The sequence below is a fragment of the Emys orbicularis genome, chromosome 7, assembly GCF_028017835.1.
Source record: "Emys orbicularis isolate rEmyOrb1 chromosome 7, rEmyOrb1.hap1, whole genome shotgun sequence".
NCBI lineage: Eukaryota > Metazoa > Chordata > Testudines > Emydidae > Emys > Emys orbicularis.
The window spans coordinates 94,090,810-94,162,898 of record NC_088689.1 but is presented as its reverse complement, the minus strand read 5'-3'; the positions used below and the strand labels follow the sequence as shown (position 1 = coordinate 94,162,898).

The following is a 72,089-nucleotide window of genomic DNA, read 5'->3' as shown; positions in this document are numbered from 1 at the left end:
CTCCCCTGAACACACTTCTAGCCCTGGGGAGAGGAGGAGAGGACAAACAGATGTAAGGCTATGTCTACATTTAAACTGCTACAGCAACACAACAAACTAGGGAAATGCAACCTAGATGGAGCTACTATACGGTGGGTGCAAAACTGGTTGAAAAAATGTTCCCAGAGAGTAGTTATCAGTGGTTCTCAGACATGTTGGAAGGGCATAATGAGTGAGGTCCCACAGGGATCAGTTCTGGGTCCAGTTCTATTCAATATCTTCATCAGTGATTTCGATAATGGCATAGAGAGTACACTTATAAAGTTTGCGGATGATATCAAGCTGGGAGGGGTTGCAAATGCTTTGGAGGATAGGATTAAAATTCAAAATGATCTGGACAAACTGGAGAAATGGTCTGAAGTAAATAGGATGAAATTCAATAAGGACAAATGGAAAGTACTCCATTTAGGAAGGAACAATCAGTTGCATACATACAAAATGGGAAATGACTGCCTAGGAAGGAGTACCGCAGAAAGGGATCTGGGGGTCATAGTGTACCACAATTAAATATGAGTCAACAGTGTAACACTGTTGCAAAAAAAAGAACATCATTCTGGGACGTATTAGCAGGAGTGTTGTAAGCTGGACATGAGAAGTAATTCTTTCGCTATACTTTGCGCTGATTAGGCCTCAACTGGAGTATTGTGTCCAGTTTTGAGCACCACATTTTAGGTGAAAGATGTGGACAAATTGGAGAAAGTCCAGAGAAGAGCAACAAAAATGATTAAAGGTCTGGAAAACATGACCTATGAGGGAAGATTGAAAAAATTGGGTTTGTTTAGTCTAGAAAAGAGAAGACTAAGAGGGGACATGATAACAGTTTTCAAGTACATAAAAGGTTGTTACAAGGAGGAGGGAGAGAATTGTTCTTCTTAACCTCAGAGGATAGGACAAGAAGCAATGGGCTTAAATTGCAGCAAAGGAGGTTTAGGTTGGACATTAGGAAAAACTTCCTAACTTGCCAGCTCACCTGGGATAAATAATTTACTGTTTTGCAAGATTGCAACAAAAAAAAGTAAAAAAATGCCCTTCTGAATGTTTTTTACATTATAATAGGCACATAGTTCACCATACTGGGAGATGGAAACTGGTAGGAACTGGAAACTCCATGTGAATATTAGCAGGGGAATTTTCAGTGTGTGTGTTGGTAAGAAATAAAAATAGCTTTAGATTTGATGAGTACATGGGTATTGAAAAAACTAAGAATTTATGCTAAAAACAACAAACTGCTGAATTTTTAGCTATAACTACTTAGAAGAGAGTTTGCTGTAGAGAACAAGAGACTATTGATGGATTCCATTAAATATTGGTAACCCTTTTCATAATGTATATGGAATTGCTAAATCCAAATTGAAATATGTGGATGGTATGGCATGTATTTGTTCGTATTTTTCCATTCTCAGGCTTTCTTTACAATCACTTCTGTTTTCTTGTGTAATATTAAGTGGTGATAATACATCGATCCCTGAGGGATACCTGATGTGCCGCCATCTTTTGGATTGTGTGGTTTGTAATTGCAGCTGGCAAAATTCTTTGTAACATTTTGATCCATCTGCTCTCAAAATCTTAAAGGAGGAAAGGAAAAAAAGAGGGGTTTGAGGGGGGAAGATTCTCCACTGATCTTTAAAAGTGTCTCTTTCACTGCTGCTTTAGCATCACTGTGGGATATTCAAAGTAACATACCTATGTACATGCACAGCATTGGATGTGCATTTTACCCAGTTTATCTGGTAGTTATTCAGCATTCAAGCCATTAAACTTTATGCAGTAATAAAGAACCGGAGGAACCTCTGTTGTTTGTGATGCTAAGTTTATGTGCAATATGCTCATTATTTTTGCAATAGGAGTAGCTCCTGTCCAAGTAGGTGGTTGTGTGTCAAAGTAGTACACTCTGTTTAGCACATTGTAGCCCAGTGCCAGCCAATGCTAAAGCCTGTGGTGTCCACAAAACTCAAAGCAAAAAACAGACCAAAATAACCAACTCATGTAATAAATAGACATTCAGTAGCAAAATTACTATCACAAGACTGGTGACAAGGGCAGCTCCTCTGCTTTGTTCAATGAGAATATCCTGTCACACTTCCTGAGAACAGTAAGTATTTATCCTCCCTCCTTTACCCTGTATCCACTTGCTCCTGGTGATAATTGCTTAAAAACGTCCTGCCAGTCTCTCAATATATAGCTGTTTTGGACTTCTCAATGTATTCAGTTGAATTGAACCTTTATTCCCCAACTTCTCTATGTCACTGTCTTAATGTGAGTTGTTGCCAATGTAATTACAAAAACAAAAATTGTTTAAACAACAGTTAAGGTTGCTAAGTGACAACTTCACTTTCTTATCACATCATTTACAAAACCTAAGCACTTAAAAAGGAAATAGTTAAGAGCGTCATATCTTATACTGCCTGTGTGAACACAACATTGTTATGAAATATAAAAATATTTTATCACATCCTTAACACTGATCCCTGGATTGTACAGTTCCTTTATGTATTTATTTTGATTTTAGTGTTAAAAAATTTTTTTCAAGGATACTTTTAACAAGAAACAGTCATTATTAAGAGTAGAATTTTTGGTAAAGAAATTGTAATTGCTGTTTCTTGCCAATGATGTTGCATATGTAATTTAATGGGAGAATGTGTAACTGTCAGTTCCTCATAAAATTATAAATATGACTTGCATTTGAGGCTGACTGATGTGTACATATAGAGAGTATTCGTGTTTCTTTTTCAATAGGATTTTGCGACGTGTATGTATTTGAGACTATTGGAAAGAATTGCATTTGGTTTGGATCAACGATTAATTTCCTTGATTTGACGTGCTTGGGTTTTTTAGTGATGCTGTCTAAACAAAACAGTGTTGCCACTTAGCAACCTTAACTTTTTTAAATGAAGTCGTTTGATTTTTAGAATTTTCAAGGTGAGTTTTTCCTTAATATTTATTTTTTTTCTAAATTAAAAGAGGTGAGTTGTGCTGGTCAAAATAATAGCCTTCCTCATTCAGCATACAGCTGACAAGATACAAGGTCCCAAGGAAGGTAAATTAGTCACACATGTATGCACAGCACAGCCTATAGTCATTGTAATATTGGTAAAAAGTCAGCAATGTAAGGGTCCTGCAAGAGGCTACCTAAGTCCTTGTATAGGACTGTAGAGGGATTTAGGGAAGTAAGACCAAGAGGTTCTAGAACAGAGGTGGGCAAACTGCGGCCCGGGGACCACATCCGGCCCTCCAGATGTTTTAATCCGACCCTCGAGCTCCCACCAGGAAGCAGGGTCTGAGGCTTGCCCCGCTCTGGCGCTCCAGCCGGGGATCGGGGTTGGGGTCTTGCCCCACTCCGCACGGCTCCCAGAAGCAGCGGCATGTCCCCCCTCCGGCTCCTACGTGTAGGAGCAGTCACGGGGCACCACACACCGCCCCCACCTCAAGCACCGCCCCCACCCCTCCCATTGGCCGGGAACCAGAGCCAACGGGAGCTGCAGGGGCAGCACCTGCGCACAGGGCAGCGCGCAGAGCCGCCTGGCCATGCCGCCACATAGGAGCCGGAGGAGGGACATGCCACTGTTTCTGGGAGCTGCTTGAGGTAAGTGCCACCCGGAGCCTGACCCCTTCCGTGCCCCACCCCCATACTCCAGCCCTGATCCCCTTCCCGCCCTCGGAACCCCTCGGTCCCAGCCTGGAGCACCCTCCTGCGTCCCCAACTCCTCATCCCCAGTCCCACCTGAGAGCCCGCACCCACAGCCGGAGCCCTCACGCCCTCCTGCACCCCAACCCCCAATTTCGTGAGCATTCATGGCCCGCCATACAATTTCCATACCCAGATGTGGCCCTTGGGCCAAAAAGTTTGCCCACCCCTGTTCTAGAAGGAAACAACCCAATTTAGGGAGGTTTCAGAGTGGTAGCTGTGTTAGTCTGTATCAGCAAAAACAACGAGGAGTACTTGTGGCACCTTAGAGACTAACAAATTTATTTGGGAATAAGCTTTCGTGGGCTAAAACCCACTTCATCAGATGCATGGAGTGGAAAATACAGTAGACAGGTATATACACAGTACATGAAAAGATGGGAGTTGCCTTACCAAGTGGGGGGTCATTGCTAACGAGACAATTCAGTTAAAGTGGAAGTGGGCTATTCTCAACAGTAGAATACCAAGGGAGGAAAAATCACTTTTGTAGTGGTAATGAGGGCAAATGTAATTAGGGTGGCACATTTCAAACAGTTGACAAGAAGGTGTGAGTAACAGTAGGGGGAAATTAGTTTCCCAGTCTTTATTCAGACCTAATTTGATGGTGTCCAGTTTGCAAATTAATTCCAGTTCTGCAGTTTCTCGTTGGAGTCTGTTTTTGAAGGTTTTTTGTTGAAGAATTGCCACTTTAAAGTCTGTTATTGAGTGTCCAGAGAGATTGAAGTGTTCTCCGACTAGTTTTTGAATGTTACAATTTTGAATAAATGGACACAAATCAGACATCAAGAATTATAACATTCAAAAACCAGTCGGAGAACACTTCAATCTCCCTGGACACTCAATAAGTCACAAACTACCTACATAACCTACAACTCTCCAGTTACTGCCTCACATACATAGCATCCATCATTTCCAGATCATTTACAACCATTGCCTGGAGTTCTTCTCCATCCTGGATGTGTTCTAATATAGCTTCTGCCCTTCTCCACTCGTCTGAAAATGCTCTCTAACCAAGATTTCTAATAACCTGTTAATTTGAAGGATTAATTTTAACTAATATACATATTACTGGATTCTAAATAAACTGTTACCACTTAGGAAAAAGACCAGGGCATCCTAGACAGCAAAAACAAAACCTCTGCTCAGCTATGCAGCAGTGGTTAAAAAAAAATACAGACACAATGTTAGGATGCATAAGAAATGGGATGGAAAACAATACTGATCCAGGGTATATCCCGACTAGGATTTCTGTGTTACGTTCTGGTCATGTCATCTCAAAAAGAATCTAAAAGAAATAGAAGGGCTCAGAAATTGAAAGACTTTCATGCCTGGGGAGATTGAAAAGACTGAGACTGTTTACCTTAGAGAGGGGATTAAAAAAAAAGAGAAGTCATGATAGAGGTACATAATAGTATGAATAGTACAAAGAAAGTAAACTAGACACTCCCGTTTACCCCCTCAGAATACAAGGAAAAGGAAGCAAACATTCAGTGAAATTGAAAGGCAACAGATTTAAAACTGAAAAGAAAATACTGTGGAAGTCATTGCTACTATATATTGAGCTTGATAACATTCAAAAAGGATTAGAAATTGATATAGTGAATGAGAATATTCACAGTTACTTTAAATTAAAAAGCTGTATGGGATAAATTCTCATGCTTCAGGAGGTAAGACAACCAATACGTAACAGGGTTTAAGAAGAAACTTTCTATACTGTCCACCATCAGTTTTATTGTACTTTCTTCTGACGCACCCCAGGCTGACTACTCAGACACTGTACTAGTCTAGATGGACCATCAATCTAATATAGGATGGCAGTTCCTATGTTACTGGATTTAAGTGAGAGCATTACAGTTTAGACAGGCCTATTACTACCTGTGCATAATGTCTGTTCAGCTTCCTAAATGAAGAGGATGGCTGACAGACATTCAGTTCTGTGACACTCTTTATCTTCCTAGTTGTGTAGAGGGAAGATTTTTAGGTAAAATATTTAAATATCCAAGCAAAATTAGCCTGATTTTTTCAAAGTACCGAGCAGTCTGAGCACCTTCTGACTTCACTGGGCGTTGGAAATACTAGCACCCCTAAAAATGAGGTCACTTTTGCATAAGTGCCTAATTATGGCTTTTGGTGCTAACTTTAGGCAGCCAAGTATGAAAATGTTACCGACTACATAATTCTCATCTCAGCTGAGGAACACAGGATTTTTTTTTTTAAGAAAAATTTAAAAAAGCACTACATTTGTGCATAGATTTTCTATAAGGTCACTGAACCAACTCCTGTCTTGTTAACCAGCAGAGCTCAGTGTGTGTTTAAATCCTGATCCAGCCACATTTCATTCAGGAGGAAAGGACTTAACCTGAAAAGCAAGACCAGTTCCCTATGTGTGAATAGCCAGTATCTCACTGCATGTTTTATTTTGTTTAGTTGCAGATCTGGGACACAGCAGGCCAGGAGAGATTCCGAACCATCACACAGAGCTACTACCGAAGCGCCAATGGAGCAATCCTAGCCTACGACATCAGCAAGAGAAGCTCTTTCCAGTCCATTCCTCGCTGGATTGAGGATGTGAGAAAGTATGCTGGTTCCAACATAGTACAGTTACTGATTGGTGAGTTTGGAAAATTAATCCCTTTCTGGATGAGTGAGGAACTCAAATAAAACTATACAGCATCAAAGCACTGTGCAAACACTAACCACTCAGACCACCTCTGTGAGGCAGGTAAGAGTTTTATCCTCCTTTTACAGAAGTCAGAACAGATGTAATAAAATTAAATTATTTGTTTATGGGGAGCCACTGTCAGAGACAAGATTCTAACGCAGAGGTTTCTGGGTTCCACTCTCCTGTTTAGACATCACTGCCTCAGCATACATGTTTAGTCCCAACTTCTAAGGGGCTAGTTTTGAGACTGCCAACCTACCATTCTGTCCTTTAAATACTTTACTTTCTGGTGAGTACATTGAAGAAATAGAAATATTGATTCAATTACCAGCCATGGCTTCAGTCCAGCATATACCATTTACACCACATTGTGTTATTATTTATTACTTGTATTACATACCATTTGGCATCCCTAGTCATGGACCAGGACCCCATTGTGCTAGGCAAGGTACAGACACACCAAACGACAGTTCCTGGAAGTTTAAAATTTATTGAGTTCATATTATGTTAGATAGGAGGTTTCCTTTGCTCTTCACTTTTTATTAACCCTGCTAGAGCTTGCGTTCTCTGACTTCACTCACTGTTCAGTGTCGTTCTTGTAGATCTGAATTTCAAAGTCAGGCAGGGGTGAAAATGCATGCACCGTTGTGCACTTGATTTGTATGGTCAGTTATCGCAATTGTATGTGCAAGTTGAATGTTAGGCACACAGTTGCACCCCTGATCTTTGAAAAGCCAGTCCTTGTGTGTAATTTCATTTCTCAGGGGCAACGACTGTGTCATCATGCCTGCTATACAAGCACCAGAAGACTAAATGGTAGTCTTAGAGTCCAAAGAGTGATTGTTAGTTTAATTTTATATAATGGCATGGGTCAGAGTTCTGCATCCAGCTCCTGCAGGCTGACCAACAGCTTGCACTCGCTCTCACTTTTACCTTCCGTTCCCTATTCCCTGCCCCTGCAACAGTTTTGGCTTTGACCTCCAGCCCATTTTCCCTGCCTCACCAAAGGCTCTTGCTGCTGAACTCCTGCCCCACTCCCATGGTTCCTGCTACTGTCTCTTTTCTCCTTCATGCCCCCTCCTGAACATTTGCACAGACATCAGTAATTATAAAAAAGTTAATCTGTAAACAATTCCACTTTCTTCTGCCAGGAAACAAGTCTGACTTAAGTGACCTTCGAGAGGTTCAGCTGGAGGAGGCTCAGAATCTGGCTGAACACTATGATATCATCTGTGCCATAGAAACGTCTGCGAAAGACTCCAGCAATGTGGAGGAAGCTTTTGTGAAGATGGCAACGGAGCTCATGATAAGGCATGGAGGCCCCATGTTCAATGAGAAAAACACAGACAGCATCAAACTTGACAGCAAAGACATAGTAGAAGGCTGGGGGCCATGCAGTTGCTGATACAAGCTAGCTGGTATCCCTGACTTTACTGGAATTTAGAGGGATGTCTCCCCCTAAGGCTGAGTAGCACAGTAGCTGTATCCTCCTCCTGAGAGACCAGCATTTTTGTAGACGTTAGACACCAATGCAATCAAGATTTTGTCTTTTACTTTTAAAAAGGGACTTTGTTGAGGTTTAGACCTAAAAGTTCAACCTTCCTTGACATTTACTCTGTATTTGCCCCCATTATTTTCTTTGCTGCAACCTTCTCAGTAAGTTATGAATCTGAGTGAAGCAGCATGGATCTGTTTGTTGGAGGGCAGGGGAAGGTAACTAGACAAGAAACCACCACATACCTGAAGTCCTAAACCCTTCAGCATGGAACAGCTGTCAAAGGTGTAACTATTTTTGCTTTTAGGTCAGTCAACCTTGATAGAGTCTTTTTAAATTCTCAGCATTCCACCAATGACCACATACACCAGACAGGTTAGACAGTGACTGTGGCAAAGGTGTTTCAAGTATCAAAATGCTTGAATGTTTTAACATGGGACCAAGCAGCAGTCACCTGTCCAAGACGCTGGACCACCATGGAAGTTCTCTCCTTGAAAGTAAAATGTGGCACATGGACTGCTAAATATTGTTGGTACAAGCCCAAGTGGGCTGTCGTGCTGATTTTTAAAAAATCATCATTCAAATAGTGAAATCAGTCTGAGCAATACCGGTTGCCTGCTTGTTTAGCAAGATAAACATTAAATGTACTGACTCAAATTCACTCTTGGAGAAGGAGGGGTTTGATTATTTTGTTACTTATTTGCACAGTGAATAGTTCCTTTTCCAACTTGGTGTCATGGAGTTTTTACCCTCAGCTTTATTCATTTCATTCCATAACTCAAGAACAGCACCACTGGAAATAAGAACTGGAGAAGCCTTGAACAGACTTTGCTAGCCATGACTGACTTTGGAGTGCTGTAGTATGCCTAACTGGTCACATAGAACGTTAATTCCAATCACATGTGATTAGCATTAGTTTTTGTTGCCAGAGGTTTCATTGCACAAGTGACTGTGACTGTCCCATTCTTTAACTACAGCCTGGGCATTTGATGGGACAGTGAACTTCAAATTAGCTGAGAATTGTATGAAACATGATTTCTTGGCTATAGGAAAATATTGAGATCTCTCGGATTTCCTCTCTCACAATCACAAGTTGCCAGTTGATTTTCATTTCTTGCAGATCTTCAGCAAGAAAAATCTTTTTACTATTGACCAAAAGTCTGCATTATTAATTAAATTGATTTAATAACCCAGCTAAGTAGTTGGCTTAAAGATGTAGCTCTTTATTAGGAGCTTATGTTGTGTCTGCCATTAGAAAGTGCTGACGCCAGCAACTATCCCTGGATTTACTCCCTCAAGCACCTTACAAACAGGGATTTACAAAAGGAACAGAAGCTGGATTTTTTAAATCTACAGTTTAAAGCCAAGGTTTTCAGAATGGTGATTTTGGGTGCCCGACTCTAGATATTTTAAAAGATCCTGATTTTCAGAAGTGCTGATTACCCACCCTCAAAAATCAGGTCCCCTTAAGGTGTTTCAGGATGCTGCACCTATAGAAAAAAAATGAAGGCACCCAAAATCAGTCGTCATTTTTGAAAGTCTTAACCTAAAAGGATAGGGTGTATTTGGATTATTGTTATTACCAGGAATACAGTTTATGGCCATTCCACACATAGCATGAAAGCCAAGAAACTAGGAAAGGGCTAATATCATGGACCCTGTTTTAAATGTTGATTAATCAGAAAAATCATTTTCCTGCAGAAAATGTTGAACTATTTTCTACTGAAGTAGTTGACTAAAGAATGATGTATGTTTTGTAGACTGTTTGCTTGTAATTTAAGATAAACTTGACTTCAAATTTTATAGTTGTAAGAATAAAGGGGCCTTAAAACATTTAGTTAGTTTAGTTTTCACATTTCTATTTTATATGGAAATGCAGGGTGAGGCACAAATATGGTTTTTGGTTTTAAATAGGGCAGTTTTCCAGGATACTCCAGGGTCTCCTACATCCAAAGATAAGAGGCACCAAGTGCCCAGAAGAAACTAAACACTGGAGATGGAGTTTTTCCAAAACTCCAGGCAATTAACTTAGTATCGGTTAGTAAACAGCAAACCCCCTACTCTGTCCCCAAAGAGGGGGTAAAAGTCAGTTTAATCTAGAAAAGAGGTCTGATTAAAAACTAAAATTCAGTCCTGAAATCTTTTTTCTAGTGACAAGGTACCATAGCAAATATATTTAAGATCCTCTTCTGTTTGTTGATCAGCCTGAATAGGCTGGGTAGAGTTATTCTGTCCATTTCTGAAGTGCTCACAGTAGAAAAACTGACAAGGTCTTAAACCAGAGAATACTTGTGTTTTGTCATCATATGTTTTAGTGTACATCTATAGGCCCAAATCCAACAATTTGGTGTGCCCACACATGGATCTTTACATCAATCCACAGTCCCATTATTTGCAGGACTGGTGCCAAGTTACATACTTAAAACCATGCTGGTAAAAATTCATGTGCATGTAAAAACAAGAGTATTGAAACTACTTAGATCACAGCTGATCCTCTGTAGCTTAGATAATGCATTCTAGGCCTAGATAAGCTATATATCTCATCAAGAGCCAGAAAGGACCTGGACCCTATTCCCATTGCAGTCATCAAAAGTTTTGCCACTCACTATAAATGGAGGCAGATTTGAGCCCAACATGTTAAAGAATAAAAGCATGCAAGTTTCTTTAATATTGACCTATGTTTAGCAACCAAACAGAAATAAATCAAGCACTTTATTTTTTCTTAATCCTTTGCCATGGGTCACCTAGTGTTTCAACTGAAGCGTTGAAGTTTAAGAATCCACCTGCAGAGCTTAGTCTGTTTCAGGCAGAAGTTATTATAAAATGCAGTACCAGTTGTTTGTTCGCTGGGCCTTCAAATGAAGGATATGCTTTAGCTTCTTGGATTTTCCTGTAAAGCTATAGTCCTTTAGTTTTAGAGCAGCTATGTCTTCTCACTTAAAAAACAACACCCTATAATACATGTTTGCATGTCCTATCTAGCAAAATGTCAGGGAATAAAGAAATGGAGAGAGGAACCTCATTTATCCAAATCAGTTTGCCACATATCAGTTAACGGTATAGTGTTTGGGTTCATAATACACTGTTTCAGCTATCCCAGCGGCATATACCACACACATCACCTGGGTGTGATAGTAATGGTACAATCCTCACTAGATGCATGGTTCTTTGTACTGAAATATATTTAACCATGAAAACAGAATTTATATCTTTTTCAATAATCCCTTTTATAGACTTCACTGTTTAGCTAGCCGTAGATCCATAAGTCATATCCATAGCTATGCAATCTAAGCAGTAGGAGCCAAATCCTGCTTGCTTTATTTTCAGTAATCCCATTGACACCAAAAGGAGAATCGTGCTAGAGGAGGATGAGCAGGATTTGGCCCTACATTTATAGGCACAAAACTATTTCTTGGAAATCTCAGGTTAGGAACCTGCAATGATGTACATCAAATGAGTGGCTCAGTAGCATACGAGCACAGTTTAAGGCAAAAATATTTGCTAAGAGCCCTCTTTGCTGGCAGTTGAACATTAGGAAGATGCCCAAAGTATGCTAAGTACAGTAGAGTCTCAAAAAAGGGGCATTGGTCCTTGCCCCAAACAGCTTACAAGCCTGAAATTCAATGGCAAACACTGAAATGAGAATTCGTACAGAACTTCGTTCTCTTTGTGTGAATGGTGCTCTTCCCTGTTTTGGTTTGGATATAACTAACTTTTAATTCATCTCCTGTTGCTGATGCAGTCCATTTTGATGGGCAGGATTTGTGCAAATATTTATAATTATGTCATTTTCAAATAAATGTGTATTAGCATAGAACCCTGATAATAATTTGTTTTGTAAAACGAACTAAAATACTGAACACTGGAGATAAAAATCCCCTAATTATGGTATCAGTTTTACTACACTCAAGGTCATGTCACATTCTGCAGTGTTTGTTAACCTCAAACAGTATCTGACCCAGCTGACGCTCCACTTCATGGAGTTTCACAAGAGCTTTGGCTTTACTTCAGTTTTTTCATTGCCTCTGGAGTTCTATAATGAATGGTACGCTATCAACAAGACTGCATAAGATCAGATTTACTAAAACAATAGGTTTTATTGTTGTGTAGTGCTGACAAATTGTTCAAGCAGCACTATTCTTAAACAATATTGAAAAGCAGTTTCTTGATTCTCCCTAGCATGTATTGTTCCATTATTTAATGTTATAGTCCAAAACTGTATCTGACTGGCCATTTGATTGTCTCTTGCCATCTGGTATTGATCCCCAGTAACTCTAGTGGTATTCTCAACTATATATATATATATATATATATATATATATATATACACACACATACATACACACACACACACTCCCAAAGAAAGCTTGTCTAAAGTAAATTAAGGTAATACACACAAGCAAATTTGCATAATAAGTCTAAAATTTAAAGAGCATTTGTTGGCTAATAAATTACGGAGTAGTTGAAATTATTTAGCTTCAACCACTGTGCCTCCCAGCATTCAGGTGTACATTAACAGATCAGCTTGTACACTGGAGGAAAACTCATTGGGAACAACCCATTCTTTGAGAAGCTGGAAGATAAAAGATGACCGTCTGATATCTTCCAAGATTGGGAGGTACAGTTTAGCACTGTTAGTCCTGTTCTCTGTAGAATCATTCAGGACATTAACAAGACTCAAGACTGAGGTAAACAAACAGACACACAAAACAGATGTAGACAAATCTAAAGAGAGTTAAAATGATTTTTTTTTTTTTTTAGTTCTCATGGAAAATCTAAGGTACTTGTATGGCTTCCATTACCATAGTATCTGAAATGCCTCACAATCTTTGATGGATTTATACTCACAACACCCCTGTGAGGTAGGGAGGTGGTGTTATCCAAATTCACAGGCACAGAGAGACTAAGGCCATGTCTACACTTACCAGGGATCGATACTGCTGCGATCGATGCAGTGGGTCTACAAGACCCGCTAAATCGCCCGCAGAGTGCTCTCCGGTCAACTCCAGTACTCCACTGGACCAAGAAGAGTAAGGTAAGTCGACGGGAGAGCATTTCCCGTCAACACAGCACAGTAAGTCGACCTGCGCTACATCAACTCCACTTACGTTATTCATGTAACTTAGATTGTAGTAGTGTAGACAGGGCCTAAGTGACTTGCCCGAAGTCACACAGGCAGTCTATGGTGGAGCACCTGCCCCTCATAGCCATGGTGTAGAAGCCACAGGTGGGGAAAGAGGGCAGAGCAAAAGTGATACTGCACTCTGGCAATCCTCCAGGGCTCTAAGTTATTCCAGACCTGACCAGTCCTTAGATTGGGTCTTTAGGCTGCTCAGATGCACTGCGGACTGACCAGCATACAACCGGTCTGATCCTCTGTCCGTTCACGTATCTGGGCAGAGTTCCTCTGGGCGGCGTCCACTGGCTCCCTTGACGCCTTCAAGGAGCAGTGGGCGCTGTCAGGGGTTCTCTGCTCGGTGTCCCCGTCAGGCTCCCTTCTTTTGACCCTTTGACTGCACTCGTGTCCCTGTTATTTCATTAGTTGTCCCTCAAAAGAAAAAAAAAAACTGTTTCAGCTTTGGGAGCACAAAGGCCACCTTTGCAGCCCCCTTCTGAGTTGGCTCTGGGTACTCCTCAGCCATAGCCCTGGGTCTAAGCCATTGCTTCTACTGGGCATGAGGGCTTGTCTACTCTTACAGCACTGCAGCGGCAGTAGTGTAGTGCTTAGTGAAGATGTGCCACCTCCCTGAGCGCTGTCTACACTGGGGTTTAGGTCAGTATAACTGCATCACTCAGATGAGTAGATTTTCCACGCTCCTGAGCAACACAGTTATACCGACGTAAGTTTGTAGTGTAGACCAGGGCTGAGTCACAAAGGCAAGAGATGTTTAGCTATTGTTTCACCACTGCACATTGAAAGTCATTATGAAGTTGATTAGCAGTTGTCTGTAAATGGGTTGGTGGGGGGAGGGGAGTAAAGCGTCTTTTCCAACACCAGTTTTACGTTGTTTATGTTACTGTCCATGTGCTACAGACCTCGTGAAGTAGAATTGTACTGTGCACACTAAATTGATAGCTATCCGTTGCAAGGAGATATTTAGCCCGTAGCTACAGTCATGCATCTTTCCCCTAGAAATCCTTACAAACTTATTGGTAACAATATGAAGCTACTGGAAGATTCTAGCTAATGTATCTTGGCATGCTATCCTTCAGATTAGACTTTACACATAGGTCACTTTGGTCCATCCCTATGTTTGCTGGCTGCACACTAGCCATCCCATGACACTTTGTGTGTTTCTGGACTGGCACAAGTGTTGCCCTGGCCAATATTTCCCCCTGTTGGTACTGTATTCAGTTCAGAGTGCACGGGCAGTCCCTTGGCCTGCACAGTCACAGCATCACCAGGATTTAACTGACTACTTTGTAATGTGCTTTGAAACACTCAAGGGCAGATTTTCAACATCACAAAGAGCAGTTAAGCCCCAAACTCCTCTTTGTGCCTTTGAAGAGCTTCCCTGGCAGAACTAAATCTTATGCAGCCATTTACACCAGTGCAAAGTGAATGGAAGACCCTACCAGGTCAGAGAAAGGTAGCATTTTACACTGACTTTTCACAGGTGTAAATGACTACACCATATGCAAGGGCAGTGGAGAATCAGGCTCCTGGAGGAAGGCTTAAAGCTATTTTTTTTTCTGTTACTAGATATTGGGGGGTTGAATATCTGCTCAAAATAACTGGGAGTTGAGTCTTACAGATCCCTCCATGTAAAGCCATTGAGCTTTTGAATTCTGGCTCCATTTTATTTAATTTAGTTTCAATAAAAAACAACTGATACAGCCTCCGGTCAGTCCTTATCCCTTAACAAAATCCAGCCAGAGTCAGACAAAGAGCAAACAAATACTCCATTTTATCCTGGACTCCCTAGTTCTCTGTATATTCCACCCCGACCAAATGTGACCAAAAAATTGGTCTGGGGGAGATCTTGCAGCATGCGCTGAAGGGCAGCATAGTCAGGTTATTTTGCACCAAGTCTAGAGGTGAAATGGTCCAGAGAGAATAATGTTTGAAGCTGAACCTACTTCCATTGTGTCCTTCCTGACATAAGCATCTTTTCCTTTATGTCAGAAGGAGATTTTTGTATAATTGAAATAATGTCAGAGGTAAAGTTGAAAGCTGACAGGTCTGTGCACAGACACTCATGAGAAGTAGAGAGAGAAAAAAACATTCAGGCACTACATGTAATAATTGGAAGGAAAAAGGTGGCTCGAAGGGTGTCATTGACCAATCAGACCTTATAATTCTTTCCCATGCACTCAAGTGATTTGTAGGCCTTTGGAAACGTTGGCTCATTTTAGATTTTGCAGTGTTTCATTTCAGTGCTTACCATCCTGTTGAGGAACAGCTTTCAGATGAACCATCAGGATTGTCCTGGAGTCTCCAGGAATTAAAGATTAATCTTGAATTGAAGATAACATCATGTTATGAAACCTCCAGGAATATGTCCAACCAAAATTGGCAACCTTAGCTCTTATTTGTTATTGGGCTAATAATGTTACACCTGCTTGCTTACACCAAAGCTGGAATAAGTTTTGGAATCCTTTGAGGTGGTAGAAAGTCTTGATGCAAAGAGTGATTCAGGCATTCAGATGCAGGGTCTATTATGTATTTTAGGACAGCGTTTAATTTATAACGAAAGAGGTGCTGGGGCTCAAGCAATTAGGGGCCGGGGCTCAAGCAATTTTTTTACTTTCATACCTGACGCACCAACCCCAGGGGTGCTGGGGATATGAACTGCCAAGCCTAGAGGTGCCGGGGCCCAACCCTGGCAAGCCCTGGCACAAATTAAGCACTGCTTTAGGATAGCCAATCCTTAACTTCTTACTGGAACTGGATCCCTTTGTTTATCAGATCAATGGGTTTTCTTTTGAATTTACTCAAAAATATTGACTACACAAAAAAAATGGATAGGAAACTTCATATCCACACAAATTCTGTCTTTTATGGTAAAATGATGACCAGTGCATGCTTGGGAGGTAGGATCAGGGTAGGAAATTATTTCTTTTAAGGGGACTAGCAAAGGGTAAAAATAGATTTGTGCCCTCTTCAAAGTTGGTTTTGTTTTTTAAGAGGGACACATTTCTGTTTTGTACATTAGAAATTCAGATAATTTGTATTTGTCACTCCTCATGCTAGGTGGTGTATGTACATGTACACATACACACAGAGTCCTTGTCCAAAACTGCTGCCTTGTTTTTCCTTTAAGATTTTGTGGACCAGTGGAATGCAAACAAGCAGGATGACATCACAGTGTTCAGCAATCAGATGTGAGGGGATTTTTCTTTGGACTGTTAAATAACTACACCTATACAGATTTAAACACAAAATTGGAGGAAAATTATTTTCTTGAGGATTAAGCACCTCACCCATTCAGTTACTGTTTTTTCCTGCTTGCTTTTTTTTAAACATTAGAAATGCAGGCATTGTCTACCCTGGAACTCCATGGAGTGCTGGAGAACTAGTGGAATTAGGATATGACAAGAGCTTGTAAAATGACAATTGGGAAGGGGCCTGTTTTGAAGTTTGGCATTTTTTGACATCTCTAACTCCAAATGTAGTGTTAAATATTTAACATCCCTAGCCCCTTCAGGTGAGAGAACCTAATATCCACAGGCCCCTTCCCCCAAACAAGCTCCCGCAAAACCAGGGGAGATCAGACTTGATATTCCGGATATCAAAAATTAAAATATTTTAAGGCAGCCTTTGAGGCTTCCTTTATATATTATAGAGAACAAAGGGTGCACGCCATTTTATTTAAAAAAGCCTTTGCAAGTCACCTTTAAAGCATTGCAGCTCAGTCAAGTTATTTCCAACATTAGACTACACACATTCAGCTATCAAAGGACAAAATCCTACAGCTCTCACCACAAACAAGTGTTGGGGTATTGTGGGAAGAGACCCATCCATCCCCTTTTACCTGGCGAATTATTGCTTTAATGACCATGGCCCCTAAAGACCCCAACCACACCCAAAATTGTAAAAGTGTATACATATATAATGCCAGCTCTGACGATGATACAAAATAACACCTCCCCTTTCTGTTTTAAAAAACCCAAGTCTCCAGAGAAAAACTATGTATGAGAGTTAAGGTTGGAAATGTGTGTATTTCTCCCCTTAGTTACATCTGTTTGATGCACCCAAAGATGTATTTATGCAAGGATACGGAGACAAGAATCAATTCCATAATTAATAACTACCCCCCCAAAAGCTAATCTCCTTACAGTAAATTATCAGACAGCAGCAATTTCAGTATGCTCCTGAGTAGGTGAAAGTCAGTGTCATTTTTCTGCAATAGAACAAGAGGCCATGAGACGTTGCTTCTTTTCTTGCTTTCAATAGGAAATTCTGCCCTTTGATTCTCAGATACACTTGATGTTCTTAGGTGATATGCATTCATCTGAGGACATAGTGGGTGCGATTTGGGGCATCCAAAGTTGTAAGAACATGGGTGTGAAAAATTGTGCATTAAAAACATGGGCCTGCAAACTTGTACTTGCAATTTGAAGCCAATTTTTTTTTTTTTAAAAGATAAGGCTATAAAGGCCAGTTTTCTTTTTAAGGTGTGTTGATGCCTAAAAATGAAGTAAGAGTGTAGTGGGATTTTCAGTGGGACTCAGACTGTTATCCACTTTTGAAAATTCCACTAGGTGTCTATCTACATTTAAAAGACTGGACCTAAGAGTACAGTACAAAATGATTTGTTAGGAAAGGTTTTGCACTAACAGAACGTGATTCTATTAAAAGACACTGCGCATCTTAAGATGAAAAGCAGAGCTCAGAAGACAAGGGTATCTGGTATTTTGTATTATTCATTTCCAGCCCATATTTATTTCAACCCCTTGTGTATAAATAAGCATTTTTTACCAAGCAAATGCATATTTTAAAAAATGAGAAAGATATTTTAAATATGGGAGGCCATTCATACTTGATAAAATAATATTTGTTGCTTTAACAGCAAGGACTGATACATGGAGGAGAATAATGCTGATAAAACAACATCAGTTGTTTAAGAGCCCCTACCTAGAGGATTGAACATCATAACTGCTCAGTAAAATTATCAGAGGAATAGAGTGAAAATCCCATTTTGAATGACAAATGTGCCAATTCAAAGCCCTGTATGGATCGTGATTACACCAGCGTAAATCCCAAGTATAACTCCAGCAACTGAGATCAGACTGGCCTGCTTGTCATATTTTATGGGTGAGGTGGAGCAAAGTTGTGAATTCAGCCTATAATGAAGAAAAGGTGGATTTCTTATTTGTAATATTTGAAGAAGAGGAAGCTTGTTATTTTGTAAAGCTACACTGATAAATGCTGAGACTTTTGAGATCCTAATTGTGCTCAGTGCTTTTTCCCTCTTTTGTAATAGTGCCTCACTTGATGACTGATGGTTAGAAAATCCAGTAGCCCAGGGATCCACAGCATTCAAGAGAGTCTGGCTTACACATTTGGTTGGGGGCAAAAAGCTCTAATTCATATTGAATTCACTCACTGCATTCCAAAATTACTGAAAGGTTTGGAGAACTCCAGTGTTACAAAGTAGTCTTCATTTACTACGACAGATGGCTTGCTAATTGTCCATGTTTCCATGAAGAGATGCAAGCCTCACCTTTAGATCACTGGTATCCATTTTGCATTTAAACTTTCTTATGATATTGACCAGATTGTTTGGAATGTGGAGACAAGGGAGCAAGCTTGCATACTATAGTGATTTTTAATATTTTACATTCATCTATTTATGAATTTATAGTAAAAATAAGTTTATTTTTAAAAATATGAAACCTGCTTTTTTGGGTAAATTCCTATGGTGGATACATGGTACTGTGTATTGTTAAACAAATTTCATTAAAATATGCATTTGGGAATTAGTATTTTTGTTGTCATTTAATACACACCCCACCACAAATTTAACAATTGTTGGAAGCTTAAATCCAGTAATTTAAGAAAATATGTACACTATCCTTCACTTGTTTGCTGACGCTGTGTATGGTCTTCAATTTGTGCAGGAATGGAATTTGCATACACTTCACATGAAAGTATTAACTGCATCCCTACACTCTTTTGTGCTTCTGTCTGAATTCAAGTGAAGATGGAGGGTTCCTACTGATCATCATTATCCCTGGAGGCTCAAGATGAGAAACTATAGGTGGACACTTACATACTGGAAGATTGTACTTTGTAGAGTGCCTCTCTGAGGTTTACAGTTAATGCACTGATACTCCTAGCTAGCTGGAACTTTGAAGTTCATAGTTGGGAGTTTACTTTCTCCAGAAGGGGACTTCCGGGCGGAGGGGGGGAAGACACCACACAGAATCTGATCTCAGCTCAGTCAGCTAATTAAATTAATTGAAGCAAGTCCCTTCCTCGACTGTGACTCAGATGCACATTTTAGCACAACTGGCACTAGGAGAAAGCTAAAGCAGTTTTAACAACTGATACCACCTTTTCAAACTAGGAGGCTAATATTGGGAGGTACCTAGCACAATCACTTCACTATCACTTCAGTGGGAGTAGCACATGCCCTTTTAAGGGAGCACTGCAATTATCCGACAGTAAAATGTCTCTGCTCTAGTGCTACTGCTGCAGTATTTGAGACTATTGTAAAAATACACTAATAATTTTCTTTTTTAAGCATGGTGCTGAGTATCTCTCAGGATCAAGACCACAGTTACGATGTCAACACTCCCCTTCTGGGCACTATAAGACGACCATAGGGATAGGAAACCAAGTCTGAACACATTCTAGTTTTCCACCCTTAATATGGATGCCAAACTCCCACTTTCAAATGCTTCTTTAACAGACTTCCTTCCTTATAATCGACATCTTGACTTTGCAACCATACCCTTTTTTTTAAACATAGTGTTTTGGATGCAATTATTTATACTTTGCCATTAGTTTCAGAGTAGCAGCCGTGTTAGTCTGTATCCGCAAAAAGAACAGGAGTACTTGTGGCACCTTAGAGACTAACAAATTTATTAGAGCATAAGCATAAGCTTTCGTGGGCTACAGCCCACTTCTTCGGATGCATATAGATGCCATTAGTGTGCATGATGCTCTGGAGAATTCTTTGGTACCACACACAACTGTAACATAACTATGGCACACAGCAGTGAAGTGTTTCAAACCTTCGAGAGATTTGATCAAGTTTTAAGATATTGTGATTACAAGCCTACAAGATAGTATCTGCAAATGTCTAAGAGAATCAAAATAAATATCAGAGTGTATATATATGATCAACAACAACTTGTGAAGTCCACAGCTGTAATATGAGGCCATAAAGGGTAAAACACCGGGGTTCGGCAGCGGGCTGAGCGGGACCCTGGCAGGCAGCAGCGTGCCATTAAAAATTGGCTCGCGTGCCGTCTTTGGCACATGTGCCATAGTTTGCCGACCCCTGCTCTATACACACACACACACACACACACACACACACACACATACAGTGTTTACCCATTGCGTCCACATTGCATGAGACTGTAACTTGAATAAGGCGACCTATTGAAATTGTACGAGTGTAATTTAGGATTAAAAAGAAAGAACTCTTCAAATGCATGTTGTTTATAACAACATTGCAAGCAATAAAAGGCTTACACCTCTCCTGCAGCAACCACATGGCATGTAGGTTTTCCCAAGACACTAACAAGTTTAGAATTTCCAAAACTGCTTACAGAAGAGGATGATGATACAAAGGCAAAAGATCAGGCACTGGGGGTGGGGGGTGCAGTACCATACCATTCATGAGAAATGTGCACAGATCTGACCTCCCCCTCAGGTACATTGATAGGCTGGAGTCTAAACTGATACAGTATCTCAATAGTTTGCCTAACCATACCACCAACAGTCAACAGGAGAGTCTTGCCACATCGCCTTCACTGTAAAAGTATTTCATCTGTAGTGCCTATCAGTAAAGCATCTAAAAACATTAGTGAAACATGCCATTTATTACATATTTTAATTAAGTTATCCACACCAACACTGCCTACATAAGTAGTTCTGGCACAGACACCCTGGCTCCTAAATCCCTCCTTTTCGTTATTCATGTTAGAGACCGGCTCTTGATCAGTTCTCTCTTCTCAAAGCTCCAAATCACTGTTCATCCATCTCAGCCTTTCTGGAAAGTCTCAATGGTGGCAGAACCCTGGTTTTATGGGTAAGGGTGGTGCCAGGGAACACAACTGCACTAAACAGCTTTTGTGGTTGGTAAGTGCCAGAGCTGAAACCTCTAAAGCTGTCTCAGTGTTTCATTTTCTTTAGCTCTGACCGTAATGTTGTCTTGGATCATTTATTTAGCAAGCAAAATATCAGATTTCACATGTCCTGTGCTCTATCAACCAGCAGCCCCAGAGCAGAACTTAACTATGAAAGTTTGTAGGTCGAAAAGTTGTTCTTGTAACTTTGGGGAATTCAGCCACCCTGAGCTTTGTCCCCCAATCAGTTCTCTCTCTGACGATGAGCAATGGTAGCTGTTTCCACAGGAGGCTTTCATGAACATGAGCCAAAAAGCTCCTTTTATAGATGAATCATTGGCTTTAGAGAACTTTATGGCCTTCCTTTGCTTCCCCCCCACATAGAAATGAGAGAGTCTGGCAGATTTTCTTGCCCATTCTCACTCCACTCCCCCCACCATACTCCAGATACTGTCTAGATTTCACCTAAAGTTCAAAATTCCTCAAGCACTTAGGCTCCCCTACTTCCCTGGGGAGACCATTCCCCAGTCTAAGAGATCACTTTTCCAGTTTCCTAATGTTTCCCGTAATTCAGCCAGCCTAGTTTTTCTTCTGCCCTCTCTTTTGAGCTCTACATTGAGGAACATGAAACGGAAAGTGTAACCCTCTATTGTAAGCCTCAGCCATTTCGCTAAAAAATCAGGTAAAGACCAACAACACTAGGAGGCTATGTTCATGCTGTTCATTGTACAGTAGAACCCAGTTTTTCCAACCCTCACTTAATCAGTTCTCCACATTTACCGAACAATCAGGACTCCAGAGCCTGAAGTGGGTGATCCCTCTTGTGGTCACTAGATAGTGCTGCAGCATCTCATTTCCCCATTCTCCGGTTTATCCAGATAATCAAAACTCCGATCTGGCCCTGGTCCCAATTAGACTGGATAAATGGGGTTCTATTGTATTTTTAATTAAATACTGCAGGTACAAGACATTGGTACATGGGGTAACTAAGGCCCCATTTCCCACTGTCACAGGGTTCACTCACCACTGGGGCGCCTCCTTGTGGCCATGTCTGGGGATTAGCTCCACTCAAGTCAGATGCCTGCCTTCTACCCGTTGCTCACATCACGCCCCCTCTCACTCTCCAGGACTCACAGTTCTCCCTCTTCATGACTCAGCCCTCCATCCAGGTCACTATGTAATCCTCCTCCTTGAGGACATCAAAGTCTCACTGGATCAGTTGTCCTCATACTGCTCCAGACAAGTCTTCCAATCCAAGGCCAGGTCCTATGCCACTTTCCCAATGGATGGTAGGGGAACCCAGGCCTACTCACTACTCTGGGTTCCAGTCCAGGCGCCCTATGTCTAGCAGCTATGGTCTGCATGCGTCCAGACCCTGTTGTTATTTCTCTGTACTCCTTCCTACCTCTCTGTTCTATCTTCTGCTCTGCCCCGGGTTTACCAGCCCAAAGGCCTTTCTCATAGGGGGAAACTCCAGACTACTTCCCCTGTAGCCCTCTCCTGTTCTCAGCTTGCTGGCTTTATACAAGCTCAACCTGCTCCTACCCAGCTGGGTTTCATCATCCACTTGCCTTTCAGTCCTTGGCTGTCCCCCAGATGCAGCCTATCAGGTTAATTGGCCTGATTTAATCTGCTCTGCCTGTGTGGGGTGGACACCCCTCATATACCCACTCACTCCAAGCCCACCTTCAGGTTCTTCATGTCTTAACCAAAGTCACTCTGGCTAGTGTCTGTTTATTCACACAAAATACCAGCGTCTTAAACACAGCCAACCCCTCCCTCCACCAGTTCTGATTTGATCACCAAGTGACTTCCCACAAACAAAGTCACACCCCCTCAGGGTGCTTGGCTACTCTCAGCACACATCTCCACAGGAAACACTTCAGACAGGCCTCCCCCAGGCTAGTCCTGCTCTGGGGCCCTCCAGACCAAACAGTTCTATATTAACCCCAGCTCTGACTCCTCACATAGTCCAGCTCCGTCTGCCCAAAGCCTTCCACTTCCTTTAAGCCAGGCGAGTTAAGAAGCCAGCCACAGCAGAGAGTCAACACTAACTTAGTTAACCCTTTCCACTTAACAGGGTGAATGGAGGGTCAAGCTTACACATGAGCCAAAACTCTGTCCACAAGTGTGTGCCTCGTTTGCTGTCTAATTACTATAATTTAAACATCATTTGCACATGCAACAGAAATAAAAACGCATGCACTTTTGCATGCACAAGAGAGAAGCTAGCTACTACAAGTTTGGTCTGTGAAGTCATTGTATATAAACATACTACTACTGGAGTTGGATACACTACAGTCCTTGGGTTCCTTTTTTTAAATAACTCATCTGTACAACTAGTCTTTGTGGAACAAGATTTGGATTTACATTATGAGACTAAAGTCTCATTTAAATAGAGCACCTTTATGAATGATTGTTTTTCATTTTCCAGAGACCATGTGTCACTTTGAAACACAAGTTTTCAGAAGTTGCTACCTGACAAAACAGCATCACTTATAATACCTCCAAAAATCCATTATGGAAGACATAATTGTATAGCTCACTTTTAGGCTCTTTGCAGATCATTTGACTGGTGAAAAAAAGGCATAAGGGTTTTTCAAGAGCATGTCCCTTCCACGCTGCACAGCAGCAGCATTCCTAGTATTATTTCCATTCCCTAGCTGCTCATTTTTCAGGACACAACAAGCCTGAACAACTCTCTGCCTTTTTTTATTTTAAATAGCTATCACGCACTAAGCGGACATCATCTGGATGTATCTATCCCAAACTACAGCAAACCAGTTCAAAAGTGGGAAGTAAACACATCTAAAAGTCTGTGTATTTACCTAACATTCTGCAATGGCTTCAAACAGCCATTAACATTTTGGCTCAGCTCTCATGTACTTGAATGCAAGTTTTCTCATTCCTTAAAAAACAAAAGTCTATCAGACAGAATACAAAGAAATTCAAACCACAAACTCCCAGGTGCTACCAGGTACTTAACATTATTTGGATTCCAACCAAGAAAAGATGGGACATTTACAGAGGAGACTAAAAATAGTATCTGAAGCCCCATTACCCTTTTTAAACAACATTTTGATTTTTCTGGGTTTTTTTAATCCTTAACATCATTTACCAGGGTTGGAAGTTTAACCCATTGAGGCAGAGAAGTGTGAAGTGCTGTCTACCACAAACTGCATGGAGTATAAATTTTGCATATTAATACTTGTGCCATCCAATCAGAGAGTGAGCAAACATGTGCCTTCTGTATCACAGCATTTTCACTTCTTTTCCCCTGTTCACTCTCTCATTTTGTTTAACATCTACCTCCTACCAGCCATTCTCTCTCTCAAGCACTAAATTTGTCTGAAGCAAATACAAAATGGAGGACAGACCTTTTCTAAAAAGGGTCCTTCCCATGAGTGGGATTATGTTAATTAGGGGGCAGATCGTCAAATTTAAGATTGCATCAGAAGTGGGTCTAGCTCTGAGTGCAGTCATTCTGGGTTAGTTCTGGAGAAGGTAAAAAAAAAACAGGTTGCTTTTCTTAAAGGGCTTATGAATTTCACAGAGATTAAACCAAAAGGGTACTATAGAAATTATTCTAAAAAGCTGCAGAATTTAATAGAGAATGATCTTTCATCTATCCACACAAAAAAAGTTTGTTACCTTTAGAAATAAGGTTGCACACAAAAAAGTTTGTTACCTTTAGAAATAAGGTTGCTCAAGCACATTTCCTATTAACGAAATGCTATAAATTCAAGAAAATTACCAGTTAAAGCAAAATTAACATCCACATCAATCCCACATGCCTTGCACCTGCCTACACTAATACCCAGCTACGGCCAGAAGCTCCTCATCTGTACAACAATCACCCTTTCATATTGAAATAGTCAGTGTTTGACAATGATGGGGCATTTTCATGTTTAATTAAGAGGACCCTATTTTAAATGAAAAATGCAATCTTCACTACAAAGCTTCTAGAGTGACTCCATAATGAATTAAAGTCTAGAGGCTTGTTCAAATAAAACCCCAATCATTTTCTAAGGATAAGCAAGACCATTTTCTTTTCTGTATGTAGCTCCTTTACCTTTAAGTCTGTCTTATTTCCCTTTTTGCTACTTTTATTCACTCTCCCTTGTCCGCTGCCCTTTTTTTTTAATTACAAAAACAAACTCTCACTGTCTGTTGCACTCAAAATCTGCTCATTATAGTTGTTTATGGCTCTCTATTCACTATCCCACAAGCCAGCATGATGCTCATATTCTCCATATTCTACATGATGCTCCATATTCTACTACTGGAACAAAAAAACAACAAATCCACTACTGCATATTATCCTACTGTAAAAGCCAAACCAACCATGCCTCTGCAAGTCAAGGCAGCCAGAAAAAGCACTAGAATAGCACACTGGACGGCTTGATAATAGCTTTCCTCTATTGCCCCCAGTGGATAGTGAATCTGGTGCCATACAAAACAGACACTAAATAAACCATCTGGCCCAGTGAGAGGTAGCTCGCCTAGGCAACAATATGTGATGTATTAAGCTTTAGCAACACTTGTCATATGTTTCTAAACTCATCAAGTTATTGACAAAGGTTTGCTTAATCTCTGCAATTCTATCAGTATTGTGCTTTAAAAAAGAAAGGTAACTCCCCAGTAATCTATGTCACGCTCATGGAGGCCAGTGTTGCTAAGTTTATGGAATATTCTAGAAAGGAGTGCCCTTTGCAGCCACACAAGGATCTTCTCACAGTATTAAACAGTCAGAGCTGAGGTCACAAAAAAGTCAGACCATTTGTTCCAGCCATTTCACTTCCTTCTGCTAGATCTCTGGGAAAGAGGGCAACTGGTGTGAACACAGAAGTAATCATCTAGGTTCCCAAACTTTTCATATTGCATACCCACTTCCAGATCTACCAGCTGCCCGCATACCCCTAGCAGAATACATGTTTTATATTTTAACCCTTTTAATGCCCAAGCATCGTACAAAACGTACAAATTATAATACACATAAACACAATATATATAGGACTATAATAATAATACATATAATTTATGGTTTTAGTTTTAATGTACGCTTACTTTTGACCAATTTAAAAATGGCTTACTAGTACTACTCACCATTAATGTGATGGCTGAAGTGGTTTGTTCAAGCACAGACATATAATGTTTGGAGTGACAGGTGATAGTTTGAGTCATAAATTGTTTTCTACACAAAGGTGATGACGATACTTTGATTTCATTCCAGTGAGTGATGAAAAACCACTTTCACACAGGTAAGTTGTAATAAACGGCATCAAATCCTTGAGAGCCCTGTCTGATAATTCGGGGAACTCTGCTCGCATTTGGATCCAAAACTCAGCCAACTGCTTTTGTTCGAACTCACTTTTGAGTCCAGCATTAGTTGAGATGTCCAGAAGATTCTCTTGTTCTTTTACTGACAATTCTTGTGGCATGGGTGCAACAGAAAAAATTGTGAAAGGGTAGCGGACCCATCTGTTTGTATTTCCCATTGAGGGAAAGTACTCACGTAATTGTCTCACCAGTTCAGTAACACTGTCCTGCAACTGTAGTTCATTCGTTGTCAGGAATTCATGCATGTTTGGGAAAATTTCAGTGTTATTTTCTTCCATGCAGCGAGCCCAGAATTCCAGCTTTTTTGTCACTGACTCAGTTTTGTCCTGGACATTGACGATGATTGCATTCAGCCCTTGAAATCCTAGATTTAGCTCATTCAGGCAAGAGAATGTATCTGACAAGTAGCCCAGTCGTGAGAGCCAGGCCATGTCATGCAGACCGCGAAAGAGTGGGAATGGGTGGTCTGTAAAGAATACCTTGATCGCAGAGTGAAGTTCAAATAAATGTGCCAAGACTTTTTAGCCCTGGGACAGCCATCAAACCTCGGTGTGGAGCAATAGATTGATGTGATCGCTTCCCATCTCATTACATAGAGCAGAAAAGCTTCTGGAATTTAAGGGTCGAGCTTTTATAAAAGTTTACCGTCTTCACAGATGGTTGGCAGGCTATTAGCAGCTAGTGCTTCCCTATGTATGCTGCAATGCACCACATCACATTGGGAGCGACTGCTCTGATACGTGTCACTATCCCACTGTGCCTACCAGTCATTGGCTTTGCTCTGTCGGTGCAGATGCCAATACCTCATGACCAGATGATATGTTGATTTATGAAGCAACCACAGAATCTCCTCAGCTATTGTTCTGGTAGGCAGCAACTGGCAAAACAAAATGTCCTCCTGTAGTGCACCTTCAAAAATATACTGCACATACACCAGAAGGTGAGCTAAGCCTGCCATGTCTGTGGATTTGTCCAGCTACAGAGCAAAGTACTGACGGTTAACTAATTGAGTTAGGACATCATTGGCCATGTCATCAATTCAATGTGACATCGTGTTGTTTGATAATGGCACTAACTGAATTAATTTTTGCACCTTCTTTCCAAGCATAGTGCTTACCATGTCTGCAGCCACAGGTAGTATTAGTTCCTCTGCTATGGTGTGAGGTTTCCCTGACTTTGCAACTCTGTAATTCACTAAGTATGATACTTCAGGGGCCTTAATATTGTCATCAGCAGCAGAGGGCAAAACTTTTGTGCTCACCATTAGCTGTGCCAACATCCGCTTTAAAAATTCTGGTGGTTTGTCCTTGTGTTGTTCATGTTTTGTTTCCAAGTGTCTGTGTAGAAGAGATAGGGTGGCCACCTGTCCCAAAATGAGGGAGAAAGTCCCAAAATGCAGAGTTCAAATCCCGGTCTCAAGCTGAATGACTCTGGGAAGCATTTGTCATGAATTTCCTGTGGCGCCGCTCCACACCTGCCCGAGACTCAAAGGCAGCGCCAGCCTCTTCCCAGTGGGGGGAGAAGGGGCTCAGGTGGGCCTTAGTCCCCCCCTCACCACAAGGCCCCACCCTCCCTTCCTCTCCCCACCAAGATCCAGCTTCTCACCAGGCCAGAGGGCGGGGGCTGGGCAGTACTAAGAGCTGCCCAGGAAGCCTGGGCCACTATGGGGAGCCCCAGATCCATCACCTGCCCTGGGCAGCATACTGTGGGGGGTGGGGACACAGGCCGGGGCTGCTCTCAGGCACCCCAGCCCCTGCCCAGGGCAGGTGGAGGGTCCAGGACTCCCCACAGCAGTCTGGGCTCCGTGGGTGGCTCTTACCACAGCCCAGCTCCAGCTTCTGGCCTGGCCAGGGGGCGGGGCCTCAGGGAAAGAGTAGGGGCAGGGGCAGGGTTCCTGTATGTGCCCCATTTTTGCCTTTTGAAAAGGTGGTCAGCCTAAGAGGAGATGGTTTAGGCTGTTATTCGACAGGACTTCACATCACACACCCTGCAGCTGATAGTATTCACTGTCTCCAGTTCAAGTAAATCCTGTTTCGATGTACTTTTTGTCATATTTACATCTCTTTGGTATCAATGTTACGCTTCACAGGCTGAGATCCGCATATTGAGTCAGTAATCATCTCACCCAGCGATTCAGCAAGTGTACTGGTACCGGCAATACCAATTTAATCACTTTGCTTCTCCTAATTAGCATGCAGGACTGCCCTCCCCCAAGGGAGCATGGGCTGTAGATACAAAGTCGGGAGAGTAGGACTGGCTAAGCATGCACATAGAATTCCAAGCAGCAGCCCTACAGATCTCTAAAATGGACACATTCTGAAGGCAGGCCATCTAAGCTTCCTGTAGCCCAACCACAGCGAACTTTAAGACCCTGAGTTACTGGCCCCATAGCTAAGTTTGATATCATATAACAATACTACTTACACTTTGTGTGGATGATGTTCCCTTAGATTCATCCCCAAAATACTAGATAGTCTCAGGGATTTTCTAAATATTCTCCTCTGGAAATAAAGGCCGAGAACTCTTTGTATCTCTAAGGGCAGGTCTTCACTACCCGCCAGATCGGCGGGTAGTGATCGATCTATAGGGGGTCGATTTATCGCGTCTAGTGTAAACACGATAAAATCGATCCCCGATTGCGCTCCCTGTCGACTCCGGAACTCCAGCTCGCAAGAGGCGGAAGCGGAGTCAACGGGGGAGCGGCAGCAGTCGACTCGCTGCTGTCCTCACGGCCAGGTAAGTCGACCTAAGATATGCCGAGTTCACCTAAGCGAAGTTGCGTATCTTAGGTCGACCCCCCCGCTAGTGTAGACCTGGGCTAAGAAACAGATTCTAACTTCTCTGGGATGAGACTGTCTGGGGAAGAACGTAGGAAGACCAATGCTCTGGGTCACATGGAAATGACAGATCATGTGTGGTATAAATTTGGGATGAGGACACAGGACAACGGGAATATGAGGCTTTTATAAGCAAAACTGATTATTTGACTTATAACTGTGCAGAGGTGTTATCAGACCCCAAACAACTACAGGATAGTGGAAGAAGCTTATGCAAATATTTCATGCCATTGGGTGATGGAGATTCCTAGTAGCGCCATAGTTAAGGCTGTGCTCAGATTTGCACTTAAAGCAAGAATATCATCTCTCTCTTTCACATAAATATTTGAATTTAGTCTCTAAATTCAACAGACTTACCCTTCATTGGCCAAGTGAATTCTCGATCATCTTTTCTTTGCGAAAAAGTTACTAACTTTGGCAGAGAAACGAGCCCATCCTTAAGAACGTAACTCTCCAGCTCACTCAGCAGAGTGGGCAGCAGGGATTGATCTGGGGTGTGTGTGTGGGGGGGGGGGGGCACGGAGGAGACATGGGGGTCTGAACAGGTATGGATAGCTGAACAGCGCTGTAAGGGAGCAGGGAGACATGGCTGCTGTGCAGGGACAGAAACGGGGCTTGGTGCAGTGCCCAGGCATATCAGGCAGCAGCACCACCGAAGGGGGAAGGGCTGAGGACCATGTGTGGAAGAGGAGAAAAGGGGCTGTGGAATGGAGCATCGACAGCATCTGAGGCTGTGAGGAGTCAGCAGGGGTTGGAGGAGACAGAGTGATTGACAGCACCATGCTGAAGGAGAGGAGGGTTGGCAGAAGGCCACGTGGGAGCCTGGGAGATGGTACAAGAGAGGGCCAGAGCCTTGCCACAATAGCATTGGTACTTGAAGGGTCCCCTCTCCCCAACATCACTGCATCAGCTGCATAATGCAGAGGCAGCAGCACTAGCAGGAGCCCCCAGTTTACTGCATACTCAAAGACCCTCAACACCACCCCCTGGCTCTTTGTACTCTTGGTGGAAAACATGAAGTGCTCCTCCACTAGCAGCAGCAAAGAGCTGACATGACTATGGAGTTTGCTTTGTTTTAATCATTCTCCCTTTTCAGCAGCAGTCAGCTGCCCACTGTAATCATCAGTGCAGGGAGGTGCTAGTAGAGAATTTGAATCAGCTTGAGGTAGTAATACCCTTGTCTCACGAGAATCCCTGCAGTGGGGCGTGAGCTGCAGACAGCATCTTGTATCCCCTAAAGAAAACATTTGTCAAGTGTTCTTGCAGCCCTAAAAAACGTGTGCAGGCAGCCAGATACCTCACCTGGAAGCTTGGTTGATGGTCTTTGCTAATGTCTCTATGGCATCATCAAGGTAAAGAGCAAATTCCATGTTAGCAGGGCCAGGGCAAACCCACCCAGAGAGCCTCCCATGGCCTTAGCAGCTTTCCACAGCATTCAAATTTGCACATAAGCCCAAGTTTCCAGGCACTACCTAACCAGCAACTTCCCATTCAGTTCAAGGAGGTAAAGTCGTAAGTGCAACGGCCTCATTGGGACCAGCCCATGCTAACTGCATTAAGAAAAGCAGGCCTATGGAGTCCTGTAATTACTTCAACACTCTTGCCTTGCATGAGATCTCTCCAGCAGTTTTCAACAGAACAGTGACAGCTTTGGCACAGGTACACTGCTCAGCAGCAAGCTTCAGCCTATTACAGCAGAGGATATTCACCCTCAGTGTTCTGCAATTTGATAGAAGATGGCATCAAGAACCAGCAATCAGCAATTTAGTAGCCCTTCTTCCCCACTGAGTCAGGAGGTTGAACTTCCTTCTTCTTCCCTACACACAGGCATCCCACACCTCCATAGACTTCATGCTACCCTAACCCTTACCTTCCTATTCAGAGTAATTTAGGACGTCACCGTGGTTCTTTCGTGCCCCCAGCTGTTCTCACTCCTTGACTTATTTTCACCGCCAATCTGCTTCCTGGACAAATAATGGAAGAGGGGGCACTGCAGCTGGAAAGTGTGTGAAAAGCAAGGCAGAACTCTAAAGAAACAGCCCTGTTACATCCCCTTCCCCATGCTCACACTGCTTCCAGTAGCACCTCTGGGAATTAGCCAGTTTGCCAATCTCACCCAACTGGGCATTAACTGCTTTCTAAACACCAATACTACAACCCACTTCTCTGTGCTCACCCAGTTTATCAAGTTGAGCCCTCACCTGTTTCCTAAGCAGCAGAGCCCTAACTCATGGTTTTAAGATAGAGTCAGATCAGCTCCTTCGTGCTCTGTACTTGTCATTCCTTTCTGCATCCCCACTTTCTGTTCTTTGTAGTGACGGCTCCTAAGTCTGGCAGTAAGTCTAGAAAAACTGTCTACTCAGCCTCTTAAAATTTGCAGAAGAAGTTACATGATCTGTTTTATATCTCCACTTTACGGCAAAGATTGTGTAGACTTACAAGTGTTAGATTACAGTAATACTTAGAGAGCATGTAGGGGTACTCCCCCCAGAATGCTTCAGAAAAAGGGGCATGATTCCTGAGAACGGTTATCAGTCTCTTTCCCAAAAGTTTCCATTAACGCTAACACTGGAGAGATTGTGTTGTGTATACTTTCATCTCACCATAAAATCATACATTAAAAATATGGACAAATTTAAAAGATTGCACTGTGAAACTAATTCATTTTCTTAGACTAGATTACTATATATATCAGCATGGGCAGCATTTAAGACTTGGCTTTTGTTTGAAGGACATCTCTCATTACACTTCTAACATGGGGTCTGGGAAAAGAAAATATATTAAAAAACAAAAAACCACAACCCCAAAAACCTCCGGTTTGCTCACCTAAGTAGATCTTAAGACTCAAGTTCTCTTGATCTAAAAATTAACTAAAAAAATTAAAATTTACTACAAATTATCCACAACTGAAGAAATTCTTCACTTAATGAATAGACAAGGAGTATCAGCTATTCGCACAACTAGCACAACTCTAGCTTACCAAATGTAGGCAGTACAATGAAAGGAATTATCTATTTTGTATCATTTTATCTAGCCAAGGATTTCAAATTGAGAATTTTTATTTTTCAGTTTATGAACCAAGCCTTCACTGGTGGTGCACAGGGAGACATTCAAAAACTATTCATATGTATTTGTTTTAAATATTTAAATCCTGATGCATTCCTCTTTTTGAGCTATTTTCCAAATTCAAAGAAAGCACAGATTCTACAAAAGTGAAGAGCACACGTAATTTGGGATTAAAAATACTGTCAGTTTTATTTCAGTAAAAATGAGTACAGGATACACTATTTTTCAAAAAGTACAATGATGAAGAATAAAACATTCAGAGAAATGAGGAGCAAATTCTACTTTCTGGGAATTCAAACACTAACCTTCTTCTAGCTGTTTTAGTACTACATTTTAAATCTGCTGATGCTACTATACCTGCACAGTGGCCTGCTTAATATAGGGTTTAGATGCCATAGGAGAAATGTGTGGGAAACATTGCCAATTCCAGTGTGATGAGTGTAGGAACCTGAGACAGGTGGAAGAAAAAGATACTGAAAAGACAGATAATGGGGCAGAACAAGGAAAAAGCACCTCTCAAAGGTTAGCCCCAGCATCTATCGAATGTCAGTTTCAGTGCTTGCTTTGAAAGTGTCTAGAAATGGTTAAACTCATATTCCTGGTCTTTTCCTATGTCTGATATGATATTAGTTTGACTCCTCAGGGGAATAATGAATGTAGTTATCATGCAGACCTGTAAATTAAGGCCCTCTCTCCACTGTGAAGACCATTTGGAGATTATCCTTTGGGGATTTCCACATCTTGATTTTAGTTATCCGGTTCCCAAACATGGGATCACTATATTTTAGTTTAATTTACAGTACTTGAGACACTGCCCAATTTTGTAGTTAATTGGCAAAGGGTGTCAGAGCATTTGGGTGGCATTTATTGCTTGTACAACACTTCTTTCACACTAGTTTGGATTCTGCACCCTCCCCTCCCCAAGATGAACAGAAGCCACAGAAGTCAAAGGATTATATTTTTTCTTAGAGTATCACCTTCGTGTGCATTAAGTTAAAAACCAAATGAACAAACAAGACCTCTCTCAGACATGTAAACTGCTAAGGAGCTTCAATGCCAATAAATTCCTTACTTTCAGTTAAAGCTTAATTGATTGCAAAAGGCAGAAGAAAGTTTCGTTAGCAACTGTATTATGCTAAGTATTTTGCTACATTTCTAATATGACTAAATGTTTTCCAAACAGCTGAAGTGTGAGTTAATATTTTAGTTGGTTTGGACAAGCTGCATACATTATTCTTGCATAAGCTGTACATCAGACTAGGTGCTGGAAGTATTTCTGTAGGTGCGAGCTTTTTTTAAATATGTGAAAGCCACACACAAACACACACACACACACACACACGAAAACAAACATTAACTAGACCGTTTTCTGTTGTCCTTCATCAACCTCCACACTTTTCTCCATGATGTATGTTGAGGCCACTTTCCAGCATTAGGAGTTAAAGAATTCTGCAACACTCTTCAGTACTAAAATGTGGCAGAGCTATAGTATAATCCTGGCATTTCAAAATTCCCTAACATATAAGTGTTCGGTACACTTAGATGGCACAGCATACTGATAAGGAAAGAGGCACATGTGGTTGGTCACAACAGAAAGAACCAGTAAAGGCAAGCCACAAGTACACATTATTGCTGTTGTACTTTTTTCAGTGAAGGAGCAGGAAACCCACTCGACTCATATCAAAGTAATTAAATCTAGAAGATTAGATTCTGTTAATATTTGTTAGAGTCTGTTTATGGCAACATTAGGAGTCACTGAATCAGCAGTGATGATGGTAGAGAACGGACTCAAAAAGTCTGTAAAGAGTAATAAAAACACTGCTTGAAAAGATTTGACATCATCAATCTTCTCTCCCCACCACTCAATGACTTTACAGCTTTCTCGATTTCATGCTGCTAATTTAAATGAAGATGTGAAAAGAAAAGTTGGCCAGAAGGTCTTTTCACTGAACATTGTCAGGTTCCTATTTAAAGAGAGCAGATCTAATGTCTCACCCGTATAAAAAAACAAAACAAAAACACAGTTAGTTGCAGATCCTGGGATTTTCATCTATAAAAATTTTTCCAGTCCAGAGAAGATTCCATGTATGAAGTTGCAAGAGAACTTGCATATCCTGCAAATAACTGATGTTTCTATGTTGTTGGTCCAACAATTGCTAGTTAATTTGGCTATTTTTGCTCATGCAACATATGACATGTGCAAAGCATGCTTTGCAAGTAGACCTACAGTGTTATAAACAGAGCAAGCTATAAATAATATTTCAGAAGACAATCTCTGTGTTAAAACAGTTGAAGTGTTTTATAAAAATGGTAACAGACTAAATAAATTAAATCTCTGTTTAAAACAAACAGCCATAGGAATAGTGACCTGTTAAAACAAACATATGATACTTAGACACATGACAAACTCAGCTGCATATTAAACCTAAGGCAGGTTAGAAACGACACTGGTTTGAAGTTTCAAGTAAAAAACTATGCATTGTTTGCACTGTTGCACCTCTCTGGTACCAACTGCATTGTTTGCAGTTAAATACAATTGACAGAAGAAATGTCAGACACATGATTAATAAATTTTAAAATATATGGAAATTCTACTTTCCTCATAGCATTACTGTCAGGAGGTAATTATGACAAACAAGGCCAGTTCTGGTGTGCTACGTAGGAGAGGCCAGTTCAGGAAAGCATTTTAAAATATTGAGGTTAAAGGGTTAAACGTGTTAGAAAGCAACATTTTGTACTGTGCTGTAAACCCTGATGTGCTTTTGGATGAAGAACACTAGGTAATCCTTAAAAAGTTCTAGTATCTTGATTAGGTGCAAAATTCTCCAGTTGGTAGATCAGATCTACAGCAGCATCAACATCTGGTACAATATGGTCTGGCTCTACCAAAGCAGGATCAAATCTAAAATCTCTGTGACCATGGAACACAGTCTCAGTTATACTCTCTCTGGTGTCAGAGGGCACCTCTGTGTGAGGATTGTAAACCCCAGTACAAACAAGAACAGACCTACAATTGGTGGCAGTAGCAGGTGCTAGTTCATTTTGCCAAGTGTGGTCTATTTCATCATCCTGAGAAATAGTGGCAGACGTGGTCCCAGCAGCAACTTTGGCCTGGATAAGCCCTTTGGAACCTTTTCTGGAATTCTTCTCTTCAAGGTAGCGATTATAAAGGTTAGCACCATAGATATCAGTCATTAGGTTGTCCCTGGAAAGCCAAAAATATGGTTTCATCAGCAAAGCACAGTCAAATTAGCAGATTTCAGATGTATCAAATATTTTTTGCAAAGTTTTGGTAAACAGAATTCCATCTCCCCACATAAATACATGAAAATATGTGTAGCATTTGATCACGATCTCACATCAGTATACAGATAGGAAAAAAAGTTAGCCCAACAATAGCTATTTTCATCATTCATGAATAAAGCTACCTTTTAGTCATGGGTATTTTTAGTAAAAGTCATGGACAGGTCACTGGCAGTAAAAAAAATTCATGGCCCGTGACCTGTCCATGACTTTTACTATATACCCCGAACTAAAACTTGGGGCGGGGCGCTGTGGGTGCTGGGTGGGGAGGGGGTGGGCGGCAGCGCACGGTCCAGGAACTGCAGCCAATGGGAGCTGCGGGGGGTGGCGCCTGCAGGCAACGTGCGGAGCCCCTTGGCCTCTCTGCCTAGGAACTGCAGGGACATGCCGATTGGATCCGGGAAGCCCCTCCTCCAGGTAAGCGTCGCCCCACACTCCAACGCCCTGCCCCAGCCCTGAGCCCCCTCCCACACACCCAAACTGCTGCTGGCCCAGGGGCTGCCCAGCTTGGACAGCCCCTCAGCCAGTACCAACCACTGCAGAAGTCTCAGAGGTCACGGAAAGTCATGGAATCCGTGACTTCTGTGACGGACATGCAGCCTTATTCATGAGACATTATAGATATGAATAATTCTTGCTAATGCAGACAGCGGGCCAGAAAAAAAAACATGCATTTATTAGCAGTCCTTGCCAATAGTATATTCCAACAACCTAAAAATCAAACATCTTTTCCTTAAATACTTGCACAGCCTACTTCAGAAAATGAAACTTTTAATTGGGGAAAAAGGAGTGGTGTATAAATTACTCCAAATTCTTCTACAGAAACTATTACATACAAAAAAGTTAAGGAAATGTTATTGGTTTTCAAAGTCAAGCAGTCTAAAGTTGGGAAATGCCAGAATTAAGTTTGCCCACACATCCCATACATCTTCCAGCATCTGGAACTGAAAGAGACAGGAGTCCACATTCACTTCACAGCCCTGGTTCATTCTGTCAGTGGCATCCATCCTGTGGCACTTAAGGAGATAGGGAGTCAAGTGGAAAAAATACACTATGTGATCATGCAATTAAAGACTGAGACATACACATAAGGGTTCAGAACTAAGGCTGCAAGGGCCACTTTCATTCTGTAATGTCCTAACTTGAGTTCTTGACTTGCAACCTTAGCTAGATTCTTTTAACAATTTGTAAGTGTATTCTCCTAGATTAAGAAAAAATACATTTTACTATGTGTAATTAACAACCCTCCCATGATGACTGATCAGTGCGGGAGGGTGAACCCTAAACTTTCAGCATAGACTAGTGGTTTCAACCTGGGGTCCGCGGACCTCTGAGGGTCAGAAGACTATGTCTAAGATTTCTAAAGGGGTCCACACCTCCAATCGAAATATTTTAGGAGCCCACAAATGAAAAAAGGTTGAAAACCACTGGCACAGACGTCTTCCAACTGAACTAAAGAACTAACTACATCTGGTGGCAGAAGGCTGTTATCTTCCATGGACCAGACACTGCAAGATGACATGTAACACACAAACAGGGGGTTCCATTATTCAGGTGTTGCCACATTTTACAGACAGCATAGCTAAGCATAAAGAATTGGAAATGACACACTGTAGCTAAGTGGTTGGGACATGGGCCTGCCATAACTGAGTTCTGGGTTCTCTTCCCAGCTTGTGCAGACTTTGGTGGGATATGATAAAAAAAAAAAAACAATAAATAAGGGTTGTGAAGGGCACAGAATTATTAGAATTGGTGTGGGATTCATGGTCTCCTCATTCCCAGCACATTGCACTTTCCCATAGGCCAAGGGTATTTTGATAGGAGAAAGCAGTTGCTGCCACCAATTTGTCTGAATCTCTTTCAGGAAGTGCTACATGGCATGCTGAAGTAACACCAAGATGGTTTATGCACCATGTATTGGAATAGAGGGGGTTTGGCAAGCTGCCAAAACATGCTGCACTGAGGGAAAAACAGAGGGAAAATGGTGATTTTTGACATCTTATAATTTGGACAAATCTGAATGGATTTACAGGTGGACAGCACAAGGCACCTCCCTCTGTCCATGACTATCCCTCTCCCAAATTTCAAAGTCCTGCTGTAAACCATGGAGGTACCAAACTTTCAAAACAAAAAAAAAAATGTTCTGAAGAATTTTTATAATGGTGTTAGGTAACCTTAACATGGGGGTTGCTACCTGTACTGTACTGAGAATTGCAACACCAGTTAAACCACAAGGAAAGAGGAGGAATTATAAAATTCAGAAAGATGTCACTGTTTACCCTAAAATATTGAAAGTGCCCTGAAAGACCCTGATCCACAGAAAAAGGTTTGTTCATAGTGTGCCAGCCATTTCGTTTAACGGAAAATGTAACTTCTACTGGCAATGTTACATTTTTTATATTCCAAATGCATTGAAAAGGAAAAGAAGGAAAATGTTGGGGGAAAGGAAGGTTCATTCTGAGGTCCCCATTTGAGACTAATACAACAATAACTTTCACACAAACAACAGATTTTCAAATAAAAAAAAAAGTTACATTTTTTTAAACAAAAGATTAGGACAAACTAGGAATAAAATAGTGGGAGCCACAGAATTTTCCTTGCTGTTATTTGTGTTGTAAACAATTTCCTAACGTGCATATTTGATGATCTTATCCCTTACCCAATGGCATAAAGAGTTTGAATAGGCTTCTTCCAGTGTCTTTGTGCTGCCTGCATCCTAATCAGGTACTCTGCATAGTGATAGGTCAGTTCACTGGGTTTGCCCATCAAGGCCTCATATTTCAGTTCTTTGCCAGTGATCTTCTTGTAAATATTTTCCAAACAAACCATGAATGTTCCATGCCCAAATCTAGAAAAGAGATGATTACAAATCAAATTGCATTGAGTATAAAAAGAAAAAAAATAAAGAGTTTCAATTTCATGGACTTTTGGTGATACTAAAACAATAAACCTATACTGTTAATTCCTGGACACTGGTACCACTTGCAGATTTCAGCACTGCTTTAAAGCCAGTTGGATGCTATGGAACACTGCATTAACTCACTGGGAAGCATTTGGGATAGGATGAGGAGAGCAGCAACCTCATGTGGTGTTTTGGGGGAAGAAGAGAAATGGCTCGGGGCTGAAAATGGAGTTTTCACTTAAGAAAGCTAACTTTTACAACTGAAAAATTTGGTGCAAGAAAAAAAAAAGTGCATTTTTGCAAACCCTGCAAGAACAGAATGTGGCACTTTGCCTGTTTTGCCAAAGGCGTGTTACTTTTGCACAGCTCTGCTTGGGGTCTTGATGGCTATGGTGACAACTACCTCAATGAAAAATTAGTATGAAACACTGTCTCTTCTTGAATTTTGACTACTCCCTTTTATTAGCAACGTGGAGAAGCCCGGAATGGTGAAACTGTCTACATTACATGGTGTATGTGCTATAACTGCACCTACCTTGGAGACTGTTCTTCAGCCATCCACATCAGATCCATATTACAAGCAAGCACGGGTATATGTGGGTAACTGGCTTGATGATGTGGCTTTCCAGGACAGCCACCCGTCAGCAGAACATCTATTATCAGTTGAAGATTAGTCTCCCATCTGACTGGTTCGCCAAACAAAACAACAGCTGCAAGAACAAGAAAACATTTGTGAAATATTAAAAATGAAAGGTAGATATAATGCAATAACTTTCTAAGATTTAACAAACAGCATCACACCCACGTTAAAATTTGATAAGGAAGAAAAGGAAATATCCTAAATCAATTTGAACAAACTTCTATATTTAAAAATTCAGTAAAGTGATCAAAGTGCAACATGGGGCAGAGACAGGGCCGGCTCTGGCTTTTTTGCCGCCCCAGGCAAAAAAGCCTCCGGCCGCCACCCCCCCCAGCGGGGGGCGGGGGGGAGGGCGGCCGGAGCCCCGGGGGAAGGGCGGCGAGCCCCGGCCGGGGCTCCACTCTCCCCTCGGCGGCCAGAGCGCCGGGGGGAGGGAGCCGGGGGGGAGGGCGGCCGGAGCCCTGGGAGGAGGGCGGCGAGCCCCGGCCGGGGCTCCGCTCTCCCCCCGGCGGCCAGAGCGCAGGGGCCAGAGCGCCGGGGGGAGGGCGGCGAGCCCGGCCGTGGCCCCGCTCTCCCCAGCGGCCGGAGCGCCGCGCCGCCCCCCTCCAGGTGCCGCCCTAAGCACAAGCTTGGTGGGCTGGTGCCTGGAGCCGGCCCTGGGCAGAGACCATCTTTTTGTTCTGTGTTTGCACAGCCCCTAGCACAATGGGGACCTGGCCTATGAGTAGAACTCCAAGGCATTATGATAATACAAATAATAAATAATAAGATTATGATTTTGGTTCAATCTACCTTAAATTTCAAATCTGTTTCGTTACAGGAGGATTTCAGAAGTTGTTAAAACCTCATACTGTAATCCACAGGTTTTACAAGATGAATTAACTAAATTGCCCCATACAACTGAACACCACTGACACTTCTAATCACATTTATAATATTGTGACTGCCATGAATTAACATACAGCACTGTACATAATAATCAGATCTACCAGGACTACCATCTGTTTGTCTCTAGACAAAATACAGTATGGATGTTTATATTCCTAGCTGATTTCTCCAATCGCTAGGAATAAGTCATGGGATAGATCCAGCTCATAATTTTTTTCTTTCATTCTCAAGCCCAGTTTCTTACTCCCCACATTTCAAACAGATGGAGGTGAGAAGAGGAAGGAATGCCTCTTGCCACAACTTTGCAAATGACTCTGCTGACCAGTGTAGGAGCAGGATTGATTGACTCTGACGGGATTCCAGTTCAGCCCTCCTTTCCAGAAACAAGGAAGCACAATCTGCTAGAGGAAGGCAAAAAGGAAAACAAGCCCCTTATCATCTTTCTATCACCCCTAAGAGGCCCATGGATGAAAACTGCACATTCACACTGTGACATTCTGTGCCTTGGGGGAGCACCCTGTAACCCCCCATATTCATCTGTAAATAATTGTGATACTAAATATAAAGCATGCCTTGTAAGGTATCAGGGGAAAGATTATGATCTGCTGAAAGTCATTTCTCTATCCATATATGTATATCATTAATGCATGTGACGTTATGAGAATTGTGTTGTATGGTGGTCACTAAAGGATGCTGTAAGTTGGGGAATCAGCCAGATATTAGCTCCCCAGAGTAGGGTGACCAGACGTCCCGATTTTATCGGGACTGTCCTGATATTTGCTTGTTGTTTGGTCGGGACACTGGACAAACAAACAATTTTGCCCTCCGCTCCGGCGCACAGGCGGAGCCCGGAGGGGCTCTCGCGCCCCCCCCCCCGCCCCGACTCCGCCCTCTCCTTCCCCCATTGGATCTCTCCCCAAATCCCCACCCCCCAGCCCTGCCCCCTCACTGCCCCATTGGATCCCGAGCCGGGCCTGGGGAGGAGATGCCCCTGTGCAGCAGCCTGGGCACATGGGCCATGGCCAGCCGGGGCTGGGAGCGCTGCAGTGCAGCGCGGAGGCTGCTCCAGCCCTGCAGCCCACGGGGCATCGCGGTGGGTCCGGGGGCAGCGCGAAGCGGGCAGGGCCCGGGTGGGCGGCGCGGCCGGGGGTGTGGGCCGCCCGCTGGAGACACGCGGCGGAGCGGGGCTGCGGGGGCGAGACTTGTCCCAGGTGGGGCTGCCAGTGGACAGGGGCAAGGAGCCGGCCAGGGTCCCCCGAACCGATAAACTTCCCCGCCACTGCCGGGAAGCCCCGCGCCTCTCCCGCTTGGGTGCGCTCCAGCGGCTCACCCCGCCGGGAAGGAGCCGCTGGAGCGCAGCTGAGCGGGAGAGGTGCGGGGCTTCCCGCCGGCGGCAGGACGCACTGCATGTGCCCGGGGCGGGCGGCTCCGCGGGGAAAGCAGCGCGCGCGGCCGGGGCGCTGTGTGTGATCCGGCGGCGCGGCTGGGGCCTGCTAATCCCCCCCGGACCCTGCGAGACTGCCTTTTTTTTTTTTTGCTCCGCCCCGCCCCCGCGTCCTGATATTTCATCCCTGTGATCTGGTCACCCTACCCCAGAGGCAACATCAAGGAAAGTAACCAACACCCAGGCGGGGTGTCAAACAACCCATCAACAACCACTGTCCAGCTAGGGAGCTACAATTCAATGACTCGCCTGCATGAGGCCACACCAGGGGAATTGCTCAACCTTGCCTGGAGAGTCAGCAATACCTCCAGACATGCCTGGACTCCTGAGCCCATAGGCGCTGACTCTGTGGGTGCTCTGGGGCTGGAGCACCCACGAGGAAAAATTAGCGGGTGCTTGGCACCCACCGGCAGCCAAGCTCCCCCGCCCCAGCCTCGCCTCCTCCCCCCCGCCCCCAAGCGTGCCACATCCCTGCTCCTCCCCATCCCTCCCAGCGCTTCCCCCTTCTCCCCCCCCTGCTGCCTAACAGCTGTTTGGTGATGCTTAGGACTTTCCCGGAGGGAGGGGGAGGAGGCGGAGAAGGGGCGGGACTTGGGAGAAGGGGGTGGTATGGGGGCAGGGCGAGGGCAGGGCAGGGCAGGGACTTGGGGGAAGGGGGCTGGGGACTTTGTGGAAGGGGTTGAATGGGGGCTGGGAGAGGGCGGTGCAGGGGCGGGGCCAGGGGGTTGAGCACCCACCAGGCAGAGGGGAAGTCGGCACCTATGCCTGATCCCCAAGCACGTAGGACTGAGGCAGACACAGTGGTCCCATGCTGGGCTTTTCTCCTTCACCCCCCTATGCTGCAAGCAACAAGGACACTCTGAAGACTCCAACTGAGGCAACTGGCGCAGATTTCAAGGGTGAAATCTGTATACTATGGACTGCAATATCCAGTAGGGTCAGAAAAACTGCTTAATCTAGATGTTGCCCAGTTTAATAGGGTTGAGAGTTTAGACTGCGTGGTTATATTTCATTTTTTTTTGGTAACTAACTGACTTTTGACATATTGCTTAATATCACTTAAAATCTATCTTTTGTAGTCAATAAACTTCTTTTACTGTTGATCTTTACCAGTGAGTTTGCCTGAATTGTGTGGCAAATGTGCTCAGGTTTGCAAAGGCTGGTGTATATCCACTTTCCATTGATGAAGTAGTGAACCAATTAATAAATCTGCATTGCCCACCTTGAGCAGTGCAAGACGGTATATTCCTGAGGTATAGTGCTGGGAGCTGGGGGGATTTGGCATTGGTGCCTTTCTCTGTGTGATTCATGAGTGTCTCCAGGAACATTCATGCAATATAGCTGGGTGTAGGGCTTCACGTGCAGTTGTGCTGAGCGATAATAGCACCTGGAGGGGTTTGCTGCCGGTCACTAGCAAGGCATTGTGAGAGACAACCCAGGCTGGAGAGAGTTCAGGGGGCAAACGGTTCCAGGCTGCACCCCGGGGATCCCGTCACACACACAATGACTATGTTACTGTAGTGCACACACGTTTTGCATACATTTTATGTAGAAATTCTAGGGTTCCCTCTGCCAACCATCCAAACCATCAATGGGGGGTTCAAGGATTTGTAACTGTAAATAAAATTTACAATGAAGAAGAGATGCTAGGACATTTAATCTATGCTAGGACAGTTGCAAGATAGGAACACGGAAGACATACCCTCAATTTTGGGAAGTTCCACAGCTGGCAAATGCTGCAACAAGAAAAAGTAAAGTTATCTCCACTATGTTAAACATCCTCTGGTGTTACTAACAAAAAGAAATACAAAGCATTACTTCCAAAACCGTTCTTTGGAAAACTTATAGAAGATGCACTTTACATTCGTATGTAGCTAGTTCTTGATGTCACTTTGCTTAAAAATTAATATTTCCAAGCACTGAAGCGTGGTCCAGCAGCAAGGACAAGTTGGACTGACGATTTTTGTATTCTACATTCACAGCTCTGCTCTATTTGCAAGACTTTGGGCAAGTCACAGAATTTCTGTTCCTCAGTTTACTCATCTGCAAAATAGGTATATTTACCTTTCTACCAGGGTCGTTGCAAGGTTTTAATATTTGTATAATGCTTTGAGAATCTCAGCAGACAATATATTTGAGAATACTTCATATTTCTAAGGAAATCAACAGATGTTTTACAACAACTGCTACACTAGGTTCATCTGGAAGGTAATGATTTGCACTTCCTTCTCCACCCTTCCCAGAGATGACACACAAGTTAGCACTGTCATGGACTCTTATGGTTGCATGGCAAGCTGAGAGGTGACATTACTGAGTTACACACAGTGAACCTCAACTTGGAAATTCTGGCTTATGTTGTTCTGTGTAAAATCTTCAGTTTTATCTAAGCATAGTTCCATTGATGGTGATAACATACAGAAGACTGCTCCAATCTCTCCAGTACATCTTTAATTGGGTTCATGTAAATACCTAAACTAAAGAAGCAAAATATATTGAATTACTTTCCAAAGCATCTCCTACCAGATTCTAGCTCTATTTTCATATGCACATTAACTCATTTGTTGTATTTTGGCCCAAATCCATATTTTGTCACGTCATTAAAAATGAATTTTCTTAATTAAAAAAAAAAAAATCAAGAATTGCAAGAGCTCCAAAAGAGCAGCTGAAGTTTGTGTAATTCCTTCCTCATAAAACAGATAGTTAGTGACTCCTCTGGAACTGTTCCTAAACACATGCAATGTGCTTATGAAATATCTGTTTGGAAGACACAACGTGGAGGGGGAAGCGGGTGCCTCTGGGCAATAATCTGCATTTCTAAATGAAGCCATTCCATAGTTTATTTTGCCCCCAAGATTTCTCTACACAGTATGAGCAGATATTTGGCCTGCTTATGATCAGCAAGCCCTAGGCCATTTTTAAAATGTTTTTATGTTTATAGCTCTTATTTTTAATCTCGCAAAGTACAAAAAGGGGAAACATTTTTCCTGCACATTTTTAAAGCAAATTTTAATGATCATGAAATAATTGATATTAGAAGTTCTCTGCACATAGCTGGTAATCACCGCGCAAGCTTCCTAACTCCATCAATGACCCACAAAATAAACCCAAAGGAATCAACTCTATGGTGAGTGTTCGTTTTCCCACACAGTTAATCATGTGGAGCTAATCAGCCTCTATAGAGACTGCCAACAAGAGCATCAATTAGTGGCACTGGTGGTGGTAGTGGGTTTTTTGAGAGACCTTGCATGATAGTTCTGATGACAGCTCTGAACTGTAGCAATAAAGCAGATTTATGTTCAAAATGCTGACACAACCGGATTTGCTAGAATATCACTAAGAAAAGTGTGTTTTAGTTCCCATTGTACTCTTGTTGCACACTTCTTTGGAACAGATCTACTTGGGCTTCCAACCATGTCATTAGAAGATTTGCATATTATGGCAAATTATACTTCAGGCTAACGATTTTAAATTATGTACATCATACCTATGAGTAATGTCAAAGATTATGTAGTATTCAGTTGCTGTTTTCCCATCTAAAGTATATAAAGTCACGAAAGGGTCAGAATTACTATTATTTAGTTATCTGTTGCATATCTCAAAGTAGTTTCCTAGAGAGAGGTAAGATTTAGCTCATACAAACTTTTTGGGTTGCTTAGTCACACTATTTTTCTCTCTGTCTTTACAGGCTGCTAAAAGTACGGTATGTGCATTTTTACACTTAGGCAATTCTATCTTGCAGTCATTTCCTGATGCTCGTGTAGTTGGCTGTTCTCAACTGTTCAAACTTATTCTGTAATCAGTAAATACTGAGTGACTGAGAACAACCTGTACCTTTACAGACAGAAGTTAAACAAAAGGCTTCAATTAACTCTCATTAATACATATTTGCAGATTTGTACTTAAGGTAGTATCACATGTACATCAAATCAACAATACAGTGAAGGCACCATTCCAAGGGCAGAAAGGCTATCCTGGGTTGTTGGTTTGTTTGTTTTGTCAGATATCACATGAACATCATCTGCTGTAGAAAACTGGCTTAGAGTGTGTGTATGTCAGTTTTAGCTATCAATTTTCAGACATTACCAGCTTGCATTGGAATAGTAATTCATCAAGGACAGAAATTTACAAAATGACTGAAGCTACTGAGCAGCCAACTGTATATTCTCCAATGGAAACTATAGATTTGGGGTAAGCATTTCCAGACCAGGCATCAATGAAACAAGGGCTGACTGGCTACTCAGTTAGTAAAGATTTTGACTTCAGGGCACAACCGTTTGGCCTGTATTACTCCTGCCTCAAAAGAAGCATATGTTGTACTATATTTTGTTAGGCAACTGGTTGTTAGAGTTGGATGGGAAACTGTTTTTCCATCCCAAAAGAATTTGATATTTCAAAAAATATTTCTGACCCAAACTGCGACAAAAAGGCAAAAATCTCAAAAACTTTCATGAACTGATAATCCAAACAAAATTTCAGATCGGGTCAATCAAAACATTTCATTTTGATAGTTTCAAAATGTTTTGGTTTCGATCTTTTAATTAAGACTTTTAATTTATACTAACAAGTATAAATTAAAATTTCAAAACAAAGAAGTTTTGACAAAAAACAAACCTTTCATTTAGAAAATGTTAAAATGGGATATTTTGACAGTTTCAATGCTTTTTGCCACTATCAGTTTTGGTTTAGACAAATCCACGTTTTCCAACAAAATACATTTCATTGGAAAATTCCTGACCAGTTCTGCTAGTCATAACCTAGATTTAAAGGAAACAGATCGAGCAGAACGAATAGGAGGAGACTGAGGGAGAATCACCTGAAAAGGACATTTTGGAGAACTGTTAATATAGCTCCAATTTTTGCTAAGAAAGTAAATATTTAGATATTCACAGCCTATCAAAATTAAAGTAAAATTGTTGAGTTTAAAAAATATATATATTTTTAAAGGAGAAACACTTCAAACAATCAAATGCGCAGGGGAAACATTGTTACACAAGGAAACTCCCAAGAAACTTCAAGAAAGGAGAGAAGGAATTTATTTTTGACAGAAGAATTTCAGACAGTGTACCCCAAATATTAAGGAACTAGCCTGAAAAGATTCTTTAGTCTGAGAAACTACAAAGAAGAATATTGTTTAAAAAAAGAGGAGAGATTTCTTCTGAGTGCTTATGAAAGGTAGTGAATTGAGAGTACTGCAAACTGAAGCAACGCTCCATTTACATACAAGTTTCCTTACCAACGTGCCTCCATCTCACAGGTTGTACTACGGCAATAATATTGAAGTCAATTTACGAAGAAAATCCATTGCAGCAAATTCAGAAATCTTGGGCAATGGTACTGGCTTAAAGCTGGATCCCTGTGCTGAGGCAGCTATGCATGCAGTCAAAGCTAGGGATCTGGCAATCCACAAGAAGAAACAATTCATATAGCAAGCCTGGGATCCTAATGCCTGAAGTTCAGCGTGAAAGGGAAATTCAGCAGAAATACAACACACTGTTATGTATGCCTATGTATCTGCTTTGATAGATTTTAGTTAATAGGATAGGTAAGCAAGCAGTTCCTTCGGAGAGAATGCAACAATTTGCAGAACATTAATGTACAATCAAAGCAACACCACAACTTAGTAGTAGTAACTTGCCACTACTGTCACTCTTATGGGAGCCGGGGGGGGGGGGGGGGCGGAAAGAGTATCAGGGGATAGCCATGTTAGTCTGTATCCACAAAAACAACAAGGAGTCCAGTGGCACCTTAAAGACTAACAGATTTATTTGGGCATAAGCATTCGTGGGTAAAAAACCCACTTCTTCAGATGCATGGAGTGAAAATTACAAATGCAGGCATTATTATACTGACACATGAAGAGAAGGGAGTTACCTCACAAGTGGAGAGCCAGTGATGACAGGGCCAATTCAATCAGGGTGGATGTAGTCCACTCCCAATAATTGATGAGGAGGTGTCAATTCCAGGAGAGGGAAAGTTGCTTTTGTAGTGAGCCAGTCACTCCCAGCCCCTATTCAAGCCCAAATTAATGGTGTTAAATTTGCAAATGAATTTTAGTTCTGCAGTTTCTCTTTGAAGTCTGTTTCTGAAGTTTTTTTGTTCAAGTATGGCTACTTTTAAATTTGTTATAGAATGTCCAGGAAGATTGAAGTGTTCTCCTACTGGCTTTTGTATGTTACCATTCCTGATGTCTGATTTGTGTCCATTTATTCTTTTACGTAGAGACTATCCAGTTTGGCCAATGTACATGGCAGAGGGGCATTGCTGGCACATGATGGCATATATCACATTAGTAGACGTGCAGGTGAATGAGTCGCTGATGGTGTGGATGATGTGGTTGGGTCCTCTGATGGTGTCGCTAGAGTAGATATGGTGACAGAGTAGTCAGCGAGGTTTGTTACAGGGATTGGTTCCTGGGTTAGTGTTTCTGTAGTGTTGTGTGTAACAGGTTTTTTACCCACGAAAGCTTATGCCCAAATAAATCTGTTAGTCTTTAAGGTGCCACCAGACTCCTTGTTGTGGTTGTTGTTGTTTTTGGGGGGGTGGGGGGAGTTACCTCTCCATCTCTTAGATAACTGGTAGACTTTCCCAAGTAGCAGATTTGTCAGGCAACTGCATTAAATCCAAAGTCTTACCTGTTTTCCTCAATATTAGACAGATCTAAGACTGTAATGCAACACTTTTTTCAAGTCAACCAATTAAAAAATGCCCTAGATTTTATACTGGAGAGTCAATGTGAACTTCAATAAAAGTACTGGCCAAGCTGACTTATTAGACAAGTATACTGAATAGCTTTTTTAAGTGTTGCAGAGAAACAAGTACATCGGTAGAACTCATGAAGTCAAAGTCAAAAGCATATTAAAAATGGAATAAACTAAAAAGCCAATTTTGTGATTTTTAGACTATGAAGAAATCTCCAAAAGGTAGAATGTCAGCCAATGAACACACAGAGAAAGGTTTCAGCATAAAACATAACGCACTCACCAAAACTTTAGGCCGTCTGTCATGGTCAACCATATCCAGTAAAGGGTATGTCTCACGCAGTATATCAATGGTAATAGGCTGACAAAAACCCAGACTGGGAAAGCACCAGTTAAGGATCCAAAAATACTTATTTGTACAGCTTAACAGATTTTAAAAGTATGTGAAGTCAATAAATTCTATTATATAAAGTTTACAATGCTGGCAAAGCAAGTCACATATCAATGAGCCTGACTGTTCTTGTATGAAATAGATAAAACACTTCATATATTTTGTCCTACAGATATATTGTGAGAATTCTCAGATTGAAAGTAATGGTAAAAATTAGGGCTGTCAAGCGATTAAAAAAATTAATTGCAATTAATCACACAACTAAAAAAATAAATCATGATTAATCATGCTGTTCCAAAAATATTTAAGTAAATGCTATTCTATTATTGTTGATGTTTTCTGCATTTCAAATATATTGATTCCAATTACAACACAGAATACAAAGTGTACAGTGCTCACTTTATTTTTGATTACAAATATTTGCACTGTAAAAAACAAAAGAAATAGTATTTTTCAATTCACCTAATACAAGTACTGTAGTGCAATCTCTTTATCATGAAAGTAGAACTTACAAATGTAGAATTATGTAAAAAAAAATAACTCCATTCAAAAATAAAACAATATAAAACTTGAGAGCCTACAAGTCCACACAGTCCTACTTCAGCCAATCGCTCAGACAAACAAGTTTGGTTACAATTTGCAGGAGATAATGCTGCCCGCTTCTTGTTTAAAATGTCACCTGAAAGGAAGAACAGGCGTTCACATGGCACTGTTGTAGCCGGTGTCACAAGATATTTACGTGCCAGATGCACTAAAGAGTCATATGTCCCTTCATGCTTCAACCACCATTCCAGAGGATATGTGTCCATGCTGATGACGGGTTCTGCTCGATAACAATCTAAAGCAGAGCGGACCGACGCATGTTCAATTTCATCATCTGAGTCAGATGCCACAAGCAGAAGGTTGATTTTCTTTTTTGGTGGTTTGGGTTCTCTAGTTTCCGCATTGGAGTGTTGCTCTTTTAAGACTTCTGAAAGCATGCTCCACACCTTGTCCCTCTCAAATTTTAAACGGCACTTCAGATTCTTAAATCTACAGTTGAGTGCTGTAGCTATTTTTAGAAATCTCACATTTGGTACCTTCTTTGTGTTTTGTCAAATCTGCTGTGAAAGTGTTCTTAAAATGAACAACATGTACTGGGTCATCATCCGAGACTGCTATAACATGAAATATATGGCAGAATGCGGGTAGAACAGAACAGGGGAAATACAAGTCTCCCCCCCAAGGAGTTCAGTCACTAATTTAATTAACGCTTTTTTTTTTTTTAAATGAGCATCATCAGCATAGAAGCATGTCCTCTGGAACGGTGGCCGAAGCATGAAGGGGCATATAAATGTTTAGCATATCTGGCACATAAATATCTTGCAATGCCGGCTATAAAAGTGCCATGCGAACGCCTGTTCTCACTTTCAGGTGATATTGTAAATAAGCAGGCAGCAATATCTCCTGTAAATGTAAACAAATTTGTTTGTCTTAGCGATTGGCTGAACAAGAAGTGGGACTGAGTGACCTTGTAGGCTCTAAAGTTTTACATTGCTTTTTTTTGAGTGGAGTTACGTAACAACAACAAAAATCTACATTTGTAAGTTACACTTTCATGATAAAGAGATTGCACTACAGTACTTGTATGAGGTGAACTGAAAAATACTATTTCTTTTGTTCATCATTTTTACAGTGCAAATATTTGTAAGAAAAAATAATATAAAGTGAACACGGTACACTTTGTATTCTGTGTTGTAATAGAAATCAATATATTTGAAAATGTAGAAGAACATCCAAAAATATTTAATAAGTTTCAATTGGTGTTCTATTGTTTAATCGTGCGATTAATCACGATTAAGTTTTTTGATCGCAATTAATTTTTTTGAGTTAATCACATGAGTTAACTGTGATTAATTGACAGACCTAGTAAAAACAGTTAACCTGTGTTGTTCAGATCCTCCAGTGATAGCACAGGTAAGGAAAGAAATCACCACACTTGCTATATCTTTTTTATCTTTGTTTAAAGAGAAACTTTAACGAGTTAATCAGAAATCAAGGCAACACCAGCTAACTAAGCATTCTAAAATTGTTAATCATTTGCAAAAACAGTTTGGTTACTTCTGTAGTTAATTTACCTTCTACAAGTATTTAAAATAAGCAATTCACTGCTTCTTGGAAGGAATGGAAAGGAGGAAGAAAGCAGAAAGAGCAATGTCTCCTATGTTGAAAAAGAAATCTTTTAATTTGTGTTGCAATGCACTTAAATGGAGACAAATCCCATTAATTTCAACCCTAGTTAATAGAGTGGATCAAATCAAAAACATCCTGTTTAATTTGTGTAAAGCAGCACATAGTTCCTACACTCAATACTAAATGGACCTTCCCTCCATAATAATTCATGTGACAGCACAGAAGAAGTGATAAAAATATTTAACAATTGAAAATTAAATGATCAGAATGTGTTTCTTTCAGAACTATCATCTCAGTCACATGTTAAAATTATACTTTAAAGTAAGACTATCCGGTGTAAAGATATTATTTAATCATACCTAGGGTTTATACTGTAGATTACATAGATTTTCAAATTCAGTCTTGCACAATATCCAACACTCATGGTTTCTTAATATCTACTCTCTCTACCAGATCCAGACAAGTAAACTAATCCCTCATGTACATGTCATATTTCCCAACATTTGTATTAAGTACTAAAAAGAATACAAACATCCATGCTCAGTGTCCCTCCATTAGTAATTGAATATTAGTAACTTTCACATCTCAAAATCTGTAGAAACATTTGACCTTTACAGTGTTAGGCATTAGTCATGTTTTACTATACCTCTTCATGACATAACAGGTAAAATGCACACTAATACACTACTAATTTTTAATGAGACACTATAGTAGGACATTAGTTGACCTAGAAGACAGTGTTAGGGTACGTCTATACTTACCTCCGGGTCCAGCGGTAAGCAATCGATCTTCTGGGATCGATCCCGGAAGTGCTCGCCGTCGACGCCGGTACTCCTGCTCCGCGAGAGGAGTACGCGGAGTCGACGGGGGAGCCTGCTTGCCGTGTCTGGACCCGCGGTAAGTTCGAACTAAGGTACTTCGACTTCAGCTACGTTATTAACGTAGCTGAAGTTGCGTATCTTAGTTCAAAGTGGGGGGTTAGTGTGGACCAGGCCTAAGTGTTCATTATCATGTGAGTTTACATTAAATATTAACTATGGGTTCCCAGGAAAAGAAAAAATATAGAGGCAGTTTCAAATTTGAAAATGCAGACTTCACACCAAAAAGCCCTGTATTTCTGCTTTTTTAATAAAAATATTCAAGTTAACAAAAACAATTTCATTCATGAACTGGTATAACCTGAGACAAGTGGCCCAGCAAATTTGTTAGGCTCTGTACATAGAGGCTCTATAAACTGGTTTTAGACATATTACATCATCTGTTAAATAGCATTATGACATCTCAAGACTCATCCCTGAAGCAGTCAAAACCCTTAAGCTGTGATTTGTCACTCTCATTTAAGTTTAAGGAATACTTCATCATCCTGGCCTAAAACATATATAATAGTAAGTGGAAAAAAATTGGAGATTATACCAGAACATCAATTTCATTACTTTTCAATGTAGAAGGTGAACATTGTGTTAGAATTCCTTCGCCCTCTAAAATACACCGTGTACTTTTGCTCAAGTGACGGATGGCCTTTACCTGTTCTACATGATAATCCGAACTGGCTGAATGAAAGTACTTAAAAGCAGAAAACGTCCTTTTCAAAAGGATACTATTTGGCAATATCAAGAAGTGGTCCTTGCCCCGACACCAGAATGCATTTGTCATGGTAACGTTTGAACATCCGTAAAGGACTATGAGACATCACAACTTGGTCTTGTGAAATCTGTTTGGGATAAAATAGGAATTTGGTATTGCTTTCAAATCATCTTTATCTTTGCTAGATTTAATCAATAATGATGCAAACTGTATTTCAGTTTGTTAACCAAAAGTCACTACAGAAAATATGCCTCCCCCCCACCTCTGCCACAGTCATCATTCAGTTGGTTCCCAAATTTCCTAGCCAGAATACTGTACATGATACATGGCAGAAAAAGCATTCTGAGTCTTAGGGCTGGTCTACACTGGGGGGGGGGGTCGATCTAAGATACGCAACTTCAGCTACGTGAATAGCGTAGCTGAAGTCGAAGTATCTTAGATCGATTTACCTTGGGTCCTCACGGCGCGGGATCGACGGCCGCGGCTCCCCCGTCGACTCTGCTACCGCTGCTCGCTCCGGTGGAGTTTCAGAGTCGACGGGGAGCGCGTTCGGGGATCGATATATCGCGTCTTAACGAGACGCGATATATCGATCCCCGATAAATCGATCGCTACCCACCGAAATGGCGAGTAGTCTGGACGTACCCTTAGCTTACAAATGCACACAGCAAGCCTCCATTTTAGCTTACAGAATTCCTGTATTCAGCATGGGCACAAATCATCAAATTGAGACACCATTAATAGACTGAACATGGGATCTCCGGACTCAGAAATGCCTTATTTCTAATCCTGGATCTGTCACCAGATTGTTGTGTGGGCCATGCTACGTCACTACACCCCTCTCTGTCTTAGTATCAATATCCAGTCGTTGAGTAAGTAAATTTTTCTCTAACAACTATATGATCTGAAAAATTGGGATAATAATCCATTACTCCGCAGAAGGTTGTTACAATAAATCAATGTTTGTAACAGGGTTTTGAAGACTGTGAATTCTAAGGATTATGATGATACTTCAGGTCATTTTAACACCTTAATATTTTAGGATATTATTTTATACGTAAATATATATTGCCCATGGCACCTATTGAAATGAGGATCACTAGAGAGTGAAAAAATCTTGTTCTAAACTTTAAACATTTATCTTAGCAGGATTCAAACACCCAACCCTTGACTCATGACAAGCACTTTAACCCCATGGGCAGCAGTGCCCAGTCCTCCTTGTGTCATATACCAGGACAGAAGTTCTTTCATGTAAAGAGGGAGGCAGGAACTAGGAGCAAGTTATCATCTTGGATGTTGATGTCATTGCAGGAGATCAGTTTGCATGAGCAGAATTTCATGCCAGCAGGAAATAGAGCTACTAGTGTGGAACTCTTAGGCAGATAATTACTACCAAAATAGTAACGTACCCTTTGATACTGAGAAATACCATTAGTAGTAGTTAGTAATAATAATACTTTGCACTTCTATAGTTCCTTCCAACCAAAGATTTCAAAGGGCTTTACAAATATTTGATTTTCTCTTATGCAAAAAGAAAACCAGAAGATTGTTAACTGAACAGCTGAAATGCATTTAATGCAAGATCCTCCCCTCATTACATTCCCTCTAACAAAATTTTGAAACCTTTAAAAGAAGTTTATGTTACTCACCGGCACTCCCAAAATATGAGACAACTGGTCAGCTTTCTTCTGGCGAAGGCAGTTTCCTGCATTGGTGACAAATACTACAGGCACCAAGAATTGTCCCTGAGAATTAACTAGCTTTTGAAAGGCTTTTTTTGCAGCAGGAATTGGAGTCTTTCCTCGTACCAGTACCCCGTCAGTGTCGAAGAGGAAGCCAAAGGTAGGTATGTTGGGCTGTAACGAGAAAAAATATGTAATTATTTCCATCACTGCACACATTCAATAAAGCTTAAATACAAACCAAGAAAAGCTGTGTGACCACCTGGAGTTCTGTGAATGGGTCATCTCATCCCATGCACTAGGTGCCACACAGATAAAACCAGACACTGCAACATTTCTTATGGTTATGGGAGCACAACTGCCAAAGTTAGCAGTGCAAAATTTTTTCCCTATCACAAGCCCTTTTTACTGCCCAAATAATTGTGACCTCCCTAGGGATTCTTACAAATGAGAATAAGATTCAAAATATTTCAGAACATTGGTCCAAATTCAGCAAAACTGGCACAAGAAGATGTAAAGTATGCACTCCAGAGTCAGTTAGTTTTTTTGTGCCAGAGAGAGATATGTTCTCTGTAGAGTGGTGTAAGTTGTGTTTTTTCCCTGCTCTGAATATTTATCAGTATTTTGTATGCGTCTAATGAGGAGACTGGTGCTTTCCACTACCAACAAAATAAACATAATACAAAGCAAATGTGGTTATGGTGGGTGGGCTGTGACTGCAACTGCAGCAGAGTGTTCATTTTACACAACACTTAGATATTAAGTTTTCCCTTGCGATGTTCACATCACCCTATTTCCAGGCACATTCAACTGTAGCAGGGGTTCTCAAACTTCATTGCACCACGACCCCCTTCTGACAACAAAAATTACTACATGGCCCCAGGATGGGGGGACCAAAGTCTGAGCCTCACCGCCCTGGGTGAGGGGGCCAAAGCCGAAGCCTAAGGGCTTCAGCCCCAGGCAGGGCGGCTTGTAACCTAAGCCCCGTCACACAGGGCTGAAGCCCTCGGGCTCCAGCTTTGGTTTTGGCCCCAGGCCCCAGCAAGTCTAAGCCAGCCCTTGCAACCCCATTAAAACAGGGTCGAGACCCACTTTGGGGTCCTGACCCAGTTTGAAAACCGCTGAACTATAGCTTAACAAGTAGGGCTCCTCTTTCTCACACCGCACTCCAGCAAGTACTCACCTTCCTGAATGCAAGAAATACTGTATTATAGGAGGAACTAATAGTGCAGCCTATTAAGGTTGCCCAGCACTTCCCATTACAAGACCCTGTTTTCCATTGCTAATAACTTTCCCAGCCTTTAACAATTTGGGCTGAAGTTTCCCAGGCTGGGTGTCTGCTGCAGACAGAAGCTTTTGGAAAATTTCACCCAAAACGATTCAGCCATTCCAAGAAGGAGGCTGGAGAAAAATATGTTTTGTTCATGTTAAAAAAAATTCTGAAGACTTTCTCTTTGAACAACTCTAGCACCTCCCTGCTTTTGAGTAGGGACTTGAAATTTGGCAGGGGGTGGCCATCATATCAGGGATGAGCCTTTTGCTGTCCCTTTGAAAATGTGTCCAAATTTGGCCAAGTAACAAGCTTTTGTAAAACTGCAGTTCACGCATGCTCAGCTTTTAGCAGCTAAAACCTGAAAAGTATCCTCCCTGAGCATGCTCCATCCCCTCATAGCTCCTATGTATGAGCAGACTGCACATCCATCATCTCCACAGAGTGATGATGCACACTCCCTCCAGCCCAGGGCTATAGGGATAAAGCCAGACTTCCTCTGAAATGGCTGCTTGGAACTGGGCACTGGAACTGAGAGCACGGAGACAGTCTCATCCTGTGCTCTCACTGACACTACCTTCTCCCTGCTGGCACCCAGAAAGCATCTGATTCAAATGCAAAGGGGAAAGAACCCAGACTAGAGGGAAGGGGAAAGAGTAGATTAGGACTGAAACAAATATTCCTGAGTCTCTAGATTCCTCTACTGTCAGTAAATCTCTGTGAAATCCATGACTAAGTGTGTATCTCATCTCCTTCTAGTGCATATGCATTATGATCATATAATTAAAGACTATCATACTATTGAATGGGGAATGAACCACAGCTGTGTAGCAAAGGAGGCTGTTATCTGTAGGATCCTTTCCTTATCTGTTGTAGAAATTGGAAGATATGTGGTGAATGAGGCAGGGGATTGCAGGAAGAGAAAGGATGGTCTCATGGTTAAGGCAGCTGAATGTTCTATAGCAGAGGCAGGTCTAGAATCCAGTTCTCCAAGACAAGTCACATAAACCAAATTTTTCCACAGGGGGTCACTAATGGTATTCCTCATTTTTTGGATGCCCAAACTTGATACCTGGGGTCTGATCTGCAGAAGTGATGAACACTCACAGATAAAGTCAACAGGAGCTGTGTTCTGAATATATTAAGTACTATATAATACCAAGTACTGAAAAAATCAGGTCCTAGGCATCTGAAAATTGAGCAAACAAAATTAGTGGAAACTTTTTACATTCATCTCTGTGCTTCAGTTCTCCATTTGTAAAATGGGGATAATACCACACACCCCCCCTTCCTCTCACATGGGTGTTGTGAAAATGAATTCATTCACATTTGTGAAGCACTCAGATACTGTAGTGATAAGCAGCACAGGAAAGCCCATGAGAAGATAAAGCAAAGTGTGAATATTGTACAGAAAATAAGGTATAGGGCCACACACTGAACAATTAAGATTGTTCAAAATATTGAATACCTGCTCTTTAAGTGAGCACTGTCCATCCTCTACGTGGAACGAGGCAGGAGTTTACAATGTAATTACAAGACAATCAAAATGCATACACAAGAAGGCATTTCCTAACTTTTGAGGGTCTGACTAAAAAAAAAAGTTCTTTTAACATTGGGTGGGTTTTGGTTTTTTTTCTTTTGTGAATTGTATTTAACTAAGCATGAGCTGTTTATTGTTAAAAAAAAAAAAAAGTGAAAAGATTTTCTTGGCGTTAAGAATTCATATTTCTCCACCCAGAGACATTCACTACAATACCATGCCCTCTTCCCTTGGGCTTCTGACCCACAATTTGGGAAATGCTGTCCTAGAAAACCACATCTGTTGAGGAGATCGTATTACAAAACTTTCTGATTCTCATACTGTCATCTTTTAAAATGGGAATGTTAAATTCTTGAACTAATATTGGCACATTGCAGTGCTGTTCTTGACATGAATTCTGCATTTGTTGTATTCGATACACATTTCAGTACATAATTCCTTGATCTAAAAAGGAATCAGGTGTTAAGGCAAAAGGCTAGGAGCAGCTTGAGTGAACACAGTTGCACGCATTTTTAAGAAGTCATTAAGCCTTACTAAATAACTAATATACTGTAGTTTGATAAATAATGATGTATTTCTTAATAGACTGTTCTTTATCTTTTCCAGTGAATGTACTGCTGATGTCTGGCAATCTTAATACTGAAGGCTAACGCGTTAGAATCCTTTCAGTTATGAGCTATATTTTTTTCAGTTATGTAAGATTAATTATGAAACCTTTGCTTCATCTCAATATGCACTCTAGCTCCCTAAAGCCAATTTTACTCTTTTGGAGGGGAGACAGCTGTTAAGTACTTTACAAAAATAAGAATTTAGGTCAACCAGCAGATCTTCCCTTAATGGATCACTGGCCAACCACAGGTACAAGGAAGTCCCCAAATCATCTACACATCATCCTTTAACATCATTGTTGAGATTCATTGAATAAGACTCTGACTTGGATTCTAGAAGACTTAAGTTACCTGATTAGCTGTGGTGTAAAAAATCCATTTCATTCTGTTAGACAAAGAATGCAGACACCAAGAAGTTTCAAGCATGTTTAATAGCACCTGGCATAGAACCATGAACAAGCAATTTAAAAAAATTCATCTGCCTCGACCACTTCATCACCACCAATATTGCATGTCTGCCAGCTGAAAGGATGCATACTGCAGCGATGCAATATTGGTTTTCAGAATCTAGTAAATGAAGGAGAAACAAAGAGAAAATATATCACAGCACTTTCACCCCATCTCAAGTGAATGCACCCCCATACCCATTACTCTTAGAGGTGAACACTCAGAAGCAGAAGTGAGAATTGTAAACCACGCGCCATGGGATCCAGGAGATAGTGCATCCAGAAGACTTTTTGGTTCAGGTTCCACTCTCTGAGAACTGAAAGGGAGAAAAGCTGATGGTGTCTGTGGCAAGAACAGAAAAAAAATGGTGTGTGAAAGGACAAACAGATGCAGGCTGGGAACAGATAAGCTTTCTGGGGCAAGGACTGTCTCTCTGTTATTGCTCCTGGGGGAATTCTGCGCCACTGCACACGTGCAGAATTCATGTCTGGCGCAGATTCCCCCCCCCCCCCCCCCCCAGAAAATACATTTTGCCTGAAAAGTGCTGCAGTTCTGCCTTTCACCCACCAGAGGCTGCTCTGGCACCAGAACAGCCAGCAGCCGAATGCATTCATCACAGCACCCTGCCGCCGAGCCAGGTCAAGACACACAGAGTGGGGCACATGGGGCTGCTAGGGGGTCATGAACTGGAGTTCAGAAGGGTAGTAGGGGGACAGACTGGAGCACGGGCTCAGGAGCTAATGAGGGGACACCATTGAGCCAGGGGCTGAACGGGAAGAGTGTTGCAGGACCACATTGGAACAGGGGCAGAGGTGCCTGACTGAATGGGAGAGGCTCAGGGTCAGCCAGGGTCTGCATGGGAGAGGCTCCCCTACTCCCTAACACTCCCTCCCCCATCCCTGAAAAAAAAAAAAAAAAACTTATTCCATACTTCTGCTACCTACACCCAACAACACTCCAGGTTCACTTCCAGGCTCCTTCCCTCTCCCTCAGCTCCTTCGTTACCCTGACTCCCCCAAGCCTCTGCACTGCTTCTGAAGGGTGCGGGAAATATGTTTATGTTCTGTAGTTTAAATTAATTACTCAAAGTTCTGTATTAATAAGCCTAGCAAGGAATCTATTTGTCAAAAAAAATATCCTGAATCTTTTTTTTTTGTCTGTATTGTTACAGACATAATGCTGACAGGTATTTTGAAATAAATTACCAAAATAATTGAAACTGGTGTGACTATATTGTGCTAATTTTGACACAAAATATGCAGAATTTTAAAATATTGTGCACAGAATTTTTTATTTTTTGGCACAGAATTCCCTCAGCAGTACTGATATGTTTTTGTAATGTGCCTAGCACAATGGGAGCATAACCCATGACTAGGACTCCTACGCATTACTAATAAAGATACTATTGTTTATCCTCTGATGATGGAACAGGATAACTGCTTCCAAATTCCACCACAATCAATGCACCCTTTCCTGGCTGAGGACATTCAGAATGACAGAAATGAGAGGACTTCCTCTGCCAAAGCATTTCTTTTTAGCAAATCTCTAGGGGTGTTTCAACTCCAAAGTGATAAAGTTATAGGAGATAAGAGACTCCAGATCTTATGAGAGGGACAGATAATATGCCTCTGGCTCAGGATCTTTTTTCTGCTTAAAGTCTATGGCATCCCTCTGAGGAGAAAGCCCTTTTCTTCCTGCAGCAGAAGCATAGGAAGGGGTCCACAGAAGATGAAGTGGTCATCCATTTCCTAAAGAGCTATAGGCGATTGGAGAGCTTAACTGGCTAAGCGTGGCAGAGCAACAAAAGGTTATGGGGCTTTCCCAGAGGGACATTACAATAGATGAATCGCTGAGAGAGACTGTAAGCAACTTCCATTCTGTCCACTTCAGTTGCACAGAGCTCCTTGAACGTTGTCTGATCCTCTGCAAACAGCGTGGAGAGAAATGTTCACAGACCTACCCATGCAGTCAGGAGTCCCATGCTAGATCAGTTATCTCTGACTAAAAGAAGTCTAGTAAGTAGGTCAAGGTATGGTACAGCAGTTTCCATCAAGTCCTAAAAACCTATACATTCTCAAACAGGGGAAGGAAGAACTGGGTTGCTTTCTGAAGAAAGCTGGAAGCCAGTGACGTTAGAGTTGAAGCATAACAGCACCCACTCCCTAACTGGTGGTGGGCTGATCCTGGATCAGGAGTCAAAACCTGAGAGACATGCAAAGGTGGAGGGGTGAGGTCAACTCCCACAGATGGAGAAAAAACTAGCCTACCTGTGGACCCTCCTAGTCTATATACACTGTTGCCTTTCCTCTTAGAAATTATGGGTTTCCTTCACCTTCCTCTGAGCATCTGGAATTGGCCTCTGGTCAAGATGAGGGCAGCAGTCCATCTAGTTCAGCATATTATCTCCTACAGCTGACTGTAACATAGGCTTGAGAGGAAGGTGCAAGAAACTCCATAATAGACAGTTATGAAATGCCTTCCTAACCCATGTCATTGGTTGAGTTAAGCAGGAGTGTTATCATAGAATATCAGGGTTGGAAGGGACCTCAGGAGGTCATCTAGTCCAACTCCCTGCTCAAAGCAGGACCAATCCCCAGACAGATTTTTGCCCCAGATCCCTAAATGGCCCCCTTAAGGATTGAACTCTAACCCTGGGTTTAGCAGGCCAATGCTTGAACCACTGAGCTATCCCTCCCCCACCCCTGTTCACCTCTCATTTTTTATCTTATCTAAACCAACCATGCATGTTCTCATTAGCCGTGTAAGTATCTAATCCTTTTTTGAATCCAGTTAAGCACTTGGCATTACACTTACACAGTACCAAGTATTATAATCGGTGGTTTGGTTTTCATTAGACTGTACAGTACATGCCGCTGTATGTTCACTTATGTAATAGAGCATTTTGTACGAGTGAGAGCCTTCTTTCATGCCTGTAGTAGCAGCACTTCTCAGTGTTCCACCTACACGCCACATGGAGGATATTTCACAGTTCTGTTACCATATATCTGGGAGGGCTTGGAAATGTGCAGGACCAGGGTCTCTCCATGAATGTTGTGCACGATGGGACACCATTGGTTAAAAAGCCTTAAAAAGGAGCTTTAGTGGCAGCCTTATATCCCAACCCCAAGAGCTAAGGCAGAGGTTCTCAAACTGGGGGTTGGGACCCCTCAGGGATTTGCGAGATTATTACATGGGGGGGGGGGGGAGGTCATGAGCCGTCTACCTCCACCCCAAACCTCGCTTTGCCTTCAGCCTTTATAATGGTGTTAAATATATTTAAAAGGTGTTTTAATTTATGAGGGGGTCACATTCAGAGGCGTGCTATGTGAAAGGGGTCACCAGTAAAAAAGTTTGAGAGCCACTGAGCTAAGAGATGAGGATTAGGGCCTTCAAGAATATGGACCTTGAATGGCAAAAAGATTTCTGGTTCAATTTAAGGGGAAACCAAAAGCGTGTTTTAGTTTTTATATTGCCTGAAACAGTTTATTCACGTACACTACATTAACTCTTAAACCTACTGGTCCCCAGGTATAGGATAATTGGAAAAAGGCTGCTTAGGAGGTCATTTAGGGGTAATAATCCAGAAAGCAAGGAAGAACCTTAAGTAGCTGAGCTACAAGGTAGATTAGGATTCAGGACTCTTGCACAGAGTGAAGTCCTACCCTGCTCCACCTCACAGCTACCAGGAATCTCTCTCAATCTCGATGCTACTTACCCTCCCTTTGCTACCAATTACTAACTCACACAATCAATTTGAAACTGGCAACAGGAAAGAGGACATCAGGATTTAGGAAAGCAGCTAAAGTAGAGGACAAAGGATGTCAATGCAGGCAAAAGGAGATGGGGAAGGATGAGAAGCTGAGGATAAACATTGTCAACATTGTGAAATTAAATGAAGATTGGGATATTCCTCACTGCTCTAAGCAGTAAGGTTTGTGTAGGAGAATTTCTTGACATGTTTGTATTTAAATTCTTAACCTTAACACAATGTTTTGCATGGGGAATATGCTTATTCTTTCATTGATGTGCAAGCCAGATACATACTTTAAAGCTCCTGCACAACAAGAGAACAGATCCATACATACTGGAAGATGTACTCTGCTTGTCAAGTAGATTATTCTTTCATCAGCCAAGATAAAAAAACATTCAGATTAGCTGGATGAAATTACAAGATTTCCAGAGCCTCAAGAGTAAATTTTTTTCAATAATCAGGAAAAAGAAAGTTGCAGGCTGAAGCTAAGTCACACCACTTGCACTCTCCACAAGGCTCAATACACTGTATCATCTTGTAATAATAACCCTATATTTGTACAGGAAGGCAGAAGAGCGTGGGGGAGGATTAGGCTGTTGTAATATATTGGCATCTCTGAAGTGTTGCCTTCTCTTCCTCTTGAATTTTCTCCCAAGACATACTATTTCCCCAAAATGATACCAGGTGTGAGGATTCTTTATTTTTCTAAATTATTTTGAAATAATGGAAGCTGAAGCAGTTGCTTCTGCAGGGAACGGAGACCTCTTGCCCCACACCTCATCCTGCCGGTCCTAAATTGAACCTAAACCTCATCCCACATCTAGTCTGAATGATTATACAACAGGCCTACTCCCAGACTAGCCTACATACTGAAATGCAAGTAAGTGAAGGAATTCCTTGTCACAGCACAGGCAAGCATTGTTAAGCTAAGTGCCAGCATAGAGTTTATGTAAAAAAAAAAAAAAAAAAAAAAAAGTTCCTGAAACCACGAGCACCTCTCTTTTTGCATGATCCAAAGATCGACTCTCCACAACTTCAAAACCTGCTTTGTTGTATTAAATTGAAAGTTAATTCAGACCTAGAACTGGATTAACTTTCACAAGGGCTGCAAACAGCTAGCAATGGAATTCTGGAGATTTTGTGGATTTAGGTTCTCTGTGCAGATTTTGCTGTAATTACCAGACTCTAAGAAAAGGAAGTACAGACCTCTGGATTTGCACAAATTGATTCCCTGCTGTTAAAAACTAACAGCCTTAGAGGGAAAAAATGCCAACTTTAATTTCAGTATACTGATAACTGCAACATTTCACAGAGCAAATACCAACATTTGATTTAAAAACTGGTTTGGCAAAAGCACCCTGCTTAAGTAATTATTTCCTTAATTACAAGAAATGGTACTAATTTACAATCCAAGTGTTCTTCAAAAGTGCATATTCTCCAGGATCATACAAATAGACTTCCTCAAAGTACTTTAACATGCTTTAACTTGCACAGTTTTTTTGCCAATCAATCACCATACAAGTGTTGGTGTGAGCTAAAGATAGTAATGTTGCAATCTTTAATACATCAACATGTCAAACATTTCACAAGTGAAATCATTGCGAAGTGCGCTTACAGAACAAGATTAAAAAGGGAAAGGCAAGAATGGGGAAGATCAGTTTTAAAGCAAAGAATTTTAGTTTATTCAAAGTTAGATTTTGCTGTATAAGTTGCCTGCTGCTAAATACATAGAGCATATATAAAAGTACTGAATATTCATACATTTTATAGTTTTACAGTCTTGAGTTTAATTTTTCATTACAAAACACAAGAACTCTCTCCTGACAATGTCCACTTCATCAAACAGTGCTATGAGAACAAGGGGAAATGCATACTATGATACTCAAACAGCACATGAGAAAATGTAAGAACAGTTCTTAATTTCTTCCTTTTGTTTGCAAGATCAAGTGAACTATGCAAAAACAGACTGCATTGTCAGAAGACTGGCACACGGAAGCCTGCTTTATTAGCAAATCCTTAATCTATTTATTAGATTGGTTGCCAAACCTCATGACAGATTTTTTAGAAAGCTTTAGATAATCACTGGCTTATGACAGGTAGAACTATAGCAGCTCATCAGTGGATGAAAAAGGCTGTTCCTTCAGGCTATTCCTTCAGTTGGGAAGACTCACCAAATGTGACAGATATTGGCAAGGGAAAAGCAAATGACATTTTCGACTTAAGGAGCATACTTAAAAAGTGAATTATATTGCAGCTGAAGCACTGATATTCTCTGAGTAAGCTGATGACAACAGGAGCACAGTTGACTAAGCACAACCTACTAAATGTTATGGTTACCGGAGGAGTTGATTTGAGCCATTTTATACAGCACTTAAAAAACAGTGTTTCCTCTGAAGACTCAAATTAGCTGCTAGAGTTGGTAACACCGATGGTTCAATCTGTAACACACTTCTTTCTCAATCCCAATCCTGCTCCAAAACATTGAAGATTAGACATCTGAATAGTTTTTTGGCTGAAGGCTGCTTCTGGCTACACACCCAAATATAGCTTCTCTTCATGCTTTCTTCAGCTTGTCAACTAAGAAGTTCCAACAAATGTACAGTATGGTCCTGACAACTCATTTAAAGATCGTAATTTCAAAGAGGCATCAGTTTCTTTTGCTTTGTTTTGAGGGGCCTCTAAAGCAGGGGTTCTCACAACAATATTTTTGGTGGCCACAGAGTGCGGCCACCAACTCTTGCTGGTGGCCATGCTGACAATTTTTCCTAAAATACTTAATTAACTTTAGGAAAAACAAATAAATATGCATATATACACGTCCAAATCATTGTAATTTATTTATGTAGGGTTTTTTCAGACTCAGTAATAAAAATAATGTACAGTGGTCTCTATTCTTTACTGGACCTAAACATAATAGAAACACAAATAGGGTGCTTTGCATGTTCTTGTCTTTTTGTTGTTGTTTCTTTTGCTTTCTTGGTTGCCCTTGTTTTTTTTTTTTTTTTTTTTTTTTTTTTTAAATCTTGCTAGATAGTAAGTCTGCTGCTGTGAAAAGAGAGATTTGTATGTTTGTTAATATCACTTTTCACAGCAGACTTACTCAGCCCCAGCAAGCTCTGGGACAAATTAAGCCCTGGATGGGGAGGTGGGCAGGGAGGCCACAGGGCCCAGGGACGATGGCATGGGTGGTGATCCTGGGACCAGAGCCTGGAACAAGAGCCTGCTATCACGTGGATGGAGCCTGAAGCCCCGTGGCCAAAGCCTGCCCCCCGCCCCAGGGAAAGTGGGGAATTCACCAGCTGCCTATACCTCCAGTGTTTCTGTCTCCAAAGCAGGGCAGGCCCCAACCCCCACTGTGGCCCTGGAAGAGGGGTCACTGCTTCCTCCTCACCCCACCCCCCACCCCATCACTGTCCAGGAGGCTGTGGCTGCAAGAAAAGCCCCTGGTAGCCACATGTGGCCGCATTTAAGAAACACTGCTCTAAAGACAGAGTTAGTGAATGCAAAGTAGACAGCAATTCAATTTTCACCTCTGTGTCTAATGGTTTTCTAGATCCCTTAGCCTCATCTACCCACCACTGCACTAACATTAGTACAGTTCCACCAGTGAAAGCAATAGCAGGAGTGCTAATGTAAAGACAGCACCAAGTGGCTGTTATCTAAACCTTTTTTGAGCTGAAGCAGTGGACAGTGGCAGAAATGCCAATGGTTGAACTACACTAGTGCCCCAACCTCCCACTGTTGCATTGACAGTGCAATACTGGGAGACTTCAGGGAAAATGCCCATGCAGACACAGCCGTGATAGCAAAACTATCTACTAGCTTTACTAAACTATATAGACTACTTCTTCCCTATTTCTCTGCCCCATCCATCTACTCAGCAGTCCTGACCACTCACTACCCACTTCTCATATTGACTGACCTGCTCTGTCTCCTCTCCAATATGTTGAAAAAGGAAATAACCACTTACTTTGTATTTCCCCATCTCACCTATCTGTAAATCACTGAATCATTTCCTCTCACTACTGCTTCAAGACTTTCAATCTCTCTTTGGCTTAAGAGTGACTGTGTCAAGCACAGGATATAAAAGTAAGTTTTATTTAAGCAAACAAAAGGAAAAATTAAGAAAAAAATATTAAAACGATTTAAATTAATGTTTTGGAAGGCAGAGCAGAGATATTGCCTTGAAATGTATGGCAACTTGTAGGGTCAAAATTTGAAAACCCCTTGTATTATACAGAACATCGATGTCTTGTAGAGCAGCATTCCACAGTTACAAGTTGCAATTAAGTTTCCATTATAAGCCTGATTTTGCTGCCCTCCATCACCAACTAAAAAAAGAACAGCAGTATCAAAACTGAGAGCTGGATCAAGGTAGATTTTCTTCTTCAGATATCTCAGGAGTGGGCAAACTTTTTGGCCTGAGGGTCACATCGGGGTTCCGAAAGTGTATGGAGGGCTGGGTGTAGTGTATTAAATTGCTCCCTGTAGGAATGTGCTACTTCCGGAGCACCAGGACTAAACATTCATATGGGGAGCAATTTAATACACTACACCCAGGTAGGGAAGGCTGTGTCTCCATAAACAGCCTGGCCCCCGCTCCTCCCACTTCCTGCCCCCGACTGCCCTCAGAATCCCTGACCCAGCCAACCCCCCCCCCCGCTCCTTGTCCCCTGACTGCCCTCTCCCAGGACCCCCCCACCCCAACTGCCCCTCCGGGACCCCACTCCCTGTCCAACCCCCCCTTCTCCCTGTCCCGACTGCCCCGACCCCTATTCACACCCCCACCCCCTGACAGGCCCCCCGCGCCTATCCAACTGCCCCTGTTCCCTGTCTGCCCCCCGGGACTCCCTGCACCTTATCCAACCGCCCCTGCTCCCCGCCCCCTTACCATGCCACTCAGAGCACCAGGACTGGCAGCCGTAAGTAGTACACTGTAAGTAGCCCATCAGCCGCTCTTGCGGCCGCGCTGCCCGACAGGAGTTCGCAGCCCCACCGCCCAGAGCACTGGCAGCACGGCGAGCTGAGGCTGCGGGGGAGGGGCCAGGGACTAGCCTCCTGGCCGGGAGCTCAAGAGCCAGGCAGGACGGTCCTGCAGGCCGGATGTGGCCTGCGGGCCATAGTTTGCCCACCTTTGAGATATCTGAAGTGATTAGAATGGGAGAGTTCCAAATCATAATACGTCAGAAATAGAGATGTTTGAATTCCAAAAATGACTTTTTTAAACAGGGCCGGCTCTAGGATTTTTGCCGCCCAAGGCAAAAACAATTTTGGCCGCCCTCCCCCCCCGTTTTTTAATTACCCCACCCCTGGCCCCGCCTCAACTCCGCCTCTTCCCTGCCTCCTCCCCCCAGGCTCTCAAGCCTAGGAGGGAGGGGGAGAAGCGGCGCCCGCACCGCGGCCGCTCGGGATCTCCCCCTCCCTCCCAGGTTTGAGAGCCTGGGAGGGAGGGGGAGACTCCGAGTGGCAGCGGCGCGCGAAACAGCTGATTCGCGCGCCGCTGCTCCCCCTCCCTCCCAGGAAGGCGAGTAGCGGCGCTCGAGCGGCAGCAGCAGCAGAGGTGAGCTAGGGCGGCCGGGGCACATTTTTAGGGGCGGCATTCTGGCGCCGGCCATGCCGCCCCTAAAAATGTGCCGCCCCAAGCACCAGCTTGTTTTGCTGGTGCCTAGAGCCGGCCCTGTTTTTAAACCAATTTTCAGCATGACAGAAAAAAGGAGTGTGATGACTACGTTCATTGTATTAATCTTGTTGAGATCTAGCACACAGAATAAAAGTTATCTGATCTAAAGTCTAAAGTCAATATTTTAAATAGGAGCTTCAGTGTGGTCCATCAGGCTCTGGTGAGCTACTTTTGCTAGTCAGCACCAGAGACCAGATCAGGAAAAAGGTGGCAGCAGTGTTTCCCCCTGGAAGTGACAAAGCAATTCCTATAAATATCTATCAAGGAACACATACTCTTATGGCACAATTTAAAAAATAAATAATTACAAACAGAAATCCACTGGAAGGACACATTTCTAGCTTAGGTACCAGAAGCTGAAGGAAATGTTAAAACAAAAAATTTCTGCTGAGGTGCTCATCCACATCATCTCCTCTTCCCTTGATGACCATCTCTTCTTCATGACCTCCAAGGGTCTTAGTTGGGCAGACCACTGTCACCTACCTTGTTTCCTTGGTACATGTGGAAATACAAAGTCAGCCTACCCTGAATCTTTCCTGTCAGTCAGTTCAAAACCACACTTTACAAAACACCTGAGTTGCTTCAACCTTTCTGTAGCTCTGTTCTATCACCTTTCCATCTACTTTCAAATCTTGAGCGAAAACATTTTTTTCAGTTTTGTCTCTATCTCTTTACATCTGCTTTTTTTAAATTTTAACTATTTACATTCTCTAAGCATTGTATTGTGGTACATTGACATGCACACACCTATACAGCACCAGATGCAAGATCAACATCAAGGAGAGCCAAAGAAAAAACTAACTATACAGTCCAGAGATGATGAAAGGCAGAAGTCTACTCACTTGCCTATTACCCATTATAATAAAAAATAAAACCCCAATAGTTTACTCTTCTGGCCAAAAATAAAAAGCCATACACACCATTTCTTACCCTTGGTGTATACAGTTTTGCAAGATAGCACTAATTAGCGAGCTTTCAAATATTTTGAAACAGGACAATTTTGGACCAGTGCTCAAGAAATATGTCTGGTTTTTTTTTTAAATGCCTATTTGTACTGGTAACAACTAAGTCTGCATCACTGAAACTGTGATTATGTAACATATGTATCAAAGACTATAGCCAGACAGCATGTATTCTACCTCAGATTTTGAACAAGAACATGTTTTGTTCAGTATTCTAAAAAAAGTTCAACGGCAGCTCACAGTAGGTTTTTCCAGACTTAACTTCCATTTATTATTAAATTTAAGCCATAATGAATTTGTACAAAATCTGACACTATTAATTTACCTACCACCATGCTAATAGTTATGGGGGGGGGGAGAGAAGAGCCAAGTCCACTGTTGTGCTGTCAGAACAATTATGATTTCCACCATGTAAGCATGTTTATATACAATTACTTATCACCTCTAGTATAACATTATTGTTTGGCATCATATTTGAAGACCAGCCTGTGAAAGTTTGCAAACAAGACTCTCTCAAGTACTTATGTTTCACTTCCACATATCTATGTTTGAACAGGAGTACATCTCTCAGTTTTACAAGTGTTTCCATGAATCTTTGAGTACCAGAACTATTTTGCTTTACAATTCTTACTCCCTGGATGTTTATGGACCACAACAGAACATGAGAGAACTACAACAGAAAATGTTTTCATTAGTGTAATTACTATATAAACATTTCATTATTATCCATCAATTTAATGGTTTACAAAGATTATTAGAATATTCCTATTGCTTGAAAATTACATTCTTACTTTAGCAGCACTTGACAATAGATGCTTAATAGCTTTGCAAATCCATAACTGATGCCATCACTATCAAGAAGACACTAGCAAATAGGATTTCCGTTATTCTTGCATATCAGCTACTTGTATTAACTTCAGTCGACTATCTATGCACATAATTACACCGTCCAGCAATATATACTGATGAGGCACTATCCCAAAGCTTTATGAACATACATAATGACTGACAACACCATTATGTATTATTACAGGGTCTGACAGCCACAGGACTGAGCTGTGCATCCACATGACAGCGTGCCAAATGAGAAGAAACCCTCCAGACGCTTGCGCACCCTCACGAGCATCCTTGTTCTCGGGACGGTGTCAAACCTCAGCGGGGACAGGCACACAGGCCACGCCCAGCTCGGATTAGAGCTGCTTCGGTTTCACTCCGGTTCGCCTCCGAGCCACGTTAAAGCGCAGCCGGGGGGGGATGGGGCAGAGCTGGCCCATGCACCCTCCCGGCCGCCCCACAGCTGCGCGGGGATCGCCCGGCTCCATGCGCTCAGCCGGTGGGAGCTAGAAGAGCACCCGCCGCCGACGCCGACCCGACTCCCCCGGGGGATGCTACAGGCTGTCCCCGCGCCACGAGCCCTCTGCCCCGTGGTGCGGAGGCGGCTGCTCCCCGCGCCTCACCCGGCTCCGCACCAGGGGCGCCCCGGAGCCCCGCACCCGGCTCGCCGGTTACCTTGGTGCCGCCTCCGCTCTCCCCGGGGGGCGGCGCGGCGAGGCCGGCGACGGCGCTGCAGAGCCCGCGGAGTCCTGTGGGTCCGGCCGGCCGCCCCCCGAGCCAGCGGCGGAGCGGCGGCAGCACCCGACGCATGGCTCCGGGAGCGCGCAGGCCCGCCAGTCCCTGCCAAAGAGCCGCGGCGGCGGTCGGCACAACGAGCTCGGTCCCCTAGCCCCGCCCCCCGCACACGCCACCGCCAAGGGGCGGGGCCTGTCTATCACACCCCCTGCGTTAGCTCGCTCCCTCACTCGACGCCGCTCGCAGCCCCGCCCACAGGGGAGGGGGCTCCACCGCGGATCCTGTTAGGAGACGCCCCATCCCCACAGCTGATGGGTAGTGGGAGTTGTGCTACCAGGGGGCCCAGTCCCTTCATGCACCTAGCTCAGGTTGGGTCCCCACCCCGTGTGACACACATGGATGTGCAGCCCTGGGGGTTCCAGGGTATTAGCCAGACAAAGTGGGTGGAGCAGCTGAGGAGCTGCCTTCAGGGAAAGGGACTCCCAGCATCACAGCAACATGCAAGCACATATTGTAAGGGACCAGTCAAGGAAGACTAGCCTGCTTCCACCCCTACAGTCATAGGACAAAAAGAAGAGGTTAGGCCTCGACTAAATTTAGGAGAAGCTGCTATGCAACATTGTATCAGCATAGTTAATCCACCTCCAGGAGAGGGAGTAGCTATGACAATGGGAGAAGCTCTCCTGCCAACATAGCACTGTTTACACTGGGGATTAGGTTGGATGTTTCACACCCCTGAGCAACATAGTTACACCAATGTAAGTCTGTACTGTAAACCTGGCCTTAGCTGGTTACAGAGTGTTGTAATAAGCCATAAATCCAGTCTCTCTCTTCAGTCCATGATTTTTAGTGTCTATCAGAGTAATGAATTTAAACTCCTAGTGAAATTAAAAAAAAATACTTTGTGAGGAAAAACCCAACTCAAAGCAGCACCAGATGCAAAACCTACAGCCATCTCCACTGCTACTGTTGATCAACATTCTGCACAACACATCTTTCAAGATCTACATATGCTTATGTGGTGTACCAGTGCACTAAGTGCACCGCCAACAACTATGTGGGTGTAACAAGACAATCACTAATCACTTGAATGAACTCAGACAGGAAAGTGACAAAAGACAAACACCCCATCACCCATGGGAGAATGCTTTTCACAAAGTGATCACTATATCTGACCTATCAGTCCTCATCCTGAAAGAAAAGCTACACAACACTGCGCCTGGGAGTGAGACACTGGATCAAACAATAAATTTAAACTAAACAATCTGTTCCCTTGCATTTTGCTGTGATGCTATGAGTGCCTTTCCCAGACCTGAAGAAGAGCTCTTTGTGGCTTGAAAGTTTTCTCTCTCATCAACAGAAGTTAGTCCAGTAAAGGATATTACCTCACCCACTTTGTCTCTCTGATACGCAGATATCACACTATCCGTGGCACACACGCTCTGCCTGAGGCCATCATCTCAAGGGCCATAGCATTTCGTATGTGAGAGCAAGATGCATGATGCAAACTCATCTCTCATGTGTGTGAGAGCATGACAGGGGTTCTCCCCTTGCAGCTCCTGTACGAATTAGGTGCAGGACAGAACTGTTCGACCTAGGCAACAGAACAAAAACAGACTTGTCAACAGGCACTAATCTCCATGATAAACCACATTCTACATTCGCTTCAGAAAGCTGTGCTAGGCACTGTAGGATAGGTGCAAAAAGGCACAGGCCTTATGAGGCTTCCATGGAGTTCTGCGTGTGGACGCAGTTCATTGTGTGCACCCAAAACAAGTCTGTGGGTGCTATCCACTCTTCCAGCTGCACTGGTGAAAATTGCAACAGTGCAATTCTCAAGTAAAGGTGTACCCTAAGGCCTTGGCTACATTAGCTAACTTCATACCCATACTTGCCACTAGCAGTTGCAAATCTGTGAGCTGTAAAACAAACAGGACACAGGCATTTTTACCACGCTGGTATCTGCTGGTAAATACCATCTATGGAGTTTGCAGCTAAGAGAACATTCAGCCTAAAAGAACTCAGCTGGTGCCAGTCAAGGCTGGTATACAGGCACCTGGGAACTGATCTTCTGATCAAGTAATTTCTGAACAGGGCATCTGCTCCTCAACAGGGGGTTCAAGCAGCAGCCACAATTTGCATTTCATTTTCACATCATAGCTTTGTATACATCTATTTAGTCCTTTCAC

At 42.3% G+C, this 72,089-nt stretch overlaps 2 protein-coding genes across 2 annotated transcripts in view; one reads left to right on the top strand and one right to left on the bottom strand.

Moving 5' to 3' along the window:
- Nucleotides 1-9,074, top strand: part of RAB43 (RAB43, member RAS oncogene family) — a 19,215-nt gene extending 10,141 nt beyond the window's left edge. Inside the window, exons 2-3 of the mRNA XM_065407418.1 lie at nucleotides 6,152-6,335; nucleotides 7,538-9,074. Coding sequence (XP_065263490.1) covers nucleotides 6,152-6,335; nucleotides 7,538-7,791 — 438 coding nt within the window. The 3' untranslated portion in view covers nucleotides 7,792-9,074. The remainder of the gene's footprint in view (nucleotides 1-6,151; nucleotides 6,336-7,537) is intronic.
- Nucleotides 9,075-35,078: 26,004 nt separating this feature from the next.
- On the bottom strand, nucleotides 35,079-69,975 carry LOC135881785 (haloacid dehalogenase-like hydrolase domain-containing 5). Its single transcript, XM_065408492.1, has 8 exons — nucleotides 69,841-69,975; nucleotides 54,041-54,247; nucleotides 52,406-52,518; nucleotides 48,528-48,621; nucleotides 43,249-43,282; nucleotides 39,110-39,284; nucleotides 38,332-38,520; nucleotides 35,079-35,574 (listed from the first exon to the last, which is right to left on the bottom strand). Exons 1-8 carry the CDS (start codon nucleotides 69,973-69,975, stop codon nucleotides 35,157-35,159), a joined length of 1,365 nt encoding a protein of 454 aa, XP_065264564.1. The 3' UTR covers nucleotides 35,079-35,156.
- Between the last annotated feature and the right edge of the window lie 2,114 nt (nucleotides 69,976-72,089).

Bases quoted from the DNA above. Each gene is read 5' to 3' on its own strand.
- LOC135881785 (XM_065408492.1), bottom strand. From the start codon at position 69,975: ATGCGTCGGGTGCTGCCGCCGCTCCGCCGCTGGCTCGGGGGGCGGCCG. The intron at 54,248-69,840 runs GTAACCGGCGAG...TTCTCGTTACAG, and splicing joins AGAGCGGAGGCGGCACCAAG to CCCAACATACCTACCTTTGG. The intron at 38,521-39,109 runs GTAGGTGCAGTT...TCTCTTTTCTAG, and splicing joins GCTGAAGAACAGTCTCCAAG to ATTTGGGCATGGAACATTCA.